The 62,582-nt window shown below is 43.0% G+C and overlaps 1 protein-coding gene across 2 annotated transcripts; it reads left to right on the top strand.

Annotated features, from left to right (window-relative positions):
• The first annotated feature begins 9,040 nt into the window (after positions 1 to 9,040).
• FAM120A (family with sequence similarity 120A) lies at positions 9,041 to 60,697 on the top strand. Of its 2 annotated transcripts, XM_057380376.1 has the most exons (18): positions 9,041 to 9,879; positions 15,327 to 15,573; positions 19,926 to 20,008; positions 28,887 to 29,015; positions 29,497 to 29,593; positions 30,670 to 30,770; positions 31,059 to 31,342; positions 33,286 to 33,373; positions 36,694 to 36,918; positions 39,332 to 39,506; positions 45,184 to 45,433; positions 46,305 to 46,419; positions 48,587 to 48,796; positions 49,631 to 49,814; positions 50,689 to 50,826; positions 52,271 to 52,412; positions 56,202 to 56,298; positions 58,788 to 60,697. In XM_057380376.1, the coding sequence occupies exons 1-18, from the start codon at positions 9,406 to 9,408 to the stop codon at positions 59,097 to 59,099; spliced, it is 3,351 nt and encodes a 1,116-aa protein (XP_057236359.1). In that variant the 5' UTR covers positions 9,041 to 9,405; the 3' UTR covers positions 59,100 to 60,697. The 2 variants fall into 2 exon arrangements, with proteins under 2 accessions (XP_057236359.1, XP_057236360.1); XM_057380377.1 differs by lacking the exon at positions 50,689 to 50,826.
• Positions 60,698 to 62,582: the final 1,885 nt, after the last annotated feature.

Here is a 62,582-nt window from a genome sequence, read left to right on the forward strand (position 1 = left end):
TAACAAAGTGCAAAAATTTTTCASGACTTTTCAATTCCAAAGATGCCACGGCTGGCACAAACCTCAGAAAAAGGAGAGGTACAGAAAGAAACACACTTAGAGCCTTACCCAGACAAGGGAGATAGACTGTTTATGTAGAAAGTAAAACTCCTGGATCAGATGGCTGCAAAAAATTGCATGCAAAATTTTTCCCAAGTGCAAATCTCGTTCAGTGCCAGCCACCTGAGTTACACAAACTTGTCCTTTAAGGCTGTTTCAGGGGCTTGCTCAYGCAAAGAGGTGCCCCTGCAGCTACAGGCACAACATTGCTGGGGAAAGGTGCACACAGAGGATCTCACTCTCTGTGCCTAGTCACAGAGTGGAGAAAGCTCCTCACTCATGTCCTAGGCCAGTAATCTCACATCAAATTAAGGGTAGATTGAAACTAATACACTCTAGGACTATAAAGGGATTAATCTCACATAAATCTTCACCAAAAAAAAACCCCAGCATTAAGTATTATTTACATGCATTTTATTTTCCAATGAAAAAACAAGCCTCCCTTTTTCTCCTGCATCATTAAGTCTCTTCARAATTCTGACTGTTTAGAATTGGCATGTAAAATCCACTGTACTACAGCTAACCTACGTTCTTGTAAAAGCAGGTATTTTAGAACAGGACTTAGCCAGCTTCCCCATTTCTAGATATCAATTACACAGGCAAGATACGTGCTTTACTCTCACTGGCAAAGTGTTTTATGTATAAACATCTTGACCAGCACTACACTGTCAGTGGATAGCAGATTTGGTGTGTTTTGGCTGGATTTCTGAAGGGGAAAACTGTGACTTGCACTCTAAATATTTTTTCTGGAGAATGGATTCCTCCATACACTATGAGCATCTTGTACAGAGCACAAGTCAACATTTGGGAAGGAATTCCATGCTTATGGCAGGTATTGATTTGCCAGCCTGACTGAACTGCCTGCCACACACAGCACAAGCACAGCTCTGGCTCTGTGAGCTCTGCAGGMCAGCCATGTTCCCACCACACCACTGCTCCTGCTGCAATGGTGAGGATGAGAGTCATAGAACCCTGGAATTGAATGGCTTGGAAGGGACCTCAAAGATCATCCAGTGCCACCCTCTGCCATGGACAGGGACACCTTCCACTGTCCCAGGTGGCTCCAAACCCCATTCAACCTTGCCTTAGACACTTCCTGGGATCCAGAGGCAGCCACAGYTCCTCTGGGTAYCCTGTGCCAGGGTCTCACCACTCACACAGCCAAGAATTTCTCTCTAATATCTAACCTAAACCTGTCCTCTGTTGGTCTGAAACCATTCTCCCTTGTCCTGTCACTCCAGGTCCTTGTAAATAGTCTCTTTCCATCTTTCTTGTAGGCTCCCTTCAGGTRCTGGAAGGCTGCAACTGKGTCACTGAAGTCTGAAGCTTTTCTTCTCCAAGCTGAACAATCCCAATGCTCTCAGCCTTTCTTCRTAGCAGAGATGCTCCATCCTTCTGATCATCTTGGTGGCTCCTCTGGTCGATGTCCTTCCTGGCTGTGCAGATAGCTCATCAGGATCTGCATTTCTGGTGAGTTTATTCAAACAYCCTGACCATGCTGTTTTCAGGGATGCAGTTTGATCGAGCTAGTATTTTATCTTAAAGGTAAAATATTCTGAAGTGGAGTTGTAAGGTTGTAAGAATTTTGTTAATTTTTATTAATATTCGTAGAATTTTATTTAATGAATGTAAGTAATTTTGAATCGCTGCTTCTCTCTCCTTACTTCCAAAATGCTGCAACAACCTGCACCGCAGCTGGGTGGTTGGATCGCAGATATGAGCAGCCAGGGCTGGGTTTGCACCTGGGAACAGGAGATGACGCTTTTGACAAGCAGGAGTGCAGCAAAGGACTTTGAGAACATTAATAACATTACTCGATGTTTCTACAGTGCTTTGCCTGTGCCTGCTTAGAGCTMAACGTAGGCTATGAGTAATTAGTGATCTGGATGTCTCTGAAATGATCAGCAGCAGTATTTAAATCATCATTAAAATACAATTAGCAGCCCTTTGAATGGAATGCTGTCGTTCAGAGCAGTCTAATTGGTGGCTCGTGGGCCAGTTCTGGACAACAGAAGGATTGTCTGCTTCTCCAACTGCACAAGCTCAAGGAGCACCCTRTCCCAAGAGTGGCAGCCATGCCTCTGGGATGGACATGGTAGAGCCATTATGCAACAGGAAAAGGCAACAGCACAAAGTATCCCTTGTGCCCAGGCRAATACTTCGAAAAGCCTGGATTTATGTACCTCAGTTTGTCCTGTGTGCTGATTCAAGCAGGCACAGCACCAGCACTTATACTTTGCAATTCAAATCAATGTAATTTTTTTTATACTTGTATTTTAGATTCTGCAGCAAGATTCTGCATCCTGTGGCAGGGATGAAATAATGGTAGTCCACGATAAGACCAGTTACTGAGTGATACACATCTATGGGTGATGTGCTGGCAGAGCATGCTGGTGTTTTTTTGGGCAAGATGAAGAATTCAGTTGCTGTAGCAGACTGAAAGTGAAGGTGTTCCTAAACCTGGCAGCACTACCCAACATTAAGGTAGCTAAACCTGTCATTCCCAAGCCTGAGGTACTTGTGTTAATTAGATAAATGCCATGTTTGGCCATTAACTTTTGTTAATTGCAAAAGTGACATGTTTTCAAAGTGTTGGAAGTGTAAATAGCTGCTCTTCTGAAGTGTCCACAGTAGATGTATTTTAGCTCAGATGCGCTCTTGCAATACCACTTGCAAACRCATCTTATCTGCTATAATATCAAGTTGTAGCATTCTATTAGAATCTTTTCATAATACAATTGGTGGTCCTGAAAAAAGTGCTGTAGAATATACTTTAAATACTGTCTTTTTGTATGTCTCACACAACTGCCACAGGAACAGCACGCAACTGTTCCAGGTTTTCAAAGAACCAGTGCTACTGCTCTCCACCAGCTTCCGCTGCCTGCTTCATAATGCCCTTYTTATTTATACTTTCTCTCTTGAAAATTCAAATTTAGAACTTAAAATTTTAATGCTTTTGTTTCTTAAAACTAATCAAAGGCAGCGAATGGCCCTGATGTAATCTGTGTAGTGTGTGCCACGGCTGAGCATCCATTGCTGTGAAAGCGCTGCTTGTTCTCTGAAAGGAGGAATTCTTTCAGCTGACGTCACTGCCCCCTCCTCCTCCAGCCTGCTTTTCCCAGGCGCTCRGAGGACTTGCTGCTGTATTTTCTTCCCCTTAAAGTCTGCTGGAGCAACACCACCATTCACCCCACATTTGCCCAGGGTCAAACTCCTCAAGGGTTGGCCTCTATGGACCAYAGAAAATTTTGAGTTTGAGCATATCAGCGGGTCTGATAAAATATGCTGCCTTTTGAATCACCTTTTCTTTGGATTGGTAGTCCAACATCTCAGTGGGTTTCACAGCAGGCTATCAGAGAAAGTCTTTTCCTCTGCCATTCACATAGCAAGTGGCTTTCACATATRTCCTGTCTGAAGATGTCAGCATTGGCCTGGCATGTTTTATGGTTTTTTGAAAGAGAACAGAAGGAGAAAAAGRAGGCTTAGGGAAGACCTTAATGCTCATTACAACTACTTGAAAGGAGGTGGTGGTGGTGAGGTGGGGGTTGTGCTTCTTCCGGATAACAGTCAATAGCTCAATGGCAAATGACCTCAAGCCAAGGATCATTCAGGTCAGATATTAGAAARTATTTCTTCACTGAAAGAGCGGTTAAGCATTGGAACAGGCTCCTGAGGGAAGTGGTAGAGTCAACATGCCTGGAAGTGTTCAAAAACCRAACAGACATGGCACTTCATGATAYAGTTTAGTGGCCACGGTGGGATGCAGCTGAATCTTTGTCTTGAAGGCAAAGACAAATGCATGAATCTGAACAGCTCACCSCAAAATGGCTGTTGAGTGAGAAACATAAGAAAGAACATGCTTTGGATAAATCTACARTTTTTTAAGGTACATCAGAAGCAAATGCCAGTAAGAAGGGAATAAAATAAGCCTTTTYCCTGTCTAGTCACCATAGGGCACATATTTGCCTGCAAGGACAAGGGAGAACAGAGTTCCCAGGTGCCAGGACAACAGCCTAGCTTAGAGAGGCAMAGAAGGAGTGGAATTGACTCAACTCTGCACACTAAATGTCGACTAGGCCAGCTGATACAAACCACAGTGAACTGCAGTTTCATGCTGGAGCATGTCCAGAGAAGGGCAACAGAGCTGGGGAAGGGGCCAGAGCACAAGTCTGATAAGGAGTGGCTGAGGCAGTTCCGGGGGGCTCAGCCTGGAGGAAAGGAGGCTAAAGGGAAACCTTTTCACTCTCCACAACTCCCTGACAGGGGGGTGCAGCMAGGTGCAGTCAGGCTCTGCTTCCAGGGAACAAGGGACTGGACAAGAGGACATGGCCTCAAGTTGTACCAGAGGAGGTTCAAGTTGGTTATTAGGGAGAAYTTTTTCACTGAAAGTGTGGTCAATCATTGGACCAGGCTGCCAAAGGCAGAGGTAGAGCTACCATCCCTGGAAGTGCTCAAAAAACATGTAGATGTGGCACTTAGAGACATGGTTTAGTGGTGAATTTGGTAGTCAGTGGTTAGATCAGCGATCTTACAGGACCTTGTGCATGTCTTACAGCGTTTGCTAACAGTCCTCAGAGTTAAACCAGGGGCTTAAGCTGGAAGGGATGGAGAGCTTGAGAAGACCACAAATTCTACACAGCTGATGCCAGAGCAGGACTTAAATGCAAATGAAGATGCTGCAAAACAATCACCGAAGTTTACTGTAGTCAGTGAGACAGCACAGAGTTCACTCCCCAGCACTAGTACCTGTAGAAGCTCCATGCTTCCACAGAAAAGGGCTGATCCCAGCAAGAAGGCACAAGTTTTACTCACCAGGTATCAGTGAAAAAAGTTCCTCACAATTTTATGTTATTGTTATGGTGAAAGTTATAGCAGAAACTAAATTTTTAATTAAAAATATAAATTTTAGAGTGAAGGAATGCATGATGGGTGAGGGCAGATCAGCTGAAACTAAAGATTTCAGCAAAGCCTTCTTTGCAAAGAGAAAGTTTTACAAAAGAAGCCATGAGAGTTGGAATTACTGAACTGTCATTGAAAGAATCATATTATTTCTTAGAAAAAAAGCAGCTGTTAGCAATAAAWGTGTTTTAAGCTGAGCAATCACTCTATGGACTTCTGCAACCTTATGTCTTGCAGAAAGCTGAAAAAAGGAGAAGTTCCAGAAATAGACTCCAAGTCCCTAGAGAGTTAATGCTGATGGAGAGACCAACAAGTGTTTTAAATAACTCAGTGACATGCCTTCTACATGGACACGTCTTTCTCCTAAGAAAATGTTCCATCTGAAGTATCACAGATATTTGAAAAAAGTTATTGTATGCTTAAGCAAGATGGTTTGTTGATATTTTGTGGAGATATCTTAACATGGAAAATTTCCTTCTATAACTTTTGTGTGACAGTTTATAGTTTAATTGCACCAACCTAAGAAACAAGAAAGAGATGTCTCACTTGGTAGCAAATCCGATGATACAAAACAAGAGCAAGACTGCAAYCAGTGACAAATTTTATCCCCTATATTTTTTTAAACCTCAACAATTTTTCTTCAATTTCTTTCATTTTTGCAACTTTTTTTGACTTAGTGACAGACATGCCTAGAACTGTGAGCACTGAAATAGCAATGCAGAAAAGCACCCTGCCCACAGGGTGAGCCCATGGCCATTTGCAGACCTGGAAGGAAGGTGAAGGCTGGGAGCTCTTCTACAGCAGCAAGAACTACGAAGTTCTGGGGCAGCAGCCCCACAGCAAGATGCAACAGGCTGTGAAAAGAGGAAGAAATATTAAGGGAAATCATGTCTAACAARTGCTTTCCATGGATAACATATGTATCTATTACCCCTAGGCAGATGTACCTTTCAGGTCACAGTGGCGAGTCTGCTCCACAGCCTGTGTCTGTTCATCCCACTGTGAGACTGATTTTCGTTAACCGAGAAACCAAGACTAAACTGACAACATTCATCTCTACTCTTGCTCTGACATGGTTATTTGTTAGTTCTTCCTAATGACTGTTCAGTTCCTTCCTTCTAGGGAGCCACTCCTAATTCTCTTCTGTTCAGGTTGGATAATGAGTCACTGACTTTAATACCAACCACCATTAACCCTTCCTTTACAAAACCAACATCTGGGAACACSGGCATATGTTGTGTCTCAGTGCTGAAGAAAAAGATTGATGAATCCTGCAAGCTTTCTGCTCCTGATGAAAAAACACCCTGTTTGCCTTGTGTCTTTGATTAATTGTTCTTTAAGTCTGGCTTAATCTACCTACTTTCCAGAGTAGTTCTATTTTCCATAAATTTCACTTATTTTCCATTGTTTTCTTATCTGGCCAAACTTTTAGTTAGTATTAAAAAACTTCTGGAAGCACCTTGTTTTGCTTTGCGCTTTTTCTCTCTTTTCTTTTTGTTTCTTTGGGGAGGGAGGGTTGTGTATGTGTCTAGATACCTGAGCCAGGCAGTGCTCAGTTCTGCTGTGCCTCCCTGACTCCAAGGATGCTGTCAGCCAGGCTCCTCGTGGCACATGCTCTGGACTAGTTTCCTTCTTAAACAATAAAACAACAACAGTGAAAAAAAAATCCCAAACCAAAAAAACAAAAAAAAAAACAAACAAACAAACAAAAAAAACAAAAACAAAACCAACAACCAAAACAAAACAAAAAAAAAATCACCAGAGGCAAATTCATCATCTTTCATTTACAGATGATTTGCCATTGCTGAGACTATTGAATCTAAAGACCCTATGAAACAATCAACAACAAGAAGTGAAATCTTCTTGACTCAGATACTGCTCACAAGACTACTTAGAGAATGGCCTGTTTGTGATCAAACTTTGCACTGTTGGAGCATTGAATCCATGCAGGCCTGTCCAGTAACCTGCTTTTTAGGCACCTCATGCATGGCAGTACTCGTTATTTTGACCRAATTTTGGTGATTTTTGGGATGTTTGGAATTCTCAAGTTCTTTCTACTCAATCTGCTTTCCTTCTATACACTATTGGCCTGCTACCATGTTTTGTGTGTTCCTCAAATATTATTTCAATGTTATCATATCTATTCTTATAGGAAAACCTGTGTATCTAAGGGAACAGTACTTCAGAAAGAGACCAGATTATTTACTTACGAAACCATGCTCTCAGATTACTGCAAAAACAGATTTCTAAGAAGAAACATGTACTTGTCATTGACTACTTCCACAGCTTATACAGTATTCTTTATTGCACTGTCCTGATGCTGCACCAGTTGCACTCAGATATGCACATCCACAGCACTGCACTACCCATGAGCCGGCCCTCTCCCGCTGCAAGAGCTATTCCCTGCTGAGAATGTTCACTGTGGGTGCCAATCCAGCCTGACTGAAATCCCATTAACAATATGCTTTTCCTCATTAATAAAATATTAATGTGGACAGACAGCATCAGCAGCTCGACATTTCCTGTAGTTTTCCAAMACCTGAACAGCAGACTGCTTGGGTGCTGTGGTATTATTTCAAGTATAAATTTGCAGGCAACTTCTGAAGCTTGGGCACAGTCTTCACCTCAGCCCTTTAAAAAATAATTTTATCTGGTAAAATGGAAGACAGATAATTCCTCACTGCTGGTGCAATGAAGAGCAGGTTTCTTCCAATAGTTGATACTTATGCTMATTTATGGGTTCCTTCCCTGTTGATACTTAGGCTCATTTAACAATTTTGGCTACAGTTTGGCTGTCCTGTGGATGGCAAGTCGCAAGGTGCATGCAGTTGCCACTTTACGCATGTCTGAGGTGAAAAGGCCACCAAAATCATTGAGGGAAGTCATGGCGTCTCTCTATTCTGCACTGGCATGGCCTCACCCCGAGTCTTGTGCGCAGTTTCAGGTGCCAAAATACAAGAAAGACCTAAAGCTATTAATGTTGAAAGGAGGTCTGTGAAGATGTTGAGGGGCCTGGAGGGGATGTACAAGGAATTGCTAAWGGCACTTATTCTGTTCAGCTGGAGAAGGGAAGACTGAGATCAGACCTCACTGGGAGCTGCAGCTCCTCCCGAGGMGGAGCAGCTCCAATTCTCTGCTCCCTGTGACCAGGGAGAGGACCCGAGTGAACGGCTGGAGCTGTGGCAGGGAGCGTTAAGCTGGGTATCAGGATAAAGATTCTACCCCCAGGGGGTGGTAGGACAGACTCCCCAAGTAATGGTCACGGCCCCAAGGCTGCCAGAGCTCCAGGAGCATTTGGACAATACTCTCAGGGATGCCCAGGGTGGGAYTGTTGRGGTGTCTGCAGGGCCAGGAGGTGGACTCGATGATTCTCGTGGGTCTCTTCGATCTCAGGATATTTTACGATCTGGAAGATTTACCAGCAGCAGCAAACCCTCGGCAGGACAGACCAGACCAGGCCAGGCGGTCACTTTTACCGGACACGGCGGGCCGTGACCGCCGGCTGTGTGCGGAGGGGAAGGCACTGCGCCTAGGGCGGGCGTGGCACCAGGCCGGGAGCTCCACGGCTCCGTGGCCCGAACCGAACCGCTGCGGGGGCACTTCTGCTGCCCGTCACAGCCCAAGACCCGCGAGCAACAGGTGCCCGGGGCGCCGCTACCCCGAGCTGAGCCCGCCATGGCGGCCGCGGGCTGAGGAACCACCGCTGCCCGGCAGCGCGGGACCAGGGCCGGGCCGGGCCAGGCCGATCCGATCCGATCCGATCCGATCCAAGCCAGACCGGGCGGGAGGCCCCTGCCCCGGTTCCCGCCGCCGCTCTCCGCCCCCGGCCCCCTCCCCTTCCCCGCCACTCGCTTCCGCTGTGCTCCCGCGCATGCCCGGGTTATGCAACGGCCGCGGCGGGCCGGGCCGGGCCAGGGCCGCAGGGTAGGGCAGGGATCCGTGAGGGGCTCCGGGCTCCGGGCACTGGTGGCGCCGAGGGCGCTGCGCTCCCCCCGCGCTCCCGCCGCGGCCCCACACGGCGTGTGAGTGGCATCGGCGCCGCCGCCAAGTCCCGCCCGTTCCGCTCTCGCTGCCGCAGGCGGCGGCGGCGGCGGGTTGGCTTCCTGCGCGCCCGGCCGCTCCCCCGCCCCCCGGCAGTAGGAGCCGCAGCCGCCCGGATCCCCGAGCCATGGCTCTGTGAGCGCAGCACATGGCGGCCGCGGCAGCCATGAGCCCCCCACTAATCCATACAACTCCCCCCTGATCGGCCACCGACGGCAGCCAGCGCTCCCACCCGGCTCCACCGCTCCCACAGCCCGCCCGCCGCCACCGCGCCGTCCGGCCTGAGCTCAGACCCCGCTGCTGCTGCCGCCGCCGCCGCCGCCGGGCCCCCGCTCGCCCGCCCGCCGCCGCCGCCCGGTCCTCACCATGGGAGTGCAGGGATTCCAGGACTACATCGAGAAGCACTGCCCCAGCGCCGTGGTGCCCGTTGAGCTGCAGAAGCTGGCGCGGGGCAGCCTCGTGGGTGGGGGCCGCCAGCGGCCCCCCCAGACCCCGCTGCGCCTCCTCATCGACGCCGACAACTGCCTGCACCGGCTCTACGGTGGCTTCTACACGGACTGGGTGAGCGGCGGGCAGTGGAACCACATGCTGGGCTACCTGGCGGCCCTGGCCAAGGCCTGCTTCAACGGGAACATCGAGCTCTTCGTCTTCTTCAACGGCGCCCTGGAGAAGGCCCGGCTGCATGAGTGGGTGAAGCGCCAGGGCAACGAGCGCCAGACGGCGCAGCAGATCGTCAGCCACGTCCAGAACAAGGGCACCCCGCCGCCCAAGGTCTGGTTCCTGCCGCCCGTCTGCATGGCGCACTGCATCCGCCTGGCCCTCATCCGCTTCCACATCAAGGTGAGGAGGAGCCCGGGGTCCCCCCCGCCCGGGGGTCCCGGCGCCCCCTCCCCGCCGCTCCCTCGCGGCTCCAAGATGGCAGCGGGGGCTGCCCGCGGGGGGAGGGAGGGCACCCTCAGCCGCTCCCCTCAGTGCCTCAAAATGTCGCCCAGACCCGCGGGGGCGGCACAACTTTCGGCGGCCTCAATCCGCGGGGGATTTTGGCTTATTTACATGGCGCTATCCGCCGCCTCACCAGGGCCGGAGGCCGGGAGGCCTTGGCGGGGCGACCGGCAGCGCCCATGGCCCGGCCCGGCCCGGCACCAGGGCGGCTTCTGCCTCCATGTTCTTTCGCTCCGTTGACTCAAAATGTCCCTTCTTGCCTTGTGGGCTGTGGTACCGCAGGGGAGAGCGGGTGGGCGAAAAGCATCTCTGTARTTAAGTGTTAAGGGAAGGAAAAAATAATTAATCAGTGTAGTTCTCGCGCAGGATGGATCTGCAACAAGTTCCCGGCTGAGACGAGGTGTTTAAACTTGGGCTGGAGGGGAAATGGCTCACTGCAAAAAACACAGGGGTGCCACTTTTGGCTTTTTGTTTCACTCAGCCTTTTCTCAGTATCAACAAGCTTTTAAAACCAGTTGTAGAATAACTGACTCCTTAYTCCATAACAGCAACAGTTCTAGTTTGTGCAGTCAGCAGTGCCAAGCTGACAGTCCTTCATTAAACTCCTTATTTTAAGAGGCTACCTCAGTTTTTCTGCCCCAGAAGCAGCCATTCATGTCGGAATTGTGCTCCATGGCCATCTTGCGCTTGAAGGCCACGATTTCAAAGGTTGCAGGATATGACCACGTCGCATCTCTCCGCACGGCGTTCCTGATTTACGATGGTTTCTGTTCAGCCGAGCGATTGTGTATATTGAAACACAAGACGCTGGAAAAACAAGCCCGGGGATGAAGCTGCAGTTTTAGGAGTTGCCTGCTCACCTTCCCGCTGTGGAGGGAAAAGCAGCAGGAGGGAAGCACATACTCGTAGTCTTTATTTTCTTAAATTACTTTTGTGTGTAGAAAAATATTATGTAACCTTCGGAATTGCTCGATCACTAGCAGCAGCTTAATGTTATTTGGCCTTTTGGYGGATTAGAAACATTCTGGCCCGGCTGCAGCCCTGGGGTACAGATGCCTCTCTCCACGGAGCTCACCCCTAAGGTGACTTAGGGTGAAGTTTCTTTTTGTTCTGCCAACAGGGTGGGAATCACTGTTCCTCCCTCATAGTGCCCTGCTTGCTGGGCCAGGCCCATCCATGGATGAACGCCGAGTTGGAGTGCAGCCACCCAGAGTTCAGCCTGCTCGGCAGTGGAAGTCCCACCCYGCAGTGGCCCTGGCTGTGGTGGGGATTGGGTCACCAGGCCGGGGCCACTACGCTGGGCAAAGCACATGTGGAATGAACTGGAAATGGAGGCGAAGCTCGTTCTCTCAGGGYGTGTTGAGCTCTGCTAAACTGGATGCCTTGGGCTTGGCCTTGGTTGAAGTGAGGAGGTTATGGCTTTRTCTGCTGCAGTTGTGCGTTTTCCTGGTCAGTGTAGAAGCCAAATTGTGTTATATGTTTTGGATGGTGGAAATTTGCATGATAGCAAAATCATCCTCTCCTTTGAACTTTTGGGGATTTTTTGTTGCTAGGAAATACTGTTGTTCTTTCAGCAAAAAGTTTTAGTGAAGTGCAGTGAAGTTCATTACTTTGATCTGTTTGTGGGTGCATTATAAATTTTCCTCAATTGCTACTGAGACTTAGAGATCATTAGTGCAAGCAATGAATAGGATAAAACAGGAAATTTCTTCTTTCAATGTATTAAAGCAGAGACTTGGTTAAATGCAACATTGAAATGCATAGTACCCAATAGGAAGCCAGCTGTTTTGGTATCAGTGGGAATTTTGGTGCTTGCAATAGTTTTGTAGCATGTTGAACTGGCTGTTAGTTTATCAAACGCTTTCTGTCTCAGACCTGACTCAGGTACATCCCATTGGAACCAGGTTGCTGCATTGACAGCAGTGTCACCTATAGCACTTTGTTTACTTTCCAGCACAGCAGCAGCATTAGCTCCTTTATAGTTTCTTGGTGACTGGCCTTATTCCTAATCTCTGGAAGCAGTTACAGGAGTCTGAGCACACTCATATTGAGTGCCTTTTCTGTCATCAAAGAAGCACCCAAACTCCCAAAATCTCAATAAATACAACATCCCCGCAGTTTTGATGGAGAAGGTTTGTGAGGTGTCTGTTTATCTGTCTGTTTCAGATKAGCCCTGGGAGTTAACAGCTCGTTAGCAGATACTGAGAGGGGTGTGGGAGGAGAGGTTGTTGCTGTCCATACCACTGARCCACCACCGTGTATGTCTAAACTGCATTGGTTTTCTGCGTTGCTCAGCTGTCCTGGGGATGGGAAGTATATCAGCAATTTCTCTTTGATGCCTCCTTTTAATTGTTGAGAAACTGTGTGGATAAATCTAGTTTTAATTGATTAATTTTTTTAGCTTAGGAAGGATATTTAATGGTTATAGTGATCACATGCATAATACACGTCAAAGATACTGCTGAGCTTAAATCACTATATTTCTCTGCTTTTCCTCTTCTCTTACAAGGTTTATTATCTTTCTGARTCTGCTGTGTTACATATATATTTTTTTCTCTAAATCTTTTTCCAGTTTTATTCTCTCACTTTGGTGTAGCCCTCCTGATGGGCACAGAGCAAATACATCTTGAAGGTGTGATTTTTATTTGCCTGTATAGGTGATTTTTAAAATCTGCATATGCATAAGACAGTTGTTAAATTGTAGTGTTTTCTCACTTTGTTTTGAGAAGTTGTGTTTGGTAATACCGATTTACTTCAAATATGAAACTGATTTTCGTATTTTTAGGAACATTTGAGTCAAGAATAGGTTTCTGCGTGGACCTAAGAGCTGGCTATGAGTTTAATCTATTGTAGTTAATTAGAGGAGAGAAAAAGACTAATGTCTTCTATCTGGAACAATTACAAATCACTCACAGATGGTTTCAGCAGGATGTAAAAATAACAGGTTCCTCCAGGTTATAACAAATACCCTGCGGGTTCTTAGTTTTGCTGTGACCTGATATTTTTCAGTTTGGGGGGAATAATTCTTAAAAAAATTTTTTATGCAAAGTAGGTTTACTAAAATTTAAATATTTAGGCAGTGGAGTTTTTAACAACTCTAATGCTTTGGGGAGACTGTTTTGTTCTCAGTACCTAAAGGTGTTCATGCCCATTTATATAGGTGGTATTCTCTCTGAGCCAGGACTATTAATGTTTACATAAGATTTAGATTTCAAAATGATTCCAAACTYCGAGCTGTGATTTCTGCCGTGTCCCCTCTTCCTGGTTTGGTTTTGGAGCCTGTATGTGCCTGGGTACCTTTGCATTTGTGAGAGCCATGAGATATTTCTCTGACTTTTAGCTTGTTAGAGTTTTACATTGTGGGTTAACTGTGCTTTGGTAAATACAGCTCTTTTCCCTTTGATGGTTTGGTTATTTGAACATGGATTCTAGTAGTCCCTGAACACACAGCAGCTTTGTGCTGTGTTAGCTCTATAAAATGGGGAGGGAACTGGAGGCTGTGGAGGTAGAGGAAATAGCTCATAGGAAATCAAAGGAGCTGCWCACCGAGCTTCCTCTTGCGTTATCTGCATACCCATGTCAACCTAGTGCTGCAGAAGGAGTTTCACTTGGTTTTTTATAGATCAGAGCTGCTTGTTGTGCATGCAGAGAGGTTGGGTTTAGATATATGGACATAACTTAAATCTATCTAGCTTTAATTGAAAAACATCAGAAGAATTTTTCTGATTTAAAACCTGTGAAGACTGGTGGATAGGGGTGGGGTGAAGCCTAAGTTGCCTTCCTTTAGTTAGGAGCTATGTAAGTCTGATGTCTTTAATTTTTTTTAAATGTTTGTGGTTTCTTCCACACCTTATGCTCGAGGACAGCATCATTATGAGAAAAATATGTATGTGTGTTCTTCTCACAAACAAAGTAAATTTCCAAAACACTCCATCAGGGRAGTTTCTGAAGAAGTAACATTTTCTGAAGACTACAGGGTGGTAGSATTAGGAGTAGGGAGAACTTAGTGACCTAGTGTTTGGTTGCAGGAACAGGTGAGGTGCTGCTCAGGATCTGGCTTGAAGAGGAACATCTCGTGGAGGTACACGGGAGAATTAACATTTGACATACCTCTCTGGAATACTGTAGTTCAGCATCAGGTTCAGCAAGTGCAAGATGTGAGTAGAAGAGAAATGGTCATTGTAAACTTGCTGKGAGTGACTGCTGTAACAGGCTGTGGAGTTTGGGACCCTCTCTCCTGATCTGCCAAGGAAATAAATAGCCTTCCTGGCACTAAGACTGKAGTTATTCATGCGTGCTGTGGAGACTGAAGCTAATAGTTTTGTACTAKTCTGTTTTGTGATAGCTTGCTACCTGCATTGTTGTTAAAATGGAATACTCTCTGAGGGTGTGTTATATCAACACCCAACTTCCAAGAGCATTTCCAAATCTCTGGATGTGTATCAGGTATGTGGATGGTTAGAAGCATTAGGGATCCAAAGCCCTCAGCTAGCTGTAGTTGAGTGTGCTCACATGCACACTGTGTTGTAGCAGTTCCTGATGGTGTGTTGAAATGCAGGATTGTAGGTACTGACCTGTCCTTGTGGGACTTTTAAGTTTCAGTATAAGCTTCTTGATGAGAAAGGGTTCCTTTTATGTTTCCAACATCAGGAATTGGCCCATGTCTCCCTGCACAACATGTCTGTTTGAGTCATCTGATTTCTGTAGCCTAAAATATGTGCTTTGCTAGGCAACAGGAGTGGAGAGGTGAAGTTTGGGCTATGAACTCAAAGCACTTTGCACCATCATATACAGCTGTGCATGAAGGGATAGGCTGAAAGTGGAAAGAGGAAAAAMGTTGGCTTAACACAGCAAGGTTTGCATTTGAAAGGTCAACAAAGTTATTTCTGTTCATCTGGAGTTGTATTTGGCCTGTTTTAAAGAGGGCCAGAAAAACTTGAAAAGGGATTGTGGGTTTCCTTGATCATGGAGGGTGTCTTTGGTGTGCTGAACTGCTGGAGTACCTACATCCTCAAAGTTTTCCCCATGAGCTGGTACAGATGTTGGAGCAGTAATGTCTTCAGAGTTTGAGTGTTTCTGGTAATAAACGGTTTCTTAGATGAGTTTGCTAGTACTGAATGCCACTGCAGCGTGCGGGCTTCCAGAAGCATGTGCTGTGCTTCCAAGTGTTCCTTACATCCTGTCTGTATGTGCTGCGTCAATGGATTCTTTAAACTACATTAAAAATATCTCAAGTGTTTTAAATTCACATGAATAGTTTCAGAAAGACCCACTATATCATAATAGTTGTGATAAATCGTTGCTGCCATTTACACTGGAGCTAATTGCTCTGTCTTTCACTATAGGTTGCACAGAGCATTGAGGATCATCATCAAGAAGTAATTGCTTTCTGCAGAGAAAAAGGTTTCCATGGTTTGGTTGCATATGACTCCGATTATGCATTGTGCAACATCCCTTACTATTTCAGTGCCCATGCCCTAAAACTGAGCCGGAATGGGAAAAGCCTCACAACAAGCCAATACCTAATGCATGAAGTTGCCAAGCAACTGGACCTGAATCCAAATCGCTTTCCTATTTTTGCTGCTCTTTTAGGTAAGTGAAGATGCTGCTCGTCAGCCTTACGTTTTCAGTTTCTATTAACTGTTTTRAAATAATATGTGTATAATTTGACAAAGCACCTGGGCAAAGGCATCCCTTTGTTCCAGGTGTTCCTGGTGTGTGAGGTGGACTGGATGTGTATTTGAGGTCAGACATGCCCAGTTTGTAGAAACCTGCGATTCATGTGCGTTGGGGCTGTCTAGAAAGAGGAGAGGAATTCGGCAGAGCTCTGCCTAGCCAGAATGTTTCCCGTGGGTGGGGGGGAAATCAGGACAGCTGTGGTCCTGGTTTGGGTTCTGTATAGCATATGAGGTCTAGTTTCAATGATACACTTTCCAGACTGGAAATATGCTTCTGTCCTGAATTCTACCTAAAAATAACACCTATGGAGTGAAGGTGTTTGGTTTGCTGGGGCTTTTTTTGCCCTCAGAGACGAGTGTTGGACAAATATGGCAGCATATCAGCTRCAACAAAAATATACTGAACTGTATAATTGAGTGAAACTCTGCATTTCTGAAAGCACAAGTGACTGACATTTACCATTCCACTGGTTTTATTATGATACTTTCTTAGCACTCCTGCTTCTATGCTCATGAGTTTCTTATGCTCAGCAGCATAGGTGGGAATGTCTCCAGTTTCWCATTTCTGCATAAGTGGGACAGTTTGAACACACACTATTTCCATAGCAGTGATAGAGAATAACTGTCATACTTTCTCAGACAGAAGAGTGAATTAATTACTGACAAAGTTGACTCCAATGAATAAGATTTATTTAGAACAGCATTCTAACTGCTTTTTGGGAGCAGCCATATTCTTGATCTTGTCATGCTGTGCAAACAAATTAAGAAAACTGGATTTTCTCACTTTGTTTCAGTATGGATACATGAGAGAGGAATGAAACTTCTCCTTTGAAAGCTCTGAATGAGAGAGGCTTTGTGTTACTGTTTTAAATGCTAATATTTTAGTGGTCTTTAGTGTTGTTCCCAGGCAGGCACCTTCCATGTTAAGAAGGAAAAAAACAATGAATCTTGCCACTAGTATTTGACTAGTAGAAAGCCACTAGTATTTGACTAGTTGGAGTTGCTTTTTGTCTGTGTGTTTTTCCTGCCTGTGCTGGTATAGAGGGGGAAGGCAGAGGGTTGGCTGAGCTGCCATTGCAGGAATTGTGTGACAGACTACTATTGCTTGGCTTTGTTTTGGAGTCTATAAATAAGTTGGTGCATGCCAGTTCAGTGAGTAAGAATTACTGCTGGAAAAGCAGTTTTCTAGTTGCAGATATGCTTWATGCACTTTGTGGGAAGTGTGGCTTTAAGTCACCACACAATTCCAGCTGCATGGCTGCTGAGACTTTGCTTGGTTATATCAAACAGTAGGTGAGAAAAGTTCTGGTAAGGTTTCTGAAGGCTTTGCAGTTTTATGCCGGAAGCTCTTGGTTTTGTTCTCTCTGGTTATCTTTCATGACCAAATATTTTTCAGCTTGTTCTTTGGAGGAAGAAATTAGAGGTAATTTCACATTATTGGTCTGAAGAGATTTGGTAGCTTTCCCTYTCCTCCTCAAATTGGTACAAAGGTTAAAAACCCCCAGTTCAGSCACAAGTTTCGTTCTGAGTATTCCTTTGCATTTCTTGTGTGTGTGTATTCAGTATGAGTAAGCAGAATAAAGTTCATGGAAGTCAGGGATACTCCAGAGATCAGAAGATACTCCAGAGATCTTCTTGAGCTTGGGGCTTTTGTGTTATTTTTATGTGAGTGAATTTTAGGAGCCCTAGATATTTGGGATGGAAAGTGATTGCAAAAGCTGACAACAAACAGATACAGTTTGGCCTAAGGTACTGGCAACATGTTTTAAGTTTTGCAACCTTGGTAATACAGTAACTTTTTTTTAATAGAATGCTGAGTGCATATATGCATATAGTTGTGTGTAGCACGGAATGCGTTTAAATTGGGGTGGCTCACTTTCTAATCTTTTTTTAATTTTTGTTGAATATTTTGTCTTACTTCACCGATTATTCTGACCTTGCTCGTATGGCCTCTTTGGGGTTTTTTTTGATCCTGATAAGTAGAATAAAGAAAAAAAGTAATGAGGGAGTGTTGATGACATGGGAAGGCACAGAAATTTCTGGGTACATTAGTGTAACTCCCTATGCTTGTTTTTTGTGCGGGAATAAAATAATGTATTCTGAAATAATTACAGTTATGCTACTGGTTCAATGTTTGCAATTCCAGAAAGCCCAAATTATCGTAATAGCTGATATTCATATTCAGCTTTAGGGCTGCAGATATGTTTCCCTGTATCCGGAAAATTCAAGGTTCTTTGTATTCAGATACTTTCATATCATTGTCTTCAAGAGTCATGCTGGGGAGTGCTGAAAGAGGTAAAAACATCCTCAAAGTTTCAGTCTCACATTGAGCAAATGGGGAAGCCTGAGAAATGACACTAAACTGGGCAGCTTAAAAGTTATTCTCAAAGGCAAGTAGTTTGGGATTGAGTTCTGTTCAGGGATAAAGTCTCTACTGAAATATTCCAAACTTCAGCAAGTGGAAGAACAAACTCATTGTGAGATACATGGCTAGAAATCAGTGAACTCTTTAGAAAGGGCAGTGGCTTCAATTAGTATCTATTTGCTTAAAAAAAAAAAAAAAAAAAAAAAAAAACAACTAAGGCATACACTAAAATAAGCCATTAAAATGGGAAAAATCAATATATGTTGAGGTTGTTCAGCCAGGTCAAGAAATGGAGGTTGCTTATGTAACACTGATCTCTTTCCCACTGTGACAGAATTTTATTGCATGTTTAGTTATGGAAACTTGTTCTGTTTCCCAGTAAAATTTTAGAACTACAAAAGGTAAGTACAGGCATCACTTCTTATTTGGACCGCAAAAGACGCTGCTTCAACGTACATGGTGAGAATTGATCGATCACTGCTTTATGTGTGCTCAGGGGATGGAATTAATCTCCATCTCCATGACAGATGGAGACCAAACAAAATTGAGGTTTTGGTGGAAGGGAGAAAAGTCCTGGCTATTTTGAAGGGTAGCGTCTGCAAGGGTGATTCTCAGTTATCACAGAACTCTGCTGCTCTGGGTGCAATAGATTTTTTCAGACCTGTGTTATAAAGACTGTCTGATCTTACCTTGACCAGATTAGTGAGTGTGGCTGTTACATGCAAAATTGCTGAATCTTTCTGATGTGAGATTAAAGTTTAGTTCCTAGTGAACAAAAATGATAACATCTCCTTACTGGAGATCTCGGTTAGTGGGTGAAGTATTGATTGGACSCAAAGACTTGCCACTCCTAGAAGACATCTGCTTGTCACCAGGCAAGGGACAGCTTTCTTGACTTTCACAGATTAAAGTGCATTGAGATGCTTTTACAAGATGATTTTGCAAGCAAAATATTAAGAAAGAAAACAGTTGTTGTAATATTCTGAGAATTTTGTCATGTTTTTTATGAACAGTACATTCACTAATAAGCTGTTGCTCTATACAACCAGGTGTTGAATATATCGTGAAGTTTTCTGCCAGAATTGTGTTAATACATTCTGTTTAGCTCTTAGTAAAGTTTGGATCCACAGCCACTGAACGCCATCAGAAGTTGATTACTTATGTCTTTGATTAATTCAAATGTTTCCTAGTAGGAACTTGTTATAAAGTGTGATGTGCTTTGGGAAAAAAAAAAACAATGTATGTGATCTTCCATTAGGTATGAGCAGTGTAGTAAATACAGTCTCTGTCCATGGAAACTACAAAATAATTTCCCAATTCCTTCACTACTGCCAGTCCAAGGTCCCATCTTATTTGGCCAGGTCAGGAAAAGAAACTTGAGGAGCCTCTTAAGTTAGGAGGTGCTGGCATTCCGGAGGGTTAGGTGAACCTGGCTGATGCCTTGCTGTTCGACCCATGCTGCACAGTGGAGCAGATCGCAGGTTCCGGAGGCAGCTCCTGTGTGGATCAGTAACAGAGGTGCTGAGATGCAGAAAGGGCTTACCAGCATGTATCAGGGAGCAACAGAATGTGTTCTTAACACTGTTGCACTATGGAATCTATAGAGGATTCCCCAACAGGACCCACTGGCTTGATGTGGACYCCGTGTTGTGCCTGGCTTGTTGCTGCTGTAGTTGAGCTGGTGTCATGACAGCATGCTCCTCACAGACAGAGAAGTGGCTTTTGCTGCAGCAGCAGCATGCTAATTAGGCTTTCTGGAGTAACAAAAAGCTATCTGCAAGTTTATTCTGTTAATCATCTTGGTCGGGGGTTGAGGACTGATTGCAGATTTGTTTGCTGTATGTAGAAACAGTGTGTAATGTTTTACGATGTACTTTAATGAGTTCTGCATTATGTTCCAGGTAATCATATTCTACCTGATGAAGATTTGGCTTCCTTTCATTGGAGTTTACTTGGTCCAGAACATCCACTAGCTTCACTTAAGGTACAAATTTAGTATAACTAGGAGAAATTAAGCTAAAATCAATGCTACTGGTTAACAAGAGCAATGTGATAGATTAATTGGGAGTAGCTCTGTGTGGCTCTTGTGTTCAGTCAACCTCAGGTGTCCCAGTCCCTAGCTGCTGAGGATACTCGGGGTCATTGGCCTTGCAAGGCTAAACTTAGCCTGTGATCCCCCTCAGCACCCTTCAGCTGCACAAGCCAGAGCTCGTGTGGTTTGGCTTGGAGAAGGCAGCTTCTTGCTCTCATCTTTTTTTAACAGGAGAGTTTTTTGTTTAGTCGTAATTCTTCAGCTATCAAAAATAATGAGCTACATATCTTCCTGCCATCTTGCTTTATTTTCTGCTGCTCTGAGTTTGTGTGTAATAGTCCAGTTTTGGTATTGAAAGTTGTAAATATGCTGGAGAACAGATTGCATGAGAAGGCTAAAGTGTCCTTTGGTAGTTTTGGGGGGGTTGAGACAAGTAACTTGCCTGATCCTCTTAGTTTACAGTATGTGTGTTCTTGCTGCTTCATCACACTTGCCTCCTGCATCTGCCAAGTATACGGCTATAAAAGGGAAACTGGATGGATCAGAGAATGGGATCATAGTGACCTTTCTCTCTGCCACAACAGATATATCTGTTTGCCTTCTCCTAAGGTGTACCATGTGGCAAATAATCTGCCTTTTGTAAATTCTGTCAGACTGTTTTGTTACCGCTTCAGCAAAAATAGGTGGGKTTTTTTTTCCTTCTGTTCTGAAAGTTTATTAAGCCTTGAAAACTTGTTTTACCAAAGGTAGAATTTAAAACCAGATTCCAGATTTTCGGCAGAATTTYTAAGGCTTGCACATGCATTGCTTAATGAACAGCTGTGACATTTGATGTTATACTCATACTCTATTTTACTGCTGCTCTGGTGTTTAGAAAGGTGTCAGCACATTCCAGTGGCAAAACAGAACCTTCATGCATGTTTGCTACTTCCTTGTAAAATTTGAGGTGAAACAATGAAGGAGTGTGCCTGTACTTTAATTTTTTAATAAAAGGGTTGAGATATAGGGCTTTTTGCCAAGTGGTTGATAAACTTTCTGTTGATTATTTTCTGTGGTCTAGCCTGAGTAGACTTGTTTGACATTCAGGTTTGATTATAAATTCAGACACCTAGATCTGCTGGAAGGCCCTCTAAATTCATGCGGAATTACCTAAATGAAAACTAGATATTTGTAATCTTTGTTTTTAGATGTACATGTTCAGTGGAAACACCAACTGGGCTTTGTAGCTGACGTGCCAAGGAAGGGAATCACGTACCCTCAGCGCATCCTRGGCTGCCTTAGGCAGTTCTCCCTGATGGATTTTGTCTGTTGGCCAGTGTAATCAGATACGAAAGCAGTTCCCATTTGACTGTTAAGAGGTTCAATGAAAACTGCTGTGCTGTTACCAGTGCAAAGCCCCAGATGAGTACCCTGACTGAGGAAAGGCTAGCATAACATGGGATCTGTTGAATTTCACGGCAGCTTGCTGGCCATTTGTTTAGTGCACAGCCCCAAACTGAGCACAGCCCCTCAGTCTCGTGCCTGGCAGTGGTGTCAKGTGGAAGGACATCTGCAGCAAACTCATCTTAGTTACTGGTAATGGAACAGCTGCCTGTTTGTTTCAGCTTTAATTTCACAGTGCTCATGGATTAAAATTATAACTTGGTTCAGGACCTCATTAATTGAGTTTAATTTCATTGRCATTCTGCTGTCAGTGATGTCATCACAGCTCTCTGTAGGGATCTCTCCAGTGTAGATGTGCACAAAGCAATATTACTTGTAAATTTTACGAATGCTTAAAAAATGCTAAAAAACATTCATATTAACCAAAAGGCTGATAGCAAGCAGTAGCTTCAGAACAGTTCCAGAGAGCATAAGCCTTAATGAAAACTGGAAATGGGGGGAAGGTGTTGTGTTTCCCCAGGATGTCCTTCCTGGGCTGTGCTTACAAACTTTGCTTTGTTGTGTCTATTTAGAGTCACAACTATGTGTTCTTCATGCTCAGGAACCAAGGGCTCTAATCCCACACCTCATTCAGATCAGGATTTAGAAAGCTTTTTCTCATTGTGTAAAGATTTTAATCTTTTGTCTTTAGGACAGTATGGTCTTGGGCATCAAAGCTGACAGATTCTGTTCCAGTGGCTGGATTTGTTGCTTTACAGGGAGAACTGTGACAGTTAATAAACTACCATTTATTTGCTGCATTCTCTCTCTCTACTTTCTTATGCTGTAGCAAAATTGGTACTTTTTCTACAAGAGAACCTTTGCCAGTTGAAAAAGGGTAACTTTAAAAAAAACTGCCAGCTTTGCTGGTAGAAATTGCAGAGTCTCCCCTGATGTCCCTCTGGGGAAGGGAAAAAAAGCAAACCTGAGGAGCCCCTACCTCTGTTTTAAACTGGGGGGGAGGGGTAGTATTCATCCAGGAACAGTTGAGTAGAAAAGGGAAGAAAGGAGGAAAATGGRAAGCCTGACTGAAGAATCCATACTTAACATCTGGAAGGAAATGAACCTGAGGGTGAGGACACTATTYATGTGCTGGATGAAAAGCCTTTTGGGAGACATCAGCAATCACCGCCAGCTCAGCAGAACTGTGAAGATTCCATGGCCAAATTTAAATGAAGATATATGAATTGCTGTTGGTGCAACAGGGAGAAAGAATCAAAAGCTGGCTCTGTGACYTGTTCTGAGTCAGGATCTCTTCTGTCCAGATGTCTCTGTGGAAACATTTAATAAATGTGCAGACCTGCACTTGAGTCTTGTCACATACCTGAGAGCAGAGTTCACTGAAATGACCACCCAAATTAGGGGTGTGAAACAAGAAAGGAGTTGACAGATTTCCTAAGAAATCATCTGATTACKAGACCTTGTTTGTAAACCAGCATTATCCTGTTTTTTATTTGCATGCTTTGATATTTAAGATAAAGACAATTTGGTTCTTATTCTGGAAAAACTGGCTACAGTGTGGAGCTTCAAGATCAATGGGCAGTACTGTCAGAATGAGTTTGGGAGGGCAGCTTTTTACCTCTGAAAGGATCTGGAGTCTGTTTGGGAACACAGGCCACTGAAGAAGTGTTGACTCTTCATGTACAAGATAACCTTAAAAAACAAAGCTTAATGCAGTCTCCCTTTGTAAAYAAGAAAAGTATGCAGGGAAACTCCATCTCCTTGGTTGTTCCATCTCAGTGGAGAGGCAGAGATGCTTCTAGAAAGCAATCCAAAATACGCAGGTTAGGCTCCTTTTCTGAATCGCTCTAGGAAATTGTTGTCTTACTCTGTTGACTTCAGAGGTTGTTTGCCAGAGGGTGACAAATATATGAAGTAGGTGTTAAGGTAATTTGCTSCTGCTCAGATGGCAAAGATGACAATATTAAGATATACTCAAGTAAGTGCCTTTTTTATGGGGTTTTTAATGTGAAGGGTGATCTTGATGCAGATCAGAAAGGACCTCAGCAAGTCATCTAATACCGCCTCCTGTGAAAAGTGTGGTCAGCTTGAGGTCGGAGCAACTTGCTCAGGGCATTGCCTTAGACTAGTCTTGGAAAACTCCAAGGCTGGAGACTGCACAGGGCTGTCTGGACAGTCTGCTCTGTGGTTTGACAGTCCTGACGGCGAAGATGCTTTGCTTTGTGTGCACTCTGAGCCCTTCATGTTTCAGGCTATGTCTGATGTCTTTTGTTCTTGCACAGTGTACTGCTGTGAAGAGCTTGACTCTGTGTGCTCAGTCACCTTTGTGTGGCTAGTGGAAGGCTGTATTCCCAAAGCCTTATGTCTCTTGGCTTATTCAACCCCCATTCCCTCAGTCCCTTCTTTACAGAGGAGCTGCTCCCAACTCTGACAATCTGGATGGCTTTCTGCAGAACCAATTCAACTGTTCTGAGATGTGGCTCAAGCCCTGGACAGAATGCAGGGCTCTGAAGTGGATCTGCTGTGCACTGAGGAGTGGGATCCCTGGATCTGCCAGTTGTGCTCCTTCTGCATAGCCCAATGTGCACCCCACTGGCTCCTGTTCAGTCTGCTGCTGCCTTCCAGCCCCACGTCCCTTTTGGCACACCTCCAGCCTGTGGAGTAGCCAGGGGTTATTCCTGCCCACGTGCAAGGCTTTACTTCTATAGCTATAGAATATCCAAAGGCTCCTGTTGGCTCATCCCARTGGCTTGTCAGGGAGTTCTGGATGGCAGCCCAGCCCTCAGGTTCAGAATATGCAGGGCTGTCACACAGGTCTCAGGGAAGTCTGTCTGTATCACATCTTTGGCTTGTACTTCTGCGCTCTCCGTTACTTTCTGACATAATTCTTGTTTCACTGGTTAGATTTGATGTTCTAGATGTCCTGTGTGTACAAATTGTTAGCAAAGGATGTCCATGTCCTGTATATTCTAGATATCATACAGAAAGAGGTCAGTTTTCCAGCCAGGATGGAGGGAGGAGGAGAGAGAATTTTTAATTGAATAACCCAGTCTTTGGGGAAAAGCAGCTTTCCTGATCTGAGAGGATTTTAAGTTATCCAGGGAACTTGTTGCCTCTTCAGAAAGCTTGTTATTAGATCAGATGCACTAGAAGTTCCTAAGAGTAAATATTTTTAACATGAAAAGGCTAGTACACAATCCAAATAGTCTGTATGCCATCTCTAATAGAAACTGCTAGACAGAAATTTCAAAATCCAGGCAATTTGTTGTAGTGTCCTTCATATCTTCAGCCTTACCACTCACCACTGGAACAAGTGTTCCCTGTCTGTTGCCTCACAGCAACTGAATGTTTGAGGTCTCTTTTTTAAAAGTTTGAAAACGAAACTGAACCAATTACCTGTTTCCAGCAGGCACAACATTAAATGTGGTATTAAATAGCCTTAAGAGGCTAATTAATTCTTTCCTGAAGACAGTGGTCAACTGGGGTATTCCCAGAGTTGGGGAGCTTTTCCCAAGGGTAGCTTAGGTACCTTCTACRCTATCCTAATCATCCCGTGGAGTTATGCTTATGTGGGTCTGTTCTCTTCCGAAAAAGCATTTTTGCAAGTTTCTTTTGTCAAACCSAAGGCATTATTATGTTGTTGCTTCTGTGTTTGTGCTATTACTCTGCCTCTCATTTTGACAAATACCTCTGTAGAATTCGTGGCCTTTCCCCATGTAACCTTTTCAGAGTGCACAAGTAAGTGACTTGTGTTTTTTGTCAGTGCTCTGTCACAAACTGAAGGAGTCCTTTTAAAACTAGCAAAGAAACTGGGCCCTTCTCAAGTGTAAGCACTCCAAGCTGATCACCTGCAAGTGTGGGACGCACCCCCATGTTTGCCTTCCAGAACTGATTCTCCATGTTGTTGYTTGTCTGTAGTTTTTCTCTAGAGAATAAGGAAAAAAAGTAACTTCTGATGAGAAATTGGTAAAACATGACRCTGGTTTTGCTCTGAAATACTTTTTGTGACACTGTTTGAACTATGAACAAACTGCTCTGTAACTTCCACTGCAAGTCTGAATTTTTTCCATCCCTAACATGCAATAAGACTTAGCCTATATTTTAATGCACACAGGTTTAGAAACATTCTTTATGATTCAGTACAAAATCTACAGTTTTGGATTTCTGGAAATTTCTGAAATGAATAGAAAGATACTTTATYCTTTAATATCAGGAAAGTAATCTTATTTCACCATTTTCATTTCAAACTTCTCTGTAGTGTAGGTCATGGCACTCTTAGTTTTGAGGATGTTCTCACGTCTGCGCTGGATACCTCTGAAACAGAAGAAAAGAAMATCCAAATATGTGAAATGTCTCTAGATACGTAAAACATACTTTTAGAAAGTCTCACTTCAGGAATTAAGAATATGCTCCAGTGAGATCTTGAGGCTTTTTATAGGCAGCTAAATTTTGTAGGGAGTGATCTGCAAAGTGAGCCCTTAATAAGGCTCACTTGAACTTCATACTTCAGGGCCTGAGCTGGATGTTAGTGCCAGAGTGATGTGRTGTCTTTTCTAGATGGCAGCTTTATATGGTTTATTCAGTATTGGCGTTGTGAAGATCACATAAATAAAGAGGAGATTGCTTGGAAACACCGTGGATGACAGGAGTGAGCAGAGATTGCAGGAACACTCRGGGAGCAGTGCAGGGTTTCTGCACGGGCTCTGCATAGAGCACACCTAGCATGACACAGCTATGGGATGATTCAGCTGCTTTAGAGATGGGCAGTTGTTACACATAYGAGGAAAATGGGAGGTGTTCAGCAACTGACTTAGATTACCAGGAAGAAGAAAATCTATTCCTTTTGCTGGCAAAATGTGGGCAAAATTCTGTCAGCAATATTTGTGACTCTAAGCTTACATATGAGTGTCATCTGTATTTAGTATTGTTGTGTATATTCAGAGTGCACACTAATGTAAACTTAGAATCGGAAATAGAAAKAATTACTCTGCCACTGACTACACTGAACAGAACTGTTGTTGAATGTTCACTTTTCACAAGGTCATGGAGTGACAGAACATGGGGGAATAATCTTAACTTGAAATAGAGGTTTAGATTAGTTACCAGAAAGAAATTGTTCCCTGTGAAGGATTGGGAGGCCCTGGCACAGGTCCCAGAGAAGTTGTGGCTTCCCCATCCCTGGAAGTGTCCAAGGCCAGGTTGGAGAGGGCTTGGAGCAACCTGGGATAGTGAAAGGTGTCCCCATGGCAGGAGGTAGAACTGGATGAACTTTAAGGTCCCTTCCAACCTGAACCATTCTGTTTRTATGTTTAATTTAGGCTTATAGAGCTCATGTCTGGTAGAGAATGACCAGATATAGAATGAATGTCCTGACATTTATAAAAAGTAGACATTAGGAGAAGGAAATTAATAAAAATGGGAATCTGGCAAAAATTCCATGGTCTAAATATGAAGAGAGCAGTGTAAGAAGTTGCATCATAAGTAGATCAAATAAGGGCTGGGAAGAAAGTAATCATATGGTAGACTATATAAAATGAAAAAGGGTTGTGGTACAGGTTTTAAATTTGAAAAGATAAAACTCATGAAGTATTAATCAGAATTTTTCCAATAAGACTGAATTACACTATTTCCTAGTAAATTATGATCACTGTGTAGAACGCAATAAGGATGGAGAAAGATTTTTCACCCATTTTTGTATCTTAAAACTAAAACTATTAAATTATAATAGTGATCTCTCAAGTCTTAAATCACTGAATTTTGCAAACAGACAGATKAAAAGATGTTTAAAGCAAAAATGTAACTGCCCCTATAAGCCCAGGCAAAGTGATTCAGGATTGTGCAGAGGTTCCAGCCAGAATTTTTAGAAATTGTTTAGGCTTCCTCTAGAATGTAGGACACATATTTGTAGATCTCTTTCCTTGCCCTGTGAGCCTGTGCAGCTCTTGGGACCTAAGCAAAAGCTGCCAGTGGTTGAGGAGTTCTTCAGACCCAGCTGGCAGCACTGCTTCCTGCCTGGAATTTTGCAGAGGTCCAGGACAGTTCCTTGGTCTGAAGTGTCTGTTCCTCCCATAGGATTACACATAAGAGCAGTGATTCCCATAATCATAGGCCAAGTCATTGTTTATTTTCAGGAGGAAGCAATTGAAATTGGAGGTGGAAGTCCAGACTTTCCAGAACTATCTAGTTCCCCTCTTTTCTCCATGTGGACACAAGAAGGGATCAGGCCACAGAACCCAGTTGAGAGCTCCGTGGAATGGCACATCCACCTCCAGCTSCCGATCAATGAACCACAGGAGCTTCTGTCTGTAGGAGCTTTGGATATTGTCCCACAAAATTCTTACAGCTCTTTCTTCTTGCAGTGAAGTCCAAAGTAATTCTCATAAGTGACCAGTAAACCAATGGGAATTTAGTATTTTCCTAACTCTGTGGAAAAGGCTGGACCTGGGGCTCTAATTTGTAGATATATCTGTGGTCTCTATGGGCCCAACTCATAAACTCAAGGGGCATTTTTAATTTGTGCTAAAGTGCATGTTCCTCCTCCATTTAAAATAATTGGGGAAGATGGGTGGTCAGAAACATCTGGAATGTGCTGGTGAAACATTAATGCTGTTTAATCAATGGAATTATCTTAAGAATTTCTACTGTGTTTGCAAAATAGTGATTAGCCCCRTAGCCGCGCTGATGTTGAAATGCTTCCGTCATAGCAACAAGAGAAACCCAGACATCCTTCTCTGCTGATGTATATTATAGTAGAAAAATAATTTCTAGCCTGMGATTTTACCCATGCTGTGAAGCTGTATCAGTATTTTCTGCTACAGATAATAAAATGCACAAAATTTGAAAAGACTAATTATAAACTATCTTCATGTTATTCAAGTAATCTTCAAATTATTTTTAGATCCATTTCTGTAGAAACTTGAAAATAAATTTCCTTGAGATGTTGGTTCTCTTCAGTTGGATTTTCAAATCCTCCCTTTTCTGTGATGTTTTTGTTCCCAATGGATCTTTTTCATCGGTTTTGCTGTCACTTTACACTCAGAAAATAAACTGTGTCAAAATATTTCCTGGCATATATACATAAATGTATGATGAAGATTATAGTGTGYGATGAATTAGATGAAGCATTTGTACTGGAGGAAATGTCCAGCTAGAAAGCAGTCAAAGAAGCAGCACTGTTGATCTTGTTTGTTGTTGGAGCTGATATTTAACCAGCAGGTATTTACATAGAGGTGAGGTTTCACATGTATATAAATATATTGTAATTGTATGAGTCACTGTTTAAGGTGAAGTCTTAAAAACAAAATAGAAGGCCCAAAAGTTGTTAGATAGTAAATCTGGCAACCGGGAATACATTGAATGTATYGTCGGTAAACACGAGTTCTGTTCTGTGCTGTGTGTCCACCGTGCCCTGCTCCCGTTGCTCATGCTGCTGTGTTTGCTCACACAGGTACGTGCTCACCAGTTAGTTTTACCACCGTGTGATGTAGTGATCAAAGCCGTAGCCGACTACGTCCGCAACATTCAGGACACCACTGATTTGGATGCCATAGCAAAAGATGTTTTTCAGCATTCGCAGGTAAAGTATAAAGCCATATACTGGGTTGTTTGCTTTTTTTCACCATTGTGCTGTACATTTGTGTTGAAGAACTGCACTTGATAAAAAAGTGATTTGATCAGTTGATAATAGAAATCTGTTGGTATTTGYAGTGGCTTAGCTATCCCAATTTCATGTTCCATGCTTTCTGTGGGTGAGTATACTGTGTTTACTCTCAGTGCTTTAAATTCTTGATAACCAGAGGGCTTTGTAGCCTAGCTGTGTGCACTGTGCCCACTGCCTTTGAGAATCAGCTGTACATGAAGACTGGATGTTTAAGCTTTACCCTTACATGGATTGACATGACATTACTTGYACTGGGGCAGTGCTGCAGCCCTGGAGGGGTCCATAGGCATTAATCTTGAGATATGGTGTACATTAACTACTGCACAGCCCTGTGCTAACTACAGGTGATAAACCTGGATGTGCTCCTGACAGATTTTTTTTTTTTTTTTAATTTTAGTCTAGAACAGATGACAAAGTTACTCGGTTTAAGAGAGCGGTTGCTTATTACTCAGCAACTAACAAACCTATGCCATTTCATCCACCACATTACCTAGGTAAGTAATGACAGCAACCTGGCTTTTTGTTTTGACTAAAACCTGGGATAACCCTAAATCAGAAATGGTATTGGTAGCAGCATCTTGCRAAAGTGTTTATATCTTCTGGCAGTTCTCTTTGACCCTTGAAGATGAGGTTTCAGAAGTTTTCATAGGATACATGATGAGGTTGTGTTCTTGYCCCAAAAGAGAACAATTTGGATTGCTTGTTGGCTATTGCAGCATCCATTCTGGCAYTGGCACGCTTGACAGAATGATGCTGTGAACAACTAAAGTCTGGTGTCCTGTCCCATTCACGAGGACAGTTTTTATTTCTATTGGAACATATTTACTGTTTCTCACTGGCCTTGCTGACATGTTTTGGAAATTCCTTTATAGTCCCTGATTTTTTTATGTCATAAAAAACCTGCTCAAATTGCAGCTACACATTGTTTTGCTGTTGCAGATTATTCTCAAGGCTTAAAAATTAAAATGYGTGATCACTGGATTTCCTACTCATGCCCCAGTCTTAACACTAATATGTCATTTTAGCTGAAATATTCTAAAGATCATCAGTTACCATACTGGCTGRTACACTGACACAGATTTTTCCTGCTCTTTTTGGCGATGTGGGGTGTCTTTATTTGCATCCAAAAGACCTGCATTAAAGGATTTAAAGGCTGCTCTRGGTCAAATATTCAAATGACAAAATGCAAGCATTCTGCATTTCCATGACATTGGCAGCATCTTCATTATGACATCTCTTGGGGTTTTTTTTTTTCTTTTAAGCTGCCTTTGATTCCCAGGTAGAATAGAAATGTGCAGCAATGAGAGRTATGCAGACCTGAAAGAAGGTGAGACACATAAAATACACTTCACAAGCTACAAAGTGTTTTTATTGAAAGGCAAAAATGAATGAAACTGTCTTAAAGACATAGGAGAAAACAGTAATACTAATAGAACAAGAATAAATAAAGCATAGAAGCAAAAGGACAAATGGTAACATTTGTGTGAAATACTAAGCATTTACATGAGCTTTGTTTTTTCCTGTTTTTTTGGTTTTTTCCTTCTCTTTTCCCCTCCTCCCCGCAATACAGCAGCCAGACCGAATCAGTTTGGTATGCCTGGGATAGTGCCACCATATGTTCCTTCTCAGATGCTTAACATTCCACAGACCTCACTACAAGCAAAACCTGTGGTAAGTACAGCTTCTGCCCTGCTCCTTGGGAGAGACCTGCTGTGATTAGCAAACTGGAATAYAGGTGGGAAAGGTGTAACCAGCTTTTTTAGTGTGGACAGTCACTGATTGAATTTCAAGTTTTGAACTGAAGTGATGTTACAGACTCTGGTAGAACAGTTTTTGTGGGTGCTCAGGRTGGCTGAGTTTTAATGCATACATTTGGAAAAGGCCACTTGGTTAAAGAACATATTTTGTTTTAAAAGATAAACCTTAGTTGCCTTCACTCAGGAGATSCCTTTATTTCAGGCACAGCAGATGTCCAGTCAGGGTGGGGCCCATGGCCAGGGTCCATACCCATACAGCCTCTCTGAGCCAGCCATCACCTTGGAAACAGGTGGAAAAAGTCTGTCTGAGCAGAACAACTACAGTAACATTCCTCACGAAGGAAAACACACACCATTGTATGAACGGTCTTCTCCAATAAATCCAGCCCAGAGTGGGAGCCCTAATCATGTGGATTCAACCTATTTTCCTGCCTCTTCTACATCTTCGTCCTCTGACAATGATGAAGGCAATGGGGGTGCAGTGAAGTAAGTTTCTCATGAGAATGTTTTCTTACTCAGCTTCTGTTAAAATAAATTTACTTTCAAAATCATTTATCTGTATCCTGAAAGTAAGAATCATAGAATCAGTCATAGAATACCCTGATTTGGAAGGGACCTGCAAGCACCTTTGCAGGTGCATCATTGAAGTCCAGCTCCTGGCCCTGCAGAAATCTGCAAATAAGTGACATGATAGACCTTAAAAAGATAGTTTTGGGTCACTATGACTGCAGACATATGCATGGTTCACTCTCATTGCCTTGTTCCTTAAGCAGGAATCCAAAACCAAATAGTGTTGGGTGTTTCTCCTCTTCTGCCCTTAGATTTTATTGAGAGAGTGAGGTTTTGGTAAATGTCATAAAACCTTCCAGTCCTTTACTTTGTTTAAAAGAAATATTCCTACTTCACAGTATAATTCATTAAAGTTTCAGAAGCTAAATGCTATGGAGCTTCACTAAACTTACAGCGTTTGCACTTCTTAAATTTGGGGATAATGTGGCTTTGTGAAGAAACCTCATGCGAATGTCAGAAAATTTACCATTTTGGATGGTGATGGAAGAGCCCTCATGGGTCAAAGCARCAGTGAAGCTGAGTTTGCTCTATTCTGCTCATTGCCTGGTTTGCCTCACAAGTGCTTCCGACTCCCACAAGGTCCTATGTCAGTCCTGGACTAYGAAGTTGTGTGAACTTGGTTTAATTCTGACTTCCTGATCTACTGCCGAGGCAGTTTGTGTTTACCTTTGCGGGGTGCACAGACTGGGGCACGGACTCAGCAGCAGAGCCTGGGGCTTGGAAGGGCTGTCAGTGCCTCTGGCACTTGGGTCTGGTGTAGAACAAGGTGTGGTACCATATACTGGGCCCCTTGCAACAAGGCWGACCTTGAGGAGCTGGAGCACGTCCAGAGAAGGGAATGGACCTGGGAAAAGGTTTGGAGCACCAGGAGCAGCTGAGGGAACTGGGAAAAGGGCTCAGCCTGGAGCAAAGGAGGCTCCAGGGGGACCTTGTGGCTCTGCACAATTCCCTGACAGGAGGGTGCAGCCAGGGGGGTCAGGCTCTGCTCCCCGGGAACGGGGACAGGAGGAGAGGAAATGACCTCAAGCTGTGCCAGGGAAGGTCCAAACTAGATATTAAGGAATTTTTTTTGCTGTTAGTGCTGTCCATCCCTGGCACAGGTTACCCAGGGCAGTGGTGGAGCCATCATCCCTGCAAGTATTCAAAAAACRTGTGGATGTGGAAGTTGAGGATGTGTTTTAGGGGTGACAGTGGTGGTCCTGGTTAGACAGTTGGACTCGATGATCTTAGAGAGCTCTTTCAGTCTTCATGATTCTATGATTCTACAGGGTATTATATCCTTAAAGTGTGTACAGYGATGTGTGGTGGCTTGGATTTTTATTTCTGATACATTCTGTTAAATTTAAATATTATCATGTGTTTTGCTTGGTAAATCAAATAAGTCTGCATAGCTTCCATGCAGTGCAGAACTGGAAATGTGCTTGTATTAGAAAACACAAGGTAAAATATTCTTCAGCATTTGTTTTTGGTGTTCCTTATGCATTTCATGCCATAAATTCAGATACTGAAATCTAYTCAGTGTCATTTATATCACAGTTTGAAAAAAGTCTTCTGATAGAGAAAATTCCTTGGCATAGACAAATATTTAAAGTTCAATCAAGAATGTTTCTTGTGTGAAAAAAKATGTAGTTGTCATAATATGCAGCTTTTAAATACAATCCAAATGTTGATGTAGTGCAAATGAATAAACATCGGTGTAAAAGTCTTTTCAAGACTCCTACAAATGGACATTTTAATAGAAAACATCCCTTAAAATCAGAATCTTTTGCCCATGATTCCAGTCACAGACACCAAGGATTTATTTCACTGTCTCTCATACTGCATTTTTATATTATATTTTTCTTTCTCTTGTCCTTTAGCCATGTCAGTGGGAACAAAATAGGCTGGGAAAAACCAGGAACCCAGTCAGAAGGTCAAACGCGTGGAGAGCTGGGAGACCAAACAAAGGTATTGCCTTTAATTCCAAACATCACAGTTTATTACTCTGTGTAAAGGCTTTGCAGCAAACTCAAAGGAGGATTTTCAGTGCTGATCCATAGTATTTAGTGCAAACATTTACRCTTTATGAATTATGAGACAACAGCTTTACAGTAAAGAAGGAAGTTTTCCAAGGACATTGTAGCATATACATAACAACAAACATTAAATAGGATGTGTTAGAAAATACTAGATACAAACCAGGAACATACAAATGACCTYGTTCGGTCCTTAGCCAGCAATCTCACCCTCAGATGTTGTTCTCTGTCTTTCCAGTAAAGCACATTGGATTTTTAGGAAGGAGTATAACAGTCTGAATATCCATGGAGTCAGAGTCCATGTGCTGTAACCCACAGTGCAGTAAGCACAGTTCTGACACATCAGTGTTAGGCTCACGCCGCTGTAGGTGTACTAAGCTCAGCTGAGGAGTTAAAGGTCCTTTATAATTGTGTGGTAGGAATTGCACATAGGACTTGTCAAAGTGGCACCACGAGACTGGTTACAGTGTGTTGCTGCTAGCAAAGTAAGATAGGGCTAGATATGCCCTTGATAAAGATTTATCATTATTAAATTTCTTTTAAGATTTCAAACCACTGTCAAATCAAGAATATGATGGTCTCTATTCCGAGTTTGATCTGATTTTGGAAAGAACATTCAGAGCACTTGAAATTAATATCTCTATGCCKTGGTGGTGGAGCTTTACTCCAAATGTTAACTCCGTCAAAAAACCCCAATCTTAAGTTGGTTAAGCGCTGTAAGCAAACAGAACATTTTCCCTGTAACTTTGGCATAGGAATTCCAGTAAACTTGGGCTTTTGTGCTTAAAATATCAAGTGGATGATTTCATCCATCAGTGGTTATTATTTCTGCAGACTATGCCTGTATGATAAGTGTGTCTGCCTGGGGATTAGTCACCGTATGCAGATGCTAATTTGACCTGTTACATTCCTTTCTTCTCTGCTGGGTTGGGCCGTGTCTGCAGCCCTGTGGGTCCCCTGCGGCCCTGAGTGTGTTTTGTCCCGGGGACAGCCTGTGCCTCCCTCCCCCACGCTGGGCCAGAGCTGTAGGAGCACTCATTAAACTTTCCAGTGGATGTATGCACACAGGCTGACTTAAATATATCCAGTTTAATGTATTAATGCTCCTGAGCTTTATTTGTCTATTTTTTTTTATTATCAAACCATTTCTTTAGTCCTTAGTAGCAGAAGGCAGTAGTATCTATTGAGCACAACAGGGAGGATTATGAGTACATTTTGTAGATAAACTGATTTCCTATAGACATGAGTATTAATGATTGCAAAAAGATGTAGCACTTCCTGAAAAAGTTACCCAGAGAAGTGYCCCGTTCCTGGAAGTGTCCAAGGCCAAATTAGATTGGGCTTGGAGCAGCTGGAATAGTGGAAGGTGTCTCCCTGCCTGTGGCAGAGGGTGGGATGAGATGGTCTTGAAGGTCCCTTTCAGTCTGGATTCTATGTGAATTTCTGAGGTAAAGTGTTGGAAATCCAGCATAGATCAGGCAGGTAGCAACAGTCTTGACACTCCTTTCACTTGACTTAAATGTCAAAATTCCTTGCAGTTATCTCACAGCGTGGTTCTACATGACAAAGGTAAGCTGCTCTCATTTGGCTGGATGCGTATTTCTAAGGAAAAAAATCACCTTTTAACTKTGGTAGTTCCTCAGCTTAGGTGTTGGAATATTGCTGAAGCCGATGCAGGAAGAACTTGGGTAGTGCAGACAGGAAAAGCATTGCTGTCATGTGGGTTTTTTGTCTTCCCTGTGTGCCCCCAGTTATTGATAGTTCTGTAAACTTCTCACTGTGGTTCAGTATTGCTGACTTACAGTTGTTGGGGTAGTAGAAGACAGGGACAAAAATCTTAAACCTGATGTAAAAATATTTGGTGCTATAACACAGATTTAATAAAACTCTGATCTAAAAGCATTTGGTATTTGCATGTTGTTTTGTAAGTGTTCTGGTTTACAAGTTTTAATCATTTTGCCTATATATTTTCATTTTTATAACTCAAATGTTAAATCCATATTACCAACTAAAATACAATCTTTCAGTAACATCCTCTTTGACTGTGTGATTAAAGTTTCTGAAAACTAGGTTGTCCTCTGATATTTTGCTAGAGCCTGTTTTTACTACCTACACCTTTCTGTAGAAGATTTTTGGAAGCCATGTGGGTTTTTTTTTGTTGTTTGCATGCAGGTTTGTATTTTTCATGGGTCTGAAGTGACCTAAGCTTGTTTGGGCCTATATTTTATGTTACCTATTCTGTGGGATTTCATGCTTTGGCTATTTCTGTTTCAGCTTTGCTTTTCAAGTCTTAGGAAGCATGTGAACTTCTTCACATGTTGCGAAAATACTCACGCATGATGTATCATTAAGTGATCAAATTTTGGTCTTAAAGGTTTTTATTATTGCTGTAATAATAATAGGCATGAAGCTAACATGAACTCCTAAGCTAAAACCAGCTTTCAGKTTTTAAAACCAGGATTTATAGGAATGAACTCTCAAGTTTTTCTGGTTGTATCTGTGATAAATTATCATAAATCCCAATAAAAGCCAGGACGCTTACAGTATATTTTTATGGATTATATTTTTCCCATAAGTTTGTGGACTGCATTTCAAGAACTGGTATAGAATGCCACTTTAACTTGCAGTCAGAAAACTTGGCCACTTTCTCTTACAGTCCTGTCAGACAAAAGAGTTTTTATGTTAGAAAACCAAAACCAATCAACCAAAAAAAACCAACTACGTTTACCAGGCTTTTGAGTTTGGACRCTATGTATTTTACGTGTTATTTAATTGAACTGTTTAATTTGCCTGTTTCAGCTAGAATTGCAAGCTGAGAAGGGCTGTGTTTATGGGAGTCTATTGAAATTACAGACTATGTGACTGTCAGTTACATATTGAATTGGGAGTATCTTGGAAATACTGAGTTAAGGTGCCATTAACAGGTCATTCATCAGTCCACTTCTGCATTATGCAGTTAAAAATTTTTACAAAATAGTAAKTGCTGTTGCTGTTGGTAAGTTAAAGTTTTATCATAATATTTATTTTCTTAGTAATTGGTTCTACTCGCAAAAAATGGCTGAAAGTTTCCATTTTCTGAAAACCTTGTGTAGCCAGCTTTGGATAATGTATTCTGCACACTGCAACAGCGCGATGTGAAGATTTACTATTTTCATTGGGGGTGAGGGAGGAAATTTGCTGTTTCTCTTGGCTGGTTTCCTGATATGTTTCTGAACACATCCAAAACACTTTATTTTGTGTGTTCTGTTACAGGCAGAAGGTTCCTCTAGTGCTTCTTCAGGAAGTCAGGCAGCTGATGTCAAAGGGAATCAAACCAGTAATCCACAAATCCCATGCCTGTTGTCCATGCCCACCAGAAACCACATGGATATTACTACCCCTCCATTACCTCCAGTAGCACCTGAAGTATTACGAGTGGCAGAGCACAGGCACAAGAAGGGGTTAATGTATCCCTACATCTTTCATGTCCTAACCAAGGTATGATATTTAAAAATTAGGTACTGTCAGATAATGATTCTGTGAAGATAATTGCTAAGATAATTGAAGATAATCAATAATCTTGAAGATAATTGGCTAAAGAGTATTGCATTTTTACATCCTTTTTACTGCTCTAAGTTCTGGTCCCTTTTTAGTCCTTTGAACCAGTTTTYCCCCCATTTTCTAACCACTGATCTGGTACATTGTTCCAGTAAATATGAGATAACTATAATTAGATGTGCTTATTTACAAAATTAGTGTTTTTTTCTCTACTGTAAGCAGATATTTGTATATCTCTATGCATGTGAGTATATGTCTGAGTGTGTGTGTTTATGCAGAGTCCATTTCCATATAAAAATTCCTGTGTATGTGCTTTGGTGTCTGTGCCAAGCCTTTTCYATTTTCAGCATTCAGAAGTACTGAGATTGTTTTCCCTCCCAATCTGATCCCTCCCATTGCGGGTAGCTGGCCCCAAGAGAAACACAGCAGCTCTAAGAAATCCCTTTTGAGCCAGCAGCTGGCAAAATGGCACTGTCCCCATTCCTGTTAACYTTTATTCACCTTAAAAATCCTCTTCAGGACAATAAGGGCCACAGGCAGATCTGAAATCCATCAAACCAAAAGTTACTGCATCGAGGTGGAGGTTTGGATTTCTTGTTTCCCACTTGTTTGTTTAGTACCAGAGCTCATCTTATTGTTGAGTTCTTCCACTTCCTTTGTCAAAGAAAAGTGAAGAAGGATCAAAAGGCCTGTGAAGACCATTGATGCCAGTTCTGTTTCACGCTTTGCATAGCCAAATATTCTTAGCACCTTTAAATTCTACTTGTTTAATCACAGAAACACTGAATCATTTAGGTTAGAAAAGATGTGTAAGAGTACAARTGGTAACTCTGCACTGCCAAGGCCATCTCTGAACCATGTCCCTGRGTKCTGCATCTGCATGGCTTTTAAATCCCTCCAGGAATGGGGACTCTACCGCTGCCACCTGAGGCAGTTYCCTTTGTCTTGTCCTTTGTTCYCTGGGARCAGAGCCCAACATTCACCTGCYTCCAGCCTCCTGTCAGGGAGTTGTGCAGAACCAGAAGGTACCCCCGAGCCTCCTTTTCTCCAGGCTGAGCCCCTTTCCCAGCTCCATCAGCTGCTCCTGGTGCTTGAAATCCTTCCCCAGCTCTGTTCCCTTCTCTGGAAATGCTCCAGCCCCTCAAGGTGTTTTTTGTTGTGAGGGGCCCAGGATGTGAGGTGGGGCCTCAGCAGTGGCCAGCACAGGGAACGGGCACTGCCCTGCTCCTGCTGCCACAGCACAGCTGGGACAGGCCTGGGTGCCCTGCTCCTTCCTGCCCACCTGGGCACACCTGGGCTCCTGTTCAGCTGCTGCCACCAGCACCCGCAGGGCCTTTCCAGCCCCTCTGGCTCAGCCTGGRGCTGCAGGGRGTTGCTGTGACCCCAATGCAGAAGTGTTGAACCTTGTGGTAAAACTACGGGGATTCTTTAGAAACGGGCACGTGTTCCAGGGTATGTTGCTGTTACTGAGAGAGAGCTTTTAGATAAACATTACAAGTGTAGTAAGGTAGTGTTGTCCAAGTTAAACCTGACAATATTCTAATGTAATCACTTCAAGATGTCACCTTYAGGATTCATTACTGAGATAGTTTAAATAGTTTTTTTTAAGAGAAAGTAGCACAATGGAGTGTTTTCTTGTCAGTGTTAAAAATAAACRTTGATTTTTGGGGGCAGTGTAGTCAGTGGATTTCCAAGAATATCTTAACATGTTTGGATGTGCAGTCATAGAAAACAGTGTTGGTGTTTTGAGAGAAAATGTTGGAAGGTTCTTTCATGCTTTTTTTTTCTTAAAAAGTATAAAATGCTAAAGTTTTGTATGTATGTATTCAAACCTAACCTTGCCTGAGTAACTCCCAGGTAGATGGTTTGTGTCCRGGTGTGCTCACAGCATTATTTTTTACATTGAGTCCCCAATACRGTTTCAAATCCTGTACTAAAAAGTCAGACTGGTGTTTTTAGATAGCATGAATATTTAAAAGAAAAAACTGCCTGAAATCTAGATCGGCTTCAGATGTGCTTTGGCTGTATAAAAGCATGTGGTTCTGTTTCCGTGTGTACTGTTTTCCAAGTGCTGGTGTTAAAAGAGCGATATTTAGTTAATGCTCACATGTAAACTAGTTCAGACAAGCAAGTATGTGTGTGATGGAGTTGGGAAAGAGGAAAGCAACAGAACCTGGAGGAATTGAAGCAGGCTGGGCTAATATTTCGCCAAGCTGAGATCCCCTTTATTTGTGAATCACATTTGTCTTGACTAGCTGACGTGTATTAGGGTTGGCTTGGGTTCCCATGCATACTCAAATGCTTTTTGTTCACTCTAATATGTCATATTTCTCTGCTTTCTTTCATGCCAAAGGGTGAAATCAAAATTCCCGTTTCTATAGAAGATGAAGCCAACAAAGACCTGCCTCCTGCTGCTCTCCTGTATAGGCCAGTGCGTCAGTATGTTTACGGAGTCCTGTTTAGTTTGGCAGAAAGCAGAAAGAAAACTGAAAGGCTTGCTTTTAGAAAGAACAGACTTCCACCAGAATGTACGTACTGTAGAATCCATGCTTTATTCCTCTTCCCTTTGCTGTGGTTTTGGAGCCACTTGTGCTGCTGTGATTTGAATGGGAATTGTTGCTAAGATTCCATCAGGCTAACTGATGCCAGAGGAATTTCAGGCTTATTGGATGCTCTGGATAAAAGAAAAATATGTTAATTTGAAATTTTATTTCCTATCATAGTTTAAGAACACTAAATGTTGCCATTTCTAAGCAAGCTCTGAGGTTTGGTTTTGAATGTCTGTTTAAGCTTCTGCCAAACCTGCAGTGAATGACRTCAGTTTGTGATGTAATTTCCAGCACTATGGTAGAACTGGATGTTGGAAAACTGCTATTCTCTGCACATGCCTACWGATCTGTCTGATTTTTTCAGAAATGGGAAGTGCACAGGCTAACTTGCCCTGTCTTCCCAAATATGTCCCTGGACATACCTTGGGGAAATGAACAAGTCTCTTGTGTCCTTCMGGTACTGGCATATAAAAACCTAGTTTAAACCCCACGGAAATGAGGGTGTAATGTAACCAAAGGTAGACCTGGGTGAGRACAGATTAAACTTTTGCAAGCAGCCTTGTCAAAAGATTGTTTGACTTGTTCACAGGGATGGAAGTTMATCTTCTCATTAATCTGGAAGTTGTCTTTTTAAGTCTTCAGTTTCCAGGAATTTCTGTCATTCCAGTCCTTGTTCTGCAGTGTTTTTGTTGTAATSAAAAGCATGCAAAGAAATGACTGAACTTTGCAATAGCAGCCTATAAAGGTTACAGGAATGCTGAAGTATTCAGTGCTTGACAGCAGCAGCRCAAGTATTTAAATGTAGGAGTCTGCTGTCACTAGGCTAAATTTAAGAATCAGATATTCAGAATGTATGAAATCATCATTYACAGGTTTCATGTGTAAAAGGATAAGATTAAGTATCAGTTGTAAACTTCATATTCATTCCCTTTGCTCTATCCATTTGTAATTGTGATATGTTTTTGTATGTTTCTAGTGAAGATGATAATCCCAATGATGTTTGAAAAGCCGTTTATCTTTTCCAGTTACTTTGTGGGGATCAGTGTTTACCCTGCTTGAAAAATACCTYAGCACACATACTCACAAACGTCTTACTTTAAACTCACACAACAYAGTAGTATTTCAGGTTACAAGGTTATTTCAGGATTAGAACAGTGATGTTATTTGAAGTCTTCGTTTATCCTCATGAGACTTCTGTCCTGAAAAGTGTACTACAGCCTTTTTTTTGGTGAAGTTTCTGAGTGCTTCARGTTTAATCTTGTAACCTGGAATGTTCTCTGTAGGCTGCTGGAGAAGCCTATTAGAATCTCTATTTTCTTTTCATTTTTTCTGCTTTTCTGAGTTTATTCACAGTGGAGGGTAAGCACATGGCTGGTGACTTGGTTTCGTTATGGGAGCTCTGGCAAATCTTGCTGCAAGACACATTCAGCTACTGACCTACTTCTAGCTTAGGAGTGACCAAGCTCTTAAAAAAGCAAAAACCAATTTGAACATATGCCCAAAAGTACCTTGCTTCGCTGCAAAGCTGGCAATGCTGGTAAAGATGGATTTGGACTGTTATGCAGGTGTGGGATATGAAAGGCTCTGTTGCAGGAATGCCTTTATTTTGGTTGACTCTCTTACAAAGCAGAAAGACTCGAGCAGTCTGTACAAGACTGTGTAAGGAGAGAACAGTGTCTAAAGCACTGATTAGCCCTTCTAACTTTTCTGAGGACCCAGGCTATAATGAACTAGTGATGTTTATTCTCTTCCAGTGTCTAAATTATTTTGCTGCTTTCAAAAATGAGTAAGTTATGAAACACAGTAATGAAGACAATTAAGAGAAAATTTGGAAATTAAGATACGTTAAGAGAATTAATGTTTCTGAGGAAATGTAAATTGTCCTTAAGATTTATGTAGAGAAGTAATGAATATTAATATCTGAAATCCTGTCATCTTAGTTGTACAAACCATAACACAGGCAACTTAATAGTAGTGCCTGAATAATTTGCAAGGATATTGCGTGTGAAGGTTATGTGAGGATGAGAAAAATGCATAATAAACTGAGAAGTCAGGATTATTACTAAATACATAGAAGGCAAGATAATGGATCTTTCATGAAACGGATGAGTTCTTGTCTTTTAAATCATTATWTTTTGTATGAAATTGAAAAGTCAATGTGAAACAACAGAAGCAGCAGTCAGTGGGGTCCTTCAGTGATCAGTGGCTGCTAAGTGATGCCTTTGCTATGTGTGGCCTCATCTCTGCTCCAGAGGACAGGTGAGGCTGGATCATAGAATGCCTGATTGCTTTTGGCTGCCAAAGGCGTGGTGCTGGACCATGCTGCCCTTCCCTCRGAGAAGGTGGAAACTGAGGGTTTCCCTTGCTCTGCTTGTTCAAGCTCTGAAACAGGTTATTTCCATGTCCTGATAAATACAYGTGTGTAGCGAAGCCATCTGCTCTTTCTGCTCAGTGGCAAAACGCACACTTGCACAAACTGTCAGAATGCCTGGTTGGATCCCAAGGTTTCTTATTTTAAGCCCAGCCACCATGTGATGTACTGTTCTCCATCACGGATGTAGTCAGCCAATGCYGGTCCTGCCAAGAGGAAAGCCATGTCTCTTGGACAGTAGCCCTTGTGCAAAAATCAAGCATGCTGAGCCCAAGTTGTGCTGTCAGGAAGGATTGTAAGGTTAAAAATTACAGTTAATGAATCTACATAAACCATCTCAGCTGCTGGTGGCACTGAGCACCTCACACCTCGGCCAGTGAAGACCAGAACCATTGGAGCTGTGGGTGGCAGCCAGAGCTCTGATGGGGTGTAGTGGCACTTAGGTGTTCAATGGGCAGGTTACTGTTGTGCAGGTTGATGCTGACCCTCTTTGCCTGGATTGACCTTAGCATGTTGTGAGGGCATTGTTGAGAGCAGAGGTCCATAGATTGTGTGGCACCTTGGCCCTCTGTGAGTACTCAAACCTGCTGAATGATCACCGTGGTAATGGGGCTGRACACACTGATCCTAGTTGTAGTTGTAGTTTTCAGGGGAGGCACTGTGCATCTCCCAGTGGAAGTCATGGGGGGAAACACCAGACCCCTCTGAGGACAGAGATTCTGGCAGCTGAGGATGTAGTGAATTTGGCAGCAGTCTCACTATGGATTTGTCAATGGTTTAACAAATGCCCAGGAGAAATAAGTGGATATGGACAGGTTCTGGATTCATCTGTTATGTTAAATGCTAATTTTGGGTAGGATTCAGCTGCAATTCTTCATCCCCGTCACTCAGGGAGGAAACTATGGCAGCCCACTRGATTAACCTTCGTGTTAAACCATTCCACAAGAACCATGGTTATCTGATTCTCGCTCTGGGGTCCCCCGCACGCTGGGGCATGGACCTGCAGGAGCAAGTCCAGAGAAGACCATGAAAATGCTCTGAGAGCTGAAGCACCTCTGCTGTGGAGACACTGCTATGGAACACCTCTGCTATAGAGCAGCTCTTCAGCTTGGAGAAGAGAATGCTCCAGGGAGATTTAGAGCCCCTTCCASTTCTTAAAAGGACTCCCAAGAGAGCTGGAGATGGACTTTGGACAAGGGYCTGGAGTAGCAGRACAAGGAGAATGGCTTCCCGAGGCCAAATATGGAATATTGGGAAGAAATTCTTCCTTGAGGCCCTGGCACAGGTTGCCSTGCCACAGCAGGGGATGGAAYAAGGTGGGCTTTAAGGTCTGYTTCAACTCCAGCCATTCTAGGGTATTGTGTATTACTCTCATTATTTAGCACAAGGTACAAGCCAGTGTGGATCTCTAGTGTGACCTCTGTAGCATGTGACTGAACAGCAAGCGGGGGCATTTCTCCTGTGACCTTGTGTCACAGGGCTGTAGAAGTTATCATCCACAGGTAAAAAGCTTTGAACCAGATCTGAGTGTTGAAACATAGGGTAGAAAACATAGACATAAAACATTCCCCTCTACTAAACTTGAGATCTTTATGTGTTTGATATAAGAAACATTGGGGAAACACTAGTGGTATGTGCAGCTTTCCTTCTGATAAACTTAAAGAGTTTATCCTTCTTTCAAAACTTAAGAGTTTGAAAGCCCACATAAAATACATCCATTTATTTGTGTTTGCAGTTCCAGGCCTAAACAAGCGCAGAAACCCAGAGARGTGAGCTCTGCACCAGGGACAGGTAGCTCTGTTGGCTGTTAGAGCCCATCTTTAGAGTGGGTGGTGTGTAAAACCTAGGAGCAACCAAAATAGAACATGATTTTATAGTGAGGTGACCAACTAAATATATCAGAATGTTTATTTGCATTTACAAGATCACACACAGCAAAACTGCCCTGAGCTTTGTGAAGGGTAGGTATAATGCTGGATTGGCTTTATTCCCAAAAGGGAGGAGAGCTCTTTGGGGTGTTCTGGAGTTTTTTTCTTTAATCCTAACCACCACTCCTGCCGTGGTTTGCCTGCCCTTGGCTATAGAATCACACATTAAACTGCTGCCGCGTTGCTGAAGGAGGCTCTGTAGCTGTCAGGCCTGTGCTGGCCCCAGTGGGTTGCATTCCCTGGGCTTTATCCAGTGGATTTCCATCAGAAAGAGCAGGTCTGGGCTCCCTCAGGGAATCTCCCCAGGCTGTAACCTGAACCTGCACTAACAAGTTCCTTGAGTCTTTCCACACTGCATAACTGGGCTCGAAGTTAGAAGCGTGCAGACACGTTATGAACTGTTTCAGGCTCGGGGTTGCTCCAAGGCTAAAGGTATCGTGTCTCAGCCTTGACTTGAACTTGTGCTCTGTTCTGGTTGTCGTCAAACAGAAGAAGGGAGATGATTTAGCAGTGCTGTAGAATGAACTGTTYTCGTGCTGATGTGGATGAAAGGGAGCTTAGGCACAAAGCTACTAGCCTCTTCATAGGAGRAGCAGTCCAATAATTGGGAGGGCTGATGTAAAGTAATGTTTTATAAAATTTGTAGGCAGAAGAACTCCAAACTTGTTTGTATTTGAGATCTCATTCCATTTCAGTAGCTGAACAGCTACAGATGAGTATAATAATATCAGGTTTAAATATGATCCAAATAAAAGCACTAGGATGATATTGTTCTTGAAAGAGCACATACTTGTTGTTTTTATACTATTTATATTTATCATTGTGCGTTTCTGATTATAYACAGATATTGTCCAATATGGCAATATGATCACACACAGATAYGACACAGATATTTGAGGGGAAAATTGCACATTTAAGTTAAAATCACAGAATGCTTTAGATTGGAAGGGGCCTTAAAGACCTCCATTTCCGATCCTCCGTGGGCGGAGATACCTCCAGTAGACCAGGTTTCTCCAAGCCYTGTCCATCCCAGCCTTGAACTCTTCCAGGGAAAATTGTGCTGTTTGTTTTAGAAAAATATGTGTAGTTCTTTTATGTTCTATATTCATTTGAAAATATTAGCATGATATTCCCAGTATATGCTTGTGTGTATGCACTTAATTTGTAAGTGTTCACAATTCAAAGATGGTTCATGCAGGGTTTGAATTACCAGTTTGTCATTGTAATCCAGCACACTATTGCAGTCTCCAGGTGATGCTTTTTGAATCAAAATCTCTTGYATAGGAAGTTTGAAATAAATGCTGGAATATGAAACATTAACTCAGCCTGGTTTCTTTCTGCTGTTGCCATTCTGCAGTTTCGCCAGTGATAATTAAGGAATGGGCTGCTTACAAAGGCAAATCTCCTCAGACCCCTGAGCTGGTGGAAGCCCTCGCCTTCAGGGAGTGGACCTGCCCAAACCTGAAGAAACTGTGGCTGGGCAAAGCCGTGGARGACAAGAACCGACGGATGAGGGCGTTTCTGGCCTGTATGCGATCGGACACACCAGCAATGCTCAACCCAACTAATGTGCCCACTCATCTTATGGTGCTCTGCTGTGTGTTAAGGTCAGGGAAATCAGGGGAATGAGAACCGAGGAAGGGTTTTACTGTGGGATCTCTAATTCATATTTGCAGCCTTGCTAGGAGAGGGCTTTGGTTTGGCTGTAGAAAAGCATGTTGAGTTAAGTTCTTTTTCAGTCTCTAAAGGATTGATGGGAAGACAGAAAAGATCCTGTGTTGCAAAGAAGCTGAATCATTTAAATTAGTTTTCCCTTAGACTACTCAAGGCTTCAGCTGAGTAAAAAACAACTTTTGGGGCCTCAGAGGCTTGTGTGGGTGAAGTTGCACAGCAAAAGAGAGTCATTCAGAGAAAGCTGCATAGCAGCTTATTGGGATGCAAAACTCATGTGATGATGCCTATGGTGTGTGGAGCTCCCTGGGTTAGAATTGCTCATCCAGTTGAGGTGATGAGAATCARCAGTAGAAGTATTAATTCTGTATTTCAGCTTTTCAAAGAGAAAGTCACAAGGTCCAAAATCCTGAACTGTTCGATTTTCACTTTGAAAATTGACRAAGGAATTGGGACATGCTTACATTTGGGGTAATTATTTAAGACAACTAGCTTATCATTCATTCAGACTCCAAGGTTAACAACTTACACATGATAAAATTTAGGCCATTCTTGARAGTGAGAAATAGAAATTTGTCTTTGGTTCTGTTGAGCTTCAGCTTGCCTTTTGAGCAAAAACTAAAACAGTTTCTCTTTATGTAATAGTATACAAAAAAAGGGGTGTCTTAAAGCTCCTCTTTTCACTGGAACAGCATGTTTCTTTCCTGTTACATGTTCTAAATACACATTGGTGATTTCTGATCAACTAAAATCTCACTTGATCTACTCATTGAGAATCCACTGAATGAGGATGTTCTTCCCTTACAGGTATATGGTACAGTGGCCGGGGGTGCGCATACTGCGTCGCCAGGAACTTGATGCTTTCCTTGCCCAGGCATTGTCTCCAAAGCTCTATGAACCTGACCAGCTTCAGGAACTSAAGGTAATTCTTAACTATAATTTACCTAATTTAAGAGATTTTTTTCTCATCTGATCTGGGAATTAACTGTAGTGGCTGATCTATATATRTGTGCCTGTCTCACTAAAAGCCTTGCACAATCACTTATACTTTCCAAAATATTAGTCTTRGTGGTTTCAAGTTTTGCAGAGATTCATAAACCATTCTTTTTCAGTCAGAAAGGTAACTAAAATCCTGAACGTATTTTGTACCACAGAACCTTTTCTCACAATTTGTGACTGGATCACTGCTGACATGGATTATAAGCRTATTAGGCTTTTGAGAACAGCGGATTTGAGTGCTGCTTGTGGGTAATACCTTAAAAGCTRCCTAACTGTAGATCCTGTCTATTGGGAGACTTGCTCCTTTTCAAGGTGTTGATGTTCRTGTGGGAGCCCTGTGTGCTGACTGTGTCTTTCAGAGCCCTGAAAGACGGGATTTTGGTCCAGAGTGGATGACAGCTGTGTCTGTGTTGTATGAAGTGCAATACTCTGTCTTCAGGGCAGCATGTGGCCAACCTCTGCCAAAGGAATGACCTGATCATAATTTATTCTGTGTGCTCACAATACAGATAGCTTGTCTGAAGGACCAAGGGTTGCACTTGGCAGAGTGTAGTATAGTCTTTTAAAGACTCAGGAGAGTGTGGCTCAAGGCACSTGCCCCAAACTCTCCTGAAGCTGAGTAATTGTATCTGTGGGTATCACTAGAAATTCAAATGACAATTTTGTAGGACGGGCTAGATGCATCGAAGAGCAGCCATTGTATCAGCCACTTGGTCTACAGYGTCCATTTTCCAAACACAGTAAACAAATGAGAATCACAGACTGTGTTGGGTTGGGAGGGACCTTAAAGCCCATCTCATTCCACTCCCTGCCGTGGGCAGGGACACTTTCCACTATCCCAGGGTGCTCCAAGCCCCATTCAGCCTGGCCTTGGACATTTCCAGGGATGGTGAGCCCACAGCCTTAATGATGTCTAGGGGTAGAGATTTTGGCAAAGATATGTATTACAGAGTCATCAAAGTCTTGCTTCTCTCTTAAGATCTGATGCAAAGAGGAAGAAACTCCACTGTGGAAGTCACTATTCTTAGAGAGCTAAGAAAGGAATTCCCAGAGAAAATAYTCTGTCCATTCCTACAAAAACAAAAGGCCAGTGATAGCAGATAATATTTTGGTTTAATAGCAATTGTTTTATTTTTCAATCATACATAAAGTAATGCAGATTACTTCTATAAGATATATTGGTTTGCTGTAAGATGCAGTAATTCCCTCAAGGTTGTTACTGTCTTCACAGGATTCAGCTTATGAGGTCAGACAGAGCAGCTGTGTATCTGCAGTGTATCTGCAAAATGAGCGGGATAGTATTTGGGCTCTTAAAATTTGCTTAGGCATAAGGAAGGTGGTAATGGAGTTTAATTTTAAAATTTAATACCAAAGTCTTGARAATGTTCCCAAGTAAGGGCTGATATTTTGAGAAGTATTTCAGAGAACACCAGTAGTGATATTTTCTTATGCTACAGCTAAAAATACACACTTACTGCAAGCAAATCCTTTTTGTGTTGACCTCTGCCTATTATTCACTGTTTATTTCTACCTTTGTGTCTCTATCCTGCATTCTAAATACAGCTGTTGTATGCGTAAACACTACTTTGYTAAGAACACATCTTAATAACACAAAATCTTGAGTCAAACTAATAGAAAATCCATTATAAAGGAGTTCAGAAGGAAATGTGTTTCATGGGAAGAAAAACGGARTTTTGCATTGAGCTCATTTCTGAAATGTTCTACTGCACATCTCAGAAGCACTTATTTAGAATAAAGTTTTAATAAAGTTTTCTAGTGCTAATTTCCTATAAGTCTCTTCAGAAATAGTTTCCTGCACTTTGTGTTGAGAAAATAGAGGGGTTTATGTTTATCTTTGGTCTCTGGAGAAGATGGATGGGACCACAGCTTTCCTGAAGATTGCAGTTCTGCATGCACAAGTGAGAGGTTCCGATGCATTCTTCTGCTCAGACTTTTGAAAGTCTGGATGACTTTTTAAAATCCCTCTGTTTGCAAGGGTTTTGTAAATAATGTAACTATTGGAATAACTCTGAATTACATCTCATTGCATTCTTACTACATCTTACTACATTTGCCACGTTTTTAAACAGATTGAGAATCTGGATCCCCGTGGAATCCAGCTGTCTGCTCTATTTATGAGCGGTGTGGATATGGCTCTTTTCGCCAACGACGCTTGTGGACAGCCAATTCCATGGGAGCACTGCTGTCCCTGGATGTATTTTGATGGGAAATTATTCCAGACCAAGCTCATCAAAGCCAGCCGGGAGAAAGTTCCGCTCATCGACCTCTGTGATGGTCAGGTGTGTAGTTCTGCAGGGCGATGGAGTGTCCCTTGTGCCTGCAAGGGTTACATGGGCTGGGTTCTCATCATCTACCTCATTTGTCATCTCTCCRCTTTTAAAGGCAAATAGGAGGAGAATGGCTAATGGGTGGGTTTTGCTGTTTAATYCCATATCTGTATCAGATAAGTAGGATGGTATTTGGGAAGAAGAGTCATAAACTTGAATTTGGCTTTTTTTCCTCTCTGAAAACTGAAACACTGCAATATGATGAATGGCCAAATTGCAAAGTCTTTGCTCATTTGTTCAAGTCCCACCTTTTTGGGTCAGACCGTCCAAGAACTTAACTGCACTGGGTTTGTAGTGAAAGTAAATTGGTGATTTCTAACTGATTTTACAGACTCTGAAGTCATTCTTGGGGTACTTARCTCAAAATCTTTTCACATTTCTTACAATACTCTTAAAATCCAAATGAGGGAGTTTTTTGTTGTTTCCATATCATGCAAAGTTATTTATTATCTGACTGTAAAACTAGGAAGCTGGTAAAACAGTTTACTGAATGACCCAAACTTTTTTTGTTTTGAACTTTTTGAGGGTATGACTTTTTTCTGACTTGAGGGAAGCTGATCCTAGCTTTGCTGCCGATGGTGGCTGTGGTCCCTCTCAGGGTTATAACCCTCCAGGCCTATTTCAGCCTGTGTGCACATTCTCTCGTTTGCAGTCCAGGTTTAGGATGGTGATTCTGTCTCCACTCCTCTATTATTTTGTGTTCTTTGAATTTGTTGTACAAATGTAGCTTTATACAATTGAAATGAGAATTTTAATACCGYTCTTTGACCTTCTCTTTATTCCTAGGCTGAGCAGGCAGCCAAGGTTGAAAAGATGCGTCAGAGCATCCTAGAAGGATTAAATTTCTCCAGGCAGAACCATCCTCTCCCTTTCCCACCTCCACCTGCCATGCCTTTCTATCCAGCTTCTATGTATCCTCGACACTTTGGGCCAGTCCCACCACCTCAGGGCAGGGGGAGAGGCTTTGCTGGTAAGTGATGGGACAGTGGTGCCACCTGTTACCTTACCTTGCACATTCCCAAAGCTACTGACCCATTTSCCTGCTCAATTTCATGGGGAAAATACATAAAAGCAAGTGGTCAGTTTGTGTTGACATGTGCCAGTCACTGTTTTGAGGTTGCTTTGATTAGCCCAGTGATGTGGAATGTGCTGTGTTGCTGTGTATTTTCATCAGGATTTTAGTAACTGTGCCAGATCAAAATATTTTTACTGTTACATATGACTAGAAAAAAGAAGAATGGATCAACACTCGGTGATATGAAAAGGCTCTGATTTACAGTCAGTTTCTTCAAAACATTTATGAATTAACAGACATAGTTTTAACTGTCAGGATTGAAGACGACCTTTACCCCTCACCACCCTTCTGTGTTTTGCTACAGTCACATAACCATTGGCACCCTCAAGTGTAAATACTGACATAACCACTCCAGGCTGTTCCTAGAACTGCTCCCTTCCTCAGAATCTCTCCATACCAAGGCYCATAGGTTTATGAATACTGGGCAGGGCATTCCAGGGGTGCCGTGACTGTAAACACCAGAGCCCACTGTCAAAAAGTTGTCACAAGCCTTTACAACACCACAGAGGTTGGAACCCCRTTCCAAGCCCCAAGGCCTGCCCTTTGGATCAGAGACTCCCTGCTGGCTGAGGCAGCGTGACGCCTTTGGCCAAGGTTAGATCGGTGCGGTGCCRCAGCATTGCCCACGGGAGCCTGGCCCGCGGGAGCACGCTCTCTCAGCTGGCTCCACAAGGGTGCAAGGAGGCAGCAACCTCTCTGCTGGGGCCTGCCCGGTTGCCTGGCCCCCTCACAGCTTTTCCCCTGTCTTTCTTTACCCTGGGTCTAACAGGAGTCTATGGCTTCGGAGGCCCTTATGGGGAAACAGTAGCCACAGGCGCTTACCGGGCCTTCCGGGTGGCGGCAGCGGCAGGACACTCCGGAGCCTTCTCTGGCAATGACAGCAACAGGACTAGCAAGTTTCAGGGCGGTAATTATACCCAAACCCCTTTTCTTAGAGCTTCTGGCAACGGCTTCCTCCACTGTACAGTTTGGTCTGAGGCTTTCCTACTGACTCCTTGTCTCCCTAACTGTCTCAGCTTCCCTCTCTAGAGCCTGCCCAGGCTGCTGTCCGCTCTGCTCCTCGTCTCTGCCGCCAGCTTCCCTTGTGCCTGGAAACCCTCCTCTAAACACAGGAGAGCCCCAAACCCAGCAGGGCATGCTGTCTCCTATGTTCCCAAAGGCAAAAAGGGCATCTCTAACCCGCTGGCCTCTGCCTCTCTATTAACAGGGATTTTCAAAATCAGGAGCAGCTGCGCTTTTTGCAAAGATCCAGCGTAGAAATGACTGACTGATGTTACTGCTGAGCCCTTCTTCGCTGGCATCAGTGCTGGCATGGGCACAGGAGTGGAATTTACTTCCCTACCTGTGTGCCCATTGCTCACTTCTGTGTGATGTGGGATGATAGAAACCTGTTTAGGGTAAATTTTTCCCACGTGTTTAGCTGTTCTTTCTGGCTTCTGAGCTTTTGTCCTAAGAGCAAACATACTTCTAATGCTTCATGTGTGAAAAACTCTGCCTCTGCAAACCATCTGCATTTGGAGCTGAAAGACTTGCACAGGGAAGTAGAAACCTTCTGGATGTAATCAGTAATGTAGTTCCCAGCCTATTAACATTTGGAGACTAATAATGGCTGCGTAAATGCTGTGGTTTGTAACCCTTTTGGTGCTGATGGTCTTACCAGTAACATCTTGTTCAGTTYGCATACCTGGATTTCTTGAAATATATGTTAGGCCCCAGAGTTGATCTTTAATAGCAAAACACAAGTATAAAGACATGAGAAACTTGAACAGAACYTACAGTTGCATCTTAGACAACTGTAATTTTAGCTTTCATATTGTAGGGGGAAGGATAAACTCAGCTTTTAAACCCAGATATGTTTAAATGCTACATTTTTATAGCAACTTAGTGTTAGTACACTTAATCCTGCCTAGTAAGTTCTTTATTGCCAATATAATCTATGTGGTTTGTGCTGATACTTGGTGTTGGCTAAAAAGTGCCTTGAACCTGCAAGAATTCCTGCTTGATTAGGAATGCAGGAAAAAAAAACAATCTTCAGCCCCAGCTTGTAAAATCCCCCTTGTTTCTTGAGGCTTATCTCGCGTATCTTTTTAATTACTGAAGCTGAAGCACTCATGTCAGATCATTTTTCTTTTGAGAATTCGTATCTATTTTTAGAAAGAGGCAGGGGGAAACACTTAGAAAGAGGTGGAGTTCTGACACTTCTGGAATACTGCAAAATGAACAATAATCTCACAGTATCCAGAGAGGAAAAGGGATATATGGTGAAATCTGGGCAAACCATCTTTCCATTCATTTGGAATTTTACTGTGATGATTGTGAAGATCAAGGTTTGGTTTTACTTTTATATGCAGGAGTCCAACCTATTCCTTCTCAGGGAGGGAAACTTGAAATTGCCGGCACTGTAGTCGGCCACTGGGCTGGAAGCAGACGTGGACGAGGGGGTAGAGGGCCATTTCCTCTGCAGGTGGTGTCCGTGGGAGGACCAGCCAGAGGGTAAGTGCCAGCCTGGGAATGTGCTTCTAAGGTGGGATTTMATGATTGGGGAAACAAGAAAAGCTGTGAGAAGCTGGAGGCAGTAGAGACTGCATATGACACATTTTRGGACACATAAGGTCAATTATACCCRCAGAATATTCAAGAAAAGCATTTCTTTTAAGGTGTTTTTAATTAGTTATTTGTATAGATACAAGCGTTTGTATGTGCAAATAAAATTCATACTCAATCTGAGATAAGTATAGATACACACACAGAGGTTTGTTTTCCTTGAGGAGATGACTTTGGGACTTGTTCTTCCATGAAATCAATAGATACATTATAYTCAATTACTTTCTTTTTTTGTGGCAGGTCATTTATTAAGAAGCATGGTGACATTTTTAATAATTACATTATGTAATCCTGTGAAGCAGAAARCATCTGAAGGACATTTCTAGGATTAATAGTTCTGTGTTACAGTCATGATGGAAGTGTGCTTAAAAGAATATTAATTTCTTCAGCTCTTGCACTTCATTTCACTACTGCTGAATTTACAGGTGCACAATATGTCTGAAAGCCAAGTACTTTATTACAAAAATACCTAGTTCATTCCTTTTAAGATTATATTTTTYCCATAGGCTTGCTTGTTCTGTACCTTACAGAACTCTCTCATCTTTAATTAAGGTTGTGTCTATTACAAGAGACAATCCCAAGCAACATTATGTATGTGTTGTGTTTGTCTGTATTAGGAATCGAGTAAAGCTGATGGATYTGTTGCCACCTTGAGCTAGGGTGCAGCAGTCTGAAAGACTGTGCTGCATGAATCCCATCTATTGTTAATTTGCTCCATTATGCACCAGAGCTGTTGGAAAGCCTGTCTTGTAGGGTTGAGTGAGGAGATTAGTGAATCTGAAGCCCTAGGAGAATGGGAGCTGCTGTGGGGACAGGGAGAGCCAGGAGCAGCTGAAACATACGCTCAAGTTCAGCGACAGCACAGCGTTGGTGAGGGAGCAGAGCTGAAACTTTGAGGGGACCATATTTAGCTAGGATTACTCAGTTCTCTAGAGTGAGATTCAGCTGCCAAAACAGAAGCATCCTGTTGTTTTAGATGTTTCAGACAACTGTCAGGTACCTATGTGGGTGTGGGGTGTTCTTGGAACCCCTGTGCTGCTCCAGAGCAGCATCTGGACACAGTGGGAGTGAGCAAAGGTGAGGAGGCATGAGGCTTGTTTGGGTATCAGTGCACAAAACCTTTTTCACTATTGAAATGAGATTCTTGGGTGCTCATTGGTTCTGTTTTTCATGAGTATATATGAGCAGAAGCTAGTTGCTTCTCCCAGTGACCTGCACTGTGTGTGGAGAGGTACTKCTGGTGAAGGCTGGTGCCCTGCCAAAACCAGTGTCTTCCAGAGCACCCCAAGCAGGGTGTGGGGCACCCTCAGGCGTGGAGCTGGGTTACATTGACACAGGACAGCAGTTCCTCCATCTCCTCTGAGGGAAATACCTGAATTCATGCAGAACACCAGTAGCCAGTAACTGAGAGCCCTCCTTATCTGGGAAGTGAACACGTCATTGAAAGGGTGTCACTGCTCCTGTCAGTACCTTTATGACAGAGAAATAGGGTTCTTCTGTACTAGCTTTTGAGTTAAAATACCTGAAGTGTCTTTTTGTTGGAGGTACATCTTAAGGCAGTAAGGTATTGGTGCAAGTTGGTACCCCAAAGACACAGGAAAACTATCAATGCCAGATCTTCCTCTCTCCATCGAGTCATCATCGATAGCACATTTTCACATGTAGAGTTACTGGAACATGTCACAGGGAAAATGACTGCAGGCAGCTTGCCTGTTTGTTGGGTCAGTTGATRCTAAAATAGAATCATTAGGAAAACATGCTCATGTTAAGGGTTCTGCCTGAAGACAGAATCACAGAACCACACAATATGCTGAGTTAGAAAGGAGCCACAAGGTTCATCCAGCCCAGCTTCTGGCCCTGCCCAGACCCCCAACAATCCCACCTTGTGCCTCCCTGGCAGCGCTGTCCAAATGCTCCTGGAGCTCTGGCAGCCTCGGGGCTGGGACCATTCCCTGGGGAGCCTGGGCAGTGCCAGCACCCTCTGGGGACAGAAGAACCTTCTGACCTCCAGCCTGAATCTCCAGGCACTGCAACAACAGGCTCTTGTTGGCAGAGGTTATTTCCTAGCAAAGGTCACCACGAGGAAATAGCACAGCAGGTTGTCTCAGTTCATGGCCCAGTTCCRCACACTAGTATTCCATTTTTGTCTCTTTCAGCAGAGGAGATAGAGTCAGTCTTTTTCACCCCATTGCCTCACGTCTCTGCAGCGCTGAGCTCAGATATTGCTCCTATTGTGTAAAATTATACCAGCTGCTTTGTATTGGCTCTGATCCATCMGTGTATTTAGTGTGATTTTCTGAGGGGGAGAAGTCTTTCTCAGCTCCTCAAAGGGCACACTTTGACTTTGTGAAAAGCGATCCAGTGAGGCTAGCAAGAAACGAACACAGTGAGGGAGACTCCCATGCAAACCACAGCTCTTCTCTCTCCATTCTCTGCTGTTGCTGTTTAGAAAACCCCAGAATTTGATTTGTTACTGCCCAGTGTGGGAATTCACAATATGTGAGAGAAGACTGGCAGGGCACAGGCCCGTGTTGCTCCCCTGGGGCAGTTCAGCCTCACTCAGCCCAGGGAYCTGAGCAGCACTTGGCTGCTGCAGCCAGCCCCAGTGGAGTTAGGTGTCACACCAGCACCTCTCAGCAGGAARCACAGGGCATTCCCATACTTCAGAGCAGTCCGGTATTTCTAGTAGAGAAAACAAATTTTAGCAGAGCAGTATTCTTGACATAATTTTAGGGGAGTTCAGTTTCTGCAGCTGATGAAATTAAAGCAGTTGTAGCTGAATCCTAGAATTGTTAAGATTGTGAAAGACCTCTATTATAATCAAGTCTGGCTGTCAACCCAGAATCCACCACCACGCTCACTCGTAAACCATGTCCCCAGGTGCCATAKCCACAGGTTTTCTGAACAGTTCCACGCCACACTGCCCTGGGCAGCCTGTGCCAGGGCTTGACATCCCTTTCRTGAACAGTTTTTTCCAATTATATCTAATCTAAACCACCTTCCCTGGCAAAATTTGAGATTGAGGTGAGAAAGTTTGGTTTCCTCTGTTCTAATCTGTACTGAATCACCAAAAACCACCACCTAATGTGTCTAAGTTGGGAGTCTCCATTGGAAAACATCCCAACTTATCAATTGCCACATGCCAGATACAGGTGAAACGTCTTTATTCCCTTGTTTTCTTAGATAATTTTATATTCTCCCATCAAAACCAAGGCTATTTTTTTATTTTGCCTCACTTTCTTGTATCAGATCGTGTCTCCTGTGTTTATATGGGGAACTGTTACTGAATGGGGGAAATGGCCTTTTATTGGTTTCAAATTTCTATTTTTGTAARGTGAAAGTATTTTGAGCTCTGGTCTTAAAGTGCCATGAAGATAATTTGACACTTGGTAAATGTTTCTGCAAAGCTTGGAAGTATCATTTATTGTTTCTTTAGAAAGGAAATACAGAAACAGACATTTTACTGCTCTGGACCCAAAAGAATTGTTGGGTTTGATACAGTTGCAAGCARTGGAGCCCTGTAATTCAGAATTAGTCATCTTACCTCTTTAAAGACCTGTCTATGTTAGGCACTAGGAGGAAATCTAGGAACAAAATAGTCCAGCAAAACCAAATGTAAAGCAGTTGTAAACAAAACTGATCTATGTTTTATTTTCTCTCTTTTCCCTGCCCTTGCAGGCGTCCCAGAGGAGTTATCTCCACTCCGGTGATAAGAACTTTTGGAAGAGGAGGAAGGTACTATGGGCGAGGTTATAAAAGCCAGGGAGCAATTCAGGTAATGAAGCCATGTGCCTGACTGCAGCACGCTCTGTGACAGGCTGGGCTAGGGTGGACTCCAGACCAGCACCACTTTAACAGCTACAAGTGTTTCTGGCGCCTCGTGGAAGCTGTGAGCTGCACAGCTGTGACAGGACAGGCTGGTGTCACAGCTCACTTTAAAGCAAACTTTCCTTCTAAAGACAGACGTGGAAGAACGTATTTTCACATGAATCCTGTGCCTACACAGCTCTAACCAGCCGTGGGAGTAGAAGAAAATTTARAAAATGGGAGAAGTACAAAGCTGAAACAAATTAGCAGTTCTGTTCCTGCCCCCACTCTTCCCCAGTTTCTTTTCTGGGACCATGGTCCAACCTCCTGAAGGAAAGTTTGTAGCAGTGAAGGATGTTTGCTRCTGCCTGCTCCAGGTCTAAGAGCTCAATTTAAACTTCTTGGGAATAGCAGAGCAGCCTTTGCCCCTGAGCGTGCAGGTTCCTTTCCGGTGGCACCCTGCAAAGCATCCATGGCTCATGGCTTCTGTCTGTTCCATGGATTGTTCAAATAGAGCTGAGGCAAACTGCTGATCTGCATAAAATGCCAGTTGCTTTTAGAGTTCTGTTTTCCTCCCTTTTCCATGGTTCTGGCTGCTGTGCAGTTTGGATGAATGGATGAGTGATTAGTAAATAGCTGGTAAAACTTCCACAATAAATATGTCTTTTGGACATGCTGTTTGTCAGGGAGACCTGAGAGTAGGGGGGTGTTTTCAGGTGTCAGTAAGAGAAGGAATGTTCTCCAGTAGATAACAAAGCAGCTATTAACCTCCAGTAAAACTTACTGTTTTACAGGTGAAAAAATTCARATTCTCCTCTTTGTTAAATTTCTGTGTGCACAGACTCTATATRTAGTCTACAAATGTATCTGGAAACTTTACATCTTTAATGGAAGAGAAACCATTTGTGTTAATAATAGAGCATCTAATTTCTGAGCACCTTAAGCTTTGAAATAAAGGAAATCCTGAAAACGAGCTCCCAGATACTCCAGGCTTACTACAGGTGTACATATGGGAGTGTAGTTGAGGTAGTAYCTGCAGGTGTCTTGACAAGTGCCATCATGGTTGGAGATTTGCATTTTTATTAATGATACATAATTTGGATGGTAAATACTTGTAATCACAAGGACCTGTGTGTAAAATTGTGCCTGGAGAAGAAAGATAAATGGCATTTTCTGTGAACCTGAACTCATTGCGTTTTGTGATTATCAAGGCCCTATAGATGTTCCTTGTACAGGAAGAGAAAAAAGGTGATTTAAAATGCACACAGGAGGGAGAACTTCCTACATAATGAGTGGATTGGGATGGCCAGTARAGCCTGAGCAGTGCTGGTGGGACTGCTGCCTCACTGAGGCAGTGCCTGTGTGGGGCCAGGCTCAGCCTGAATCACTTGCTCCCCAAAGCTTGGGAATCTAACCAAAATGAGCTCTTTGTATTTGTCAAATACACCAGACTGATCTGTTTTGTCCCTGGATGAGACCTTTCACTCTTGTTCTGAGAAGAAGCTAAAGCATGTCTTGAAAGCTGARCTTCAGRATGTCTATTAAGAGGCACATTGACAGTGATCAGTGTCCCTTGTCCTCACGTACAGTCCCATACCTGTGGAACGGGACTGAGAATTACCATTTTTGGATTCTGATAATGCTAGAGAACAGCATTTCTGACTCACCTGCAGTCCTTCTGTAAAATTCTTCAGCAACTTAATGCAGCTGTTCTAGTAGGTTAAAATAGAGATTTTTATATTGCAAAGCTTTTGGAGGTTTCCCTGTCTTAAGCCATTTCTTAGCACTTGACTTTGTGAAGAGTGTGACAGATCAATGTGCTGCTTCTTAGCAGCCCAGCCTGCTTATTTTGGTTTGTTTAAAGCCTATTATGTTTCTGGAACACTGAGATTAATTATAGATACTTAAAAACCAATTGTATGCTGCATCAGTCTGGTTTTTATGGCTATAGTCAGTCTTATAAGATTTTACTGTATGCTTTTTTATGAAACCCTTTCCTAATCGTGGAAGCATATAGCTTGGTACAGGGAATAGTGCATGGTGCCTCTGCACTCTTCAAACACTGGCTGGAAACAGTCAGCTTTGTATCTGAGTAATACAGAATCCTGCCACTGAGTCACAGCACACATGAACCAAGAAGCAGAGTTCAGCTGTACACTGATCCTTAGTTTTGGTGTTTCAGACATTTATGTAGTTCTGATGTTGTGAAAGGAGGGCAACATCAAAGTTAAACCTAAAGCATTTGCCTGGGGGGCATCAGAAGGCTCTGGGGAACACCGAAAATCCTCTCCCTGTATTTTGTGGGCCACTTCTTTCAGCAATGCCTAATATTTGGTGTTCACTCACGATYCTGTGCCCTGCATGCTGCCTGTTCTAGTGTCCTTTTATCAGACTGTACATTTATATACATTTCTAGCACTGGTTCTTCAGTAATTCTCTTCTTTTTTTAACAACTAGGGCAAACCTCCTTACGCTGCTTCAGCAGAAGAAGTAGCCAAAGAACTTAAGTCAAAATCCGAGGAATCTAAATCCTCACTTGTGTCTTCAGATGGATCCCTGGCTGAAAATGGAGTTGTGACTGAGGAAAAACCAGCTTCCCAGATGAATGGGAATACAGGAGACATCAGGGCTTCCAATCAGTCTGAAAGTGCCTTGAGTAATGACTCTAAAATGTGCAATACGAATCCTCACTTAAATGCACTAAATGCAGACAGTGTTTGCCATAAAGATGATGCTCTTGAGGCCACTGTCTTAAAAAAAGAAGAGTAAACTTATTTTTTATAGAGGGTGAAGGATGTTGGGAAGGGTCAGGATTAGGAATATCTGGAAAGAAAGAGAGCCTACAGTTACGTACATTTTTTCCTTTCCGTAAGAGAAAAATGAGGACTTTGGAAATTCGGATCCCTCTTTGATGTCAGAGATTTAAACAACACATTTTTTTAGTTTTAACCAGTTGTAGTCAAAATGCTACAATAAAACAAAAAAATAAAAAAAAAGAGAATGAAGAGCATTTGACTCCCGCACTTAAAATGAAGTATACATAAAGTTTAAACTGGTTATGACAAAAGCTTGTAGTTTTGTTTTTTGAAATATAAAGAAAACAAATTTTGGCAGTCTTTAAGTATATATAGCTTAAAACTATAATTTTTAGTACTTGGCACCATATGTATGCCATTATATTTGATTTTGCATTAATGTGTCACAATAAAGCTTTCTTTAAGGCTTTGATTTCATGATTATGGGGGGAAAAAGGCACAACCACAGTTTTTTCTTTCTGAAATCTCATCACCGTTGCCGTGGTTCTTTTGTGTTAAAAATGTGCAAACTCTCGAAACTACCAATTCTCAGTAACACTGCAGTTCTGCTGAGTTCAATAGACATCATACATATGTTACGAGCGAGTTAAATGGAGATAAACTTGAAATCATAGAAGATGCAAACGACCTTTAAAAACAAACACAATGTGTTGGGAAACTTTTTGTGACTAATACCATGCATCCGTGATCAATGAACTATGTGGTTTTGAATCAGACGTAGACCATTAGTACTACTATTTGAGCTAAACTTCTGCATGGTTCATGATTTTTAAAGTGTGTAGTTAATATTATGCATGTTATTGTCCTCTTTCTTCCATTCTTACAAGTACTGTGCCCATTTGCAAAACAAAAAAAGCTAATAATCAGTAATAGTCCTATAAAAGATGTTAACTATGTTTAGTCATTGACTGATCTTGCTCTAACCTTAAAATTTTGTGATTATTGACCTCTGTTGCATTTATTCTAAAACTTAAAAAAAAAAAATTATCTAGCCGTTTTGAATATCAACGTTACCCTGGTGTACTCATTGCTGTATGCATTATTGTTCTCTGTTGCTGTTTTATGCCTTCATATTAGCAAATATGAAATTCTGTGAAAAACAAAAAAAAAAAACGCTTTGATCTTCAAAAAAAAAAGTACCCCCTTCTGTAGCAGGAAACAAATGGCTTGTTCTTGAGAACTTTCCCATCAAGAATTTAGTATAAGCAAATATACCTGTATCATTTTGATGTTTTTGTTAGTGTTTCCAAACTTAATGTACTTCAAAATCAGAATCATTTCTTTATATTCGTTTTCATATAATTCTCCTGATGCTCTTCATCACACATTAGTGATCAGAAATGAGGTGTAATTCCCCATTCCCTGCCCGCCAGAGCTAAGTAGGTATCTTTATGTAAGTTGAAGGGAGTTCTGCCCCAACTCTTGGATTGTGCAAGAATGAACTACTGTTGGGTTTGGCTGGTTGTAGATGGATTGTGGTGTGGTGTCTTTGAAGGCTATTGAATGCAACTTACAGTGCTTAATAAAAATCTTTATTCTTTTAGTATAAAATACTGTATGCCTTTTTTGTCAAGTATTTTTTTAATTAACATGTAAATAAAAGTTTTTCCTATGCCCAAGTCAAGTTGTTGAGTTGGCAGGATCTGTGGTCTCCACCTGAAAGGCAGAGGAGGTGTCATGGAAGCACAGCCTTTGATTATGGATGGCTGTCTCATCCTGAAGGTGTCGCAAGGCCAGGTTGGATGGGACTTGTAGCAGCCTGGGACAGTGGAAGGTGTCCCTACCCATGGCAGGGGGTGGAATGGCATGAGCTTTAACCTTTCCAACCCARACCATTCTGGRATTCTGTGATTCACCCACTGYTGGGGGCCAACACACCTGGTTGGAGTCATGCTCTGGCCTKGCTGGTGTGTGCAGCTCCTTTAGATGTCACCTTTAAATGTCAGGTGGTTGCAGAGATACAAATACGAGAGAAACAATGGGGGCAGTTGTTTAAAGAAGAAAAAGACAACCCCAGGAGCTCACAGAGGTTGATACACAAGGTGGTGGGCAATGCCTCCACAGAGATGGGAACTAATTAGTCTGTTACACAAGAGCCGACTGACAGAATRTGAGCAGTTGCAATTTACACACTGGTGTAAACTGGGGAACTTTCTCCCCTGCTGTGCCTGTTTGCTCGGTGCCCACAGCCATGTCAGTAGCAGCCCAGCCCCTGTGCTCCCCATCTGCCAGGCTGCTAGCAGTGGGCACGGCTCCCACTGCCCTGCCCAGCAACACAGCTGTGTTTTCCACAAGGGAGAGCAATCAGTCCTCCCTCTCTTTCCCGAGTTAGATCCCACTGCAGCACCCGACACGGGCCGTGTCTCTGCCTTCCCTGCTCCCACCAGTGACTTGCCCCATGTCAGCACTTGTCTCTTCTGACAGCACACCCCCTTTTCTGGTCCTCACTCAGGTGCAGGGCACTCCTTGTTCCATTTCCCAGCAGTTTTCCTTTTCAAGCTCAACCTGGGAACTAGCATGGAATATAATCAGCATCCAGAAAGCCAAAGGTGCGTGGAAGTGGTCCCCAGTGTGGCAATGCCASTCCCTGGTGTGAGTAGTGGCTGCTTTCCTCAGTGTCACTGTGCCAGCAGTTTTCACACAGGCAGCCAAGGTGTGGYGAGCTGTCCGCTGCAGTGTGACCAAGATTAGGATGTGAGGCTACAGCAGAGGAGTGATTTCATGRCCCCAGTGCCAGGTGCCACATTTACTTTTTTCAGAAATGGTGGAAAAGTTTGGCTTGGGTGCATGTTCTTCATCTGGAGCTTGGGTTTTGTCCACGCCCCATTTAAAGCCCTGCTATTGCTCTGGAGGGGCTGAAGCCGTGTTGGGGTRGATGTAGGATGAGCCCTCGGCTTTTGGGAAGTGTTCGTGGAAGCAACAGAGGGAGAATCTCACAGCCGGGTTCCTGGCTGGGCTGGGAGCATCGTGGTCAGATCCAGGAGCAGCGCCAAATGTGTCAGCAGCGGGTCAGCAGCGGGGGATTGGGGTGGTTATGGGATATCGAGGTGGGGTGGTGGCTGTGCTGGGAATGAGCAGGGATGGGTGGGCTGGGAGAGCGCAGCGATGTTCTGTGAACCTGCACCCCTGGGCGAGAAGTGCAGGGCTGCCTGCCTGCTGTCCTGAGMAGCTTCCCGCAGGAGAGATGCATTTCACATTCATACAATCCTGAGTTAAACTGACTCCAGGATCAGTGATCCTATAGAGTGACCAGCTACTGCCTGGGCTTGCTCCTGAAGAACATCTTTGACATCTGAATTTATGGATAGAATAGAATAAGAACAGAGGATAGGAGATTAGGGTAGGATAGGATAGGATAGGATAGGATAGGATAGGATAGGATAGGATAGGATAGGATAGGATAGGATAGGATAGGATAGGATAGGATAGGATAGGA

The sequence above is a fragment of the Malurus melanocephalus genome, unplaced genomic scaffold (assembly GCF_030028575.1).
Source record: "Malurus melanocephalus ecotype Western Australia unplaced genomic scaffold, MMel_1.1 scaffold_450, whole genome shotgun sequence".
In the NCBI taxonomy this organism is placed as follows: Eukaryota; Metazoa; Chordata; class Aves; order Passeriformes; family Maluridae; genus Malurus; species Malurus melanocephalus.